Raw genomic sequence first — 72089 nt, 5'->3', positions numbered from 1 at the left:
TGAAATAAATTAATCTGTACCCCTAAATAGTGGCATCAAAATTACAACTTGTCCCACACTAAACAAGGTCCATACAGCTTCATCAATGGCAAAAAGTTACAACTGTTGAAACATGACGACGAAGAAATAAAAAAAACTTGATCGCCTCCTGAAATGAATGGAGAGGCTGATCAGACGTGGGCGTCCACTTCATTCATTCATTTCAATGGGAGTTCTAACTATTTCCACAACACCCAGTCAAATGAATCAAGCGGCTACATGCATGTCTGACCAGATGCTCTGTTCATTTCAGGGGATGGATAGAATTAAGGGGCCCCTGTTTTTGCAGATGCTCAGTACATACTTACTATTCTTCTTTTACTGTGCAGTGACAGCGCATGCATGGTGGTGCCATCCTTACTGCATAGGGTGAACATGAAAAACTCTGACGGTGTTAGCGGGGATCTCACCCAAGTCATGGCAGTTCAGCCTTGCTAGGAAAGGAGCCTCAGTGACCGGAGGTAACCGATGACATCACCGCCAGTCACTGATGCTGTGCTCGCAGCAGCTCATTCTCCAATGGTTCTCAGCCTGGACAGTCGCATCTGTACATCGTCCAGGTTGAAAACTGTTTTTCCTTCAGACATGGATTACGGCGTGGAACAGAACGACGGACAGGTGAGGGATATTGCCAGGGGTGGATTAAGGGTAGCCAGGGCCCCGGGCTGTTCAGACACTGTGCCCCCCCCCCCGGTCATGTGATGGGGGTCATGTGACGGGGGTCATGTGATACCCGAACCAGATTATTCCAGAAAAATGGCCGGGCCCTACTCTACTGTAACCTATTAAATATTTGTTAAAATCTGCAATACAATTTAGGTATATTTTGACCAATAATATCACACACAAGGAACAAATACCACCGCGCCATGACCAGACCACAAATTACAACCACAGTGATCGAATAATATCACATACAAGGAACAAATACCACTGCACCATGTCAAGACCACATATTACCACCACTTGGTGAGCAAATAGCACATTCAAGGGACAAATACCACAACACCATCTCCAGACCACATATTACCACCACATAGTGACTGAATACTACAATACTGATCAGTAATTAAAAAAACAACAACACAATACTATCACCATAAGTGCCAGTATTCACAGGAGATCTGTACTTAGTATGCAGTGTCTGTGTAGAGGTAATACAGAGATCACTGGTGACATTGTACACAGGACCTCTGTATATAGTATACAGTGTATAGTGTCAGTGTATAGGTAACACTGACTCACCAGTGACGTCTCTAGGTGAAGTCCTTCATCTTTCATCCAGCACAGACCGCCATCATTTCTTCCAGCCAGGACTCGTCTCTGCAGGAAATAACACAGTTATCTCGAGCTCCGCTTGCAGAACACATTACTTAATTTTTCACAACTTCTACATTACATACACCACATGGAGAAAAAAAGGCAATATAGTGTCACACTGCACAGTAACAGGACCGCCCCCCCCCATTTAAAACAGTATACTCAAAAAATAAAATAAATACATCACTGCAGTAATAATATCCCTTAATTAGCCCCTATGGTAATAATATTCCCCACCCTGGCCCCGTGTGTCTCATTCCTGGCTCCAGCCATATGTTCTCCCATCCTGCCCTCATGAGTATCCATTCTACCCCATATGATCTCCCCATCCTGCCCCATGATCCAATCCTGCCATGTATTTCATTCTGCCCCGTGTCTCCAATCATACCCCGTGTCTACATTCTGCCCATGCCTCCAGTCCTGCCCCCAGTGTGTCCAGCATATTACCCCCAGTGTGTCCAGCATATTACCCCCAGTGTGTCCAGCAATCTGCCCCAGTGTGTCCAGCATTGCCCCAGTGTCTGACTCCAGCATATTGCCCCCAGTGTGTCCAGCATTGCCCCCAGACAGTGTGTCCAGCCATCTGCCCCAGTGTGTCCAGCCATCTGCCCCAGTGTGTCCAGCAATCTGCCCCAGTGTCTCCAGCATTGCCCCAGTGTCTCCAGCATTGCCCCAGTGTGTCCTCCAGCATTGCCCCCAGTGTGTCCAGCAATCTGCCCCAGTGTCTCCAGCATTGCCCCAGTGTCTCCATCAATCTGCCCCAGTGTGTCCTCCAGTATTGCCCCAGTGTGTCCAGCAATCTGCCCCAGTGTCTCCAGTACTGCCCCAGTGTCTCCAGCAATCTGCCCCAGTGTCTCCAGCATTGACCCAGTGTCTTCAGCAATCTGCCCCAGTGTGTCCAGCAATCTGCCCCCAGTGTGTCCTCCGGCATTGCCCCAGTGTGTCCAGCAATCTGCCCCAGTGTCTCCAGCATTGCCCCCAGTGTGTCCAGCAATCTGCCCCAGTGTCTCCAGCATTCCCCCAGTGTCTCCAGCAATCTGCCCCAGTGTCTCTAGCATTGCCCCAGTGTCTCCAGCATTGCCCCAGTGTCTCCAGCAATCTGCCCCAGTGTCTCCAGCATTGCCCCCAGTGTGTCCTCCAGCATTGCCCCCAGTGTGTCCAGCAATCTGCCCCAGTGTCTCCAGCATTGCCCCAGTGTCTCCAGCAATCTGCCCCAGTGTGTCCTCCAGCATTGCCCCAGTGTGTCCAGCATTGCCTCAGTGTCTCCAGCAATCTGCCCCAGTGTCTCCAGCATTGCCCCAGTGTCTCCAGCAATCTGCCCCAGTGTCTCCAGCAATCTGCCCCAGTGTCTCCAGCAATCTGCCCCAGTGTCTCCAGCATTGCCAGTGTCTCCAGCATTGCCCCCAGTGTGTCCAGCAATCTGCCCCAGTGTCTCCAGAATTGCCCCAGTGTCTCCAGCATTGCTCCCAGTGTGTCCAGCAATCTGCCCCAGTGTCTCCAGCATTGCCCCAGTGTCTCCAGCAATCTGCCCCAGTGTCTCCAGCAATCTGCCCCAGTGTCTCCAGCAATCTGCCCCAGTGTCTCCAGCATTGCCCCCAGTGTGTCCTCCAGCATTGCCCCAGTGTGTCCTCCAGCATTGCCCCAGTGTCTCCAGCATTGCCCCAGTGTGTCCAGCAATCTGCCCCAGTGTCTCCAGCGTTGCCCCAGTGTCTCCAGCAATCTGCCCCAGTGTGTCCTCCAGCATTGCCCCAGTGTGTCCAGCAATCTGCCCCAGTGTCTTCAGCATTGCCCCCAGTGTGTCCAGCAATCTGCCCCAGTGTCTCCAGCATTGCCCCCAGTGTGTCCACCGATAGATTATCAAAAAAACAAAACAAAACAAAAAAAAACAAAGAGTCTCCTCACCTGACCAGCGCTCCAGGCAGCGAGCTCCCTCTAGCAGCAAACACACTCGCCGGCGACTGACAATGACGTCAGACGCCGGCGGCGACGTGTGCGCTGCGGCCGACTTCAGCTGCCAGCCTTCAATTGGCTGGTGGCTGTTGTTAACTATTGACGTGCGGGCGCGCGCCCGCAAGTCAATAGGAATAAACCGCTGCAACGCCGGAAGGGGCCCGGGGAGCAGATGAGAAGGGGCCCGATGCGGGCCCCCTCTCTCTGCCCACCGGGTCCGGGGGCACATAAATGCCAGCGGGCATTGATTCACAGTCACACTCGGGCGGATTATCAGAGGGTCAATCTGTCCGGTAGCCCAGGGCCCCCCGACACCACTGGGCCCTGGGCTACCACCCATATTGACCCTCTGATAATCCGCCCCTGGATATTGCCCCTAGCTGCCTGCTATAGCAAGGCTTGTTGTAAAAAATGGGGGGGGGGAACCCACACTGTTTATTTTTTTAATTATTTAAAATATGGCGTGGGGATCCCTCTATTCTTGATAGCCAGCCTTGTTGAAGCTGACAGCTGAGGGTTGCAGCCCCCAGCTGTGAGTTTTGCCTGGCTGGTTATTAAAAATACAGGGGAACCCACGCCTGTTTTTTTTTAAATTATTTATTTACAGCGCAGGAGCCGGCTAATGAATACTCCCATCAGCCGCTCCTGCACTCGCTATTATTAGCGGCAGCTGTTGTGAATTTGGTTTTTGGGCTCCCCCGGTGGTCACTGGTGGTACTGGACTTGTGTGCTTCACTTTCTCTGTTCACCTGTTTCCATCAGGATATGGGAGTATCCTATTTAGCCTTGCTGCTCAGTTATTCTAGTGCCGGCCATCAATGTAACCAGAGCCTTTCTGTTGCATGTTCCTGCTTCTAGACTACTATCAGCTAAGTTGGACTCTTAGTCCTAAGTTTGTTTGCATTTTTGTTCCAGTTCACAGTTATGTTATGTTTCTGTAGCTGGAAGCTCTTGTGGGCCGAAATTACCACTCCGGTGTCATGAGTTGACACATGAGTCTTAAAGTAATTTCTGGATGGTATTTTAATAGGGTTTTCAGCTGACCGTGAAGTTCCCTATTGTATCTTCTTACTATCTAGTAAGCGGACCTCGCTTTGCTGAACCTACCTTCATACTGCGTATGTCTTTTCCTCTGAACTCACCGTCAATATATGTGGGGGGCTTCTGTCTCCTTTTTGGGGGAATTTCCCTAGAGGTAAGCCAGGTCTGTTTTTTCCTCTATTAGGGTTAGTTAGTTCTCCGGCTGGCGCTGGGCGTCTAGGGATAAAACGTAGGTACGTCACCCGGCCACTGTTAGTTGTGTGATAGGTTTAGCTCACGGTCAGCTCGAGATTCCATCACCCAAGAGCTAGTCTGTTATTTAAGTTCTCTGACGTTCCCTTGCCATTGGGAACCATGACAGTGCCGTTGGCAGAAGGAGAGAAAAAGAAGTCTGCAGATTTTTTTTTTTTTTCTTCTGAGCTTGCTCTATAGTTTACTCAGTTGCATTTCTGCTCTAATTGCAGCCTTTGCCTCTCTCTCTCCTTCTAATCCTTGAATGGCTCTGATCTCACCTGATTAAAATGGATCCTCAGAGTTTGGCTACAGGTTTGAATAATCTTGCTACGAAGGTTCAAAATTTACAGGATTTTGTTATTCATGCTCCTATGTCTGAACCTAGAATTCCTATACCAGAATTTTTCTCCGGGGATAGATCTCGTTTCCTGAATTTCAAATATAATTGTAAATTATTTCTTTCCCTGAGATCTCGCTCCGCTGGAGATCCCGCACAGCAGGTTAGGATAGTAATTTCCTTGCTGCGGGGTGACCCTCAGGATTGGGCATTTGCGTTGGTACCCGGGGATCCTGCGTTGCTCAATGTGGATGCGTTTTTTCTGGCTTTGGGGTTGCTTTATGAGGAACCTAATTTAGAGATTCAGGCTGAAAAAACCTTGATGGCCCTATCTCAAGGGCAAGATGAAGCTGAAATATACTGTCAAAAATTTCGTAAATGGTCTGTGCTTACTCAGTGGAATGAGTGCGCCCTGGCGGCGAATTTCAGAGAGGGTCTCTCTGATGCCATTAAAGATGTTATGGTGGGGTTCCCTGCACCTACAGGTCTGAATGAGTCCATGACAATGGCTATTCAGATTGATCGGCGTTTGCGGGAGCGCAAACCTGTGCACCATTTGGCGGTGTCTTCTGAGAAGGCTCCAGAAAATATGCAATGTGATAGAATTCTGTCCAGAAGCGAACGGCAGAATTTTAGGCGAAAAAATGGGTTGTGCTTCTATTGTGGTGATTCAACTCATGTTATATCAGCATGCTCTAAACGTACAAAAAAGGTTGATAAGTCTATCTCAATTGGCACTTTACAGTCTAAGTTTATTTTGTCTGTGACCTTGATTTGTTCATTATCGTCAATTACCGCGGATGCCTATGTCGACTCTGGCGCCGCTTTGAGTCTCATGGATTGGTCCTTTGCCAGGCGCTGTGGGTTTGATCTAGAGCCTCTGGAAGTTCCTATACCTCTGAAGGGTATTGACTCTACACCATTGGCTAGTAATAAACCACAATACTGGACACAAGTGACTATGCGTATGAATCCAGACCATCAGGAGACGATTCGCTTCCTTGTGTTGTACATTCTACATGATGTTTTGGTGCTCGGATTGCCATGGTTACAATCTCATAACCCAGTTCTTGACTGGAAAGCAATGTCTGTGTTAAGCTGGGGATGTCAGGGGGCTCATGGGGACGTACCTTTGGTTTCCATTTCGTCATCTATTCCCTCTGAGATTCCGGAATTTTTATCTGATTATCGTGATGTTTTTGAGGAGCCTAAGCTTGGTTCACTACCTCCTCACAGAGATTGCGATTGTACCATAGATCTGATTCCGGGCAGTAAATTTCCAAAGGGTCGTTTATTTAATCTATCTGTACCTGAACATGCTGCTATGCGAGAATATATTAAGGAGTCCCTGGAAAAGGGACATATTCGTCCTTCTTCATCTCCCTTAGGAGCCGGTTTTTTCTTTGTATCTAAAAAAGATGGCTCTTTGAGGCCGTGTATTGATTATCGACTCTTGAATAAAATTACAGTCAGATATCAGTATCCTCTGCCACTGCTGACTGATTTGTTTGCTCGAATAAAAGGGGCTAAGTGGTTCTCTAAGATTGATCTCCGTGGGGCGTATAATTTGGTGCGAATTAAGCAGGGGGATGAGTGGAAAACCGCATTTAATACGCCCGAGGGCCATTTTGAGTATTTAGTAATGCCTTTTGGTCTTTCAAATGCCCCTTCAGTCTTTCAGTCCTTTATGCATGACATTTTCCGGGAATATTTGGATAAATTCATGATCGTGTATCTGGATGATATTTTCGGATGACTGGGATTCTCATGTCCAACAGGTCAGGAGGGTTTTTCAGGTTTTGTGGGCTAATTCCTTGTGTGTGAAGGGTTCTAAGTGTATTTTTGGGGTTCAAAAGATTTCTTTTTTGGGGTACATTTTTTCCCCCTCTTCCATTGAGATGGATCCTGTCAAGGTTCGGGCTATTTGTGATTGGACGCAACCTTCTTCGCTTAAGAGCCTTCAGAAATTTTTGGGCTTTGCTAATTTTTATCGTCGATTTACAACTGGTTTTTCTGATGTTGCTAAACCTTTGACTGATTTGACCAAAAAGGGTGCTGATGTTGCTGATTGGTCCCCTGCTGCTGTGGAGGCCTTTCGGGAGCTTAAGCGCCGCTTTTCTTCCGCCCCTGTGTTGCGTCAGCCTGATGTTACTCTTCCTTTTCAGGTTGAGGTCGATGCTTCCGAGATCGGAGCTGGGGCGGTCTTGTCGCAGAAAAGTTCCGATTGCTCCGTGATGAGACCTTGTGCGTTCTTTTCTCGAAAATTTTCGCCCGCCGAGCGAAATTATGATATTGGTAATCGGGAGCTTTTGGCTATGAAGTGGGCTTTTGAGGAGTGGCGTCATTGGCTTGAGGGGGCTAGACATCAGGTGTTGGTATTGACCGATCACAAGAATTTGATTTATCTTGAGTCTGCCAGGCGCCTGAATCCTAGACAGGCGCGCTGGTCGTTGTTTTTCTCTCGGTTTAATTTTGTGGTCTCATACTTACCAGGTTCTAAAAATGTGAAGGCGGATGCCCTTTCTAGGAGTTTTGAGCCTGATTTCCCTGGTGATTCTGAACCTACAGGTATCCTTAAGGATGGGGTGATATTATCTGCTGTTTCCCCAGACCTGCGACGGGCTTTGCAGGAGTTTCAGGCGGATAGACCTGATCGTTGCCCGCCTGGTAGACTGTTTGTTCCTGATGATTGGACCAGTAGAGTCATCTCGGAGGTTCATTCTTCTGCGTTGGCAGGTCATCCCGGGATCTTTGGTACCAGGGATTTGGTGGCTAGGTCCTTCTGGTGGCCTTCTCTGTCTCGAGATGTACGAGTTTTTGTGCAGTCTTGTGATGTTTGTGCTCGGGCCAAACCTTGTTGTTCTCGGGCTAGCGGATTGTTGTTATCTTTGCCTATTCCAAAGAGGCCTTGGACTCACATCTCTATGGATTTTATTTCTGATCTCCCTGTTTCTCAGAAAATGTCTGTCATCTGGGTGGTGTGTGACCGTTTTTCAAAGATGGTTCATTTGGTGCCCTTGCCTAAGTTGCCGTCCTCTTCCGAGTTGGTTCCTCTGTTTTTTCAAAATGTGGTTCGCTTGCATGGTATTCCGGAGAATGTCGTTTCTGACAGGGGGACCCAGTTCGTGTCTAGATTTTGGCGGGCGTTCTGTGCTAGGATGGGCATTGATTTGTCTTTTTCGTCTGCGTTCCATCCTCAGACTAATGGCCAGACTGAGCGAACTAATCAGACCTTGGAGACTTATTTGAGGTGTTTTGTGTCTGCGGATCAGGATGACTGGGTTGCCTTTTTGCCGTTGGCGGAGTTTGCCCTCAATAATCGGGCTAGTTCTGCCACTTTGGTTTCTCCTTTCTTTTGCAATTCGAGGTTTCATCCTCGCTTTTCTTCTGGTCAGGTGGAGTCTTCGGATTGTCCTGGAGTGGATACTGTGGTGGATAGGTTGCATCGGATTTGGGGACAGGTGGTGGACAATTTGGAGTTGTCCCAGGAGAAGACTCGGCATTTTGCTAACCGCCGTCGTCGTGTTGGTCCTCATCTTCGTGTTGGGGACTTGGTGTGGTTGTCTTCTCGTTTTGTCCCTATGAGGGTTTCTTCTCCTAAGTTTAAGCCTCGGTTCATCGGCCCGTATAAGATTTTGGAGATTCTTAACCCTGTGTCCTTTCGATTGGACCTCCCGGCATCTTTTTCTATCCATAATGTCTTCCATCGGTCATTATTGCGCAGGTATGAGGTACCGGTTGTGCCTTCCGTTGAGCCTCCCGCTCCGGTGTTGGTTGAGGGTGAATTGGAGTACGTTGTGGAGAAGATCTTGGACTCCCGTGTTTCCAGACGGAAACTTCAGTATCTGGTCAAGTGGAAGGGCTACGGTCAGGAGGATAATTCTTGGGTGACAGCCTCTGATGTTCATGCCTCTGATTTGGTCCGTGCCTTTCATAGGGCTCATCCTGATCGCCCTGGTGGTTCTTGTGAGGGTTCGGTGCCCCCTCCTTGAGGGGGGGGGTACTGTTGTGAATTTGGTTTTTGGGCTCCCCCGGTGGTCACTGGTGGTACTGGACTTGTGTGCTTCACTTTCTCTGTTCACCTGTTTCCATCAGGATATGGGAGTATCCTATTTAGCCTTGCTGCTCAGTTATTCTAGTGCCGGCCATCAATGTAACCAGAGCCTTTCTGTTGCATGTTCCTGCTTCTAGACTACTATCAGCTAAGTTGGACTCTTAGTCCTAAGTTTGTTTGCATTTTTGTTCCAGTTCACAGTTATGTTATGTTTCTGTAGCTGGAAGCTCTTGTGGGCCGAAATTACCACTCTGGTGTCATGAGTTGACACATGAGTCTTAAAGTAATTTCTGGATGGTATTTTAATAGGGTTTTCAGCTGACCGTGAAGTTCCCTATTGTATCTTCTTACTATCTAGTAAGCGGACCTCGCTTTGCTGAACCTACCTTCATACTGCGTATGTCTTTTCCTCTGAACTCACCGTCAATATATGTGGGGGGCTTCTGTCTCCTTTTTGGGGGAATTTCCCTAGAGGTAAGCCAGGTCTGTTTTTTCCTCTATTAGGGTTAGTTAGTTCTCCGGCTGGCGCTGGGCGTCTAGGGATAAAACGTAGGTACGTCACCCGGCCACTGTTAGTTGTGTGATAGGTTTAGCTCACGGTCAGCTCGAGATTCCATCACCCAAGAGCTAGTCTGTTATTTAAGTTCTCTGACGTTCCCTTGCCATTGGGAACCATGACAGGCAGCAGAAGTCAGATGATGGGAGCAGTAGTTCCATCAGCTCACACCAGTGACCGGAGGTAAACTTTATACCTCCGATCACAGCTAAGCGCTCACGCTGTCTTTTGACAGAGTGGGAACCGCGGCTCTCTGACTGGTGGGGATGATTTAACAGCTGATCAGAAGCGGTGCTTGCCACGCTGTTATGCACATGGCAGCGTGGCAAACACTGGATGTTCGGGCCTCCCATTCAAGTGACTGGGGTTCGGGTTTGGGTACCCAAACTTTTTGTAACTGTTCGGCCGAACCCAAACATCCAGGTGTCCGCCCAGCTCTACTCTGTATAACTCCACCCACATCACTGATTGGCAGATTTCTGTGTACACTGTGCATAAGCAGAAAGCTGCCAATCAGTGGTGAGGGCGTGGTTGGACTACCTGGCACCAGGTTTACTAGTCCTCTAGTGTAATCTCCTCCTGAAAAAAAACTGTGATATTCCCAAAACTACAGCAAAAAGCCCAGTAAGTGACACATCGCTAGAATCAGAATCTCTGTTTCTACATTACGCTGCTCTATGATAAGGTGGAAGACAAATAATCACATATTCCCTTTAATTGCTTACATTTCTACATTTTCATCATAGGTCGCTAAAGAAAGTATGAAGCCAGCTTAGCAGCTGAACGTTTGAGATATAGCTGGCACCTGACTGTAAAGGTACCTTCACACTCAGCAACTTTACAACGAGAACGACAACGATCCGTGACGTTGCAGCGTCCTGGTTAGCGATCTTGTTGTGTTTGACACGCAGCAGCGATCTGGATCCTGCTGTGATATCGCTGGTCGGAGCTAGAAGTCCAGAACTTTATTTGGTCGTCAGATCAGCGTGTATCGTCGTGTTTGACAGCAAAAGCAACGATGTCAGCAATGTTTTACATGGAGGTAACGACCGGTGAGAACGATAAATGAGTCACCGTTACGTCACAGGATCGCTCCTGCATCGTTGTGGAGCTGCTGTGTTGGACATCTCTACAGCGACCTAAACAGCGACGCTGCAGCGATCGGCTCGTTGTCTATATCGCTGCAGCGTCGCTGAGTGTGACGGTACCTTTACTGCAATGACCAAAGCTTTATCTGATTGCTGTCATTTAACCAATTAAATGCGGCTTTCAGTCTCTGATAGCTTCATTTAAATGACGTCTTCACTGGCTCCCATCAGCCCAATGTGACATGATCGCAAGGAATGGATGGATACCATTATACCCAGACCCTGCTCTAGGGCCCCACAACTGTCATGTTAGGGAGCATAGTAGGAGAATGCTAAATTTCACTAGATACTGCAATGCTGTGGTATTATAGTATACAATATAAGACACCGAACGATCACAGGCACAAGTCCCCTAAGGGGACTAATAAAATAAAGTAAAAATAAAAAAAAAATTTAAATCACCCCCTTTCCGCCTGCAAATTATATATATATGTGTGTGTGTGTATATATACATATAAATATATATACAGTATACAACTTCTCATTTAAAGATTTTTCTGTATTTTCAGGACTATGAAAATTGTAAATTCACACTGAAGGCATCAAAACTATGAATTAACACATGTGGAGTAATATACTTAACAAAAAAGTGTGAAACAACTGAAAATATGTCTTATATTCTAGGTTCTTCAAAGTAGCCACCTTTTGCTTTGATGACTGCTTTGCACACTCTTGGCATTCTCTTGATGAGCTTCAAGAGGTAGCAACCGGAAATGGTTTTCTCTTCACAGGTGTGACCTGTCAGGTTTAATAAGTGGGATTTCTTGCCTTATAAATTGGGTTGGGACCATCAGTTGTGTTGAGCAGAAGTCTGGTTGATACACAGCTGATAGTCCTACTGAATAGACTGTTAGAATTTGTATTATGGCAAGAAAAAAGCAGCTAAGTAAAGAAAAACGAGTGGCCATCATTACTTTAAGAAATGAAGGTCAGTCAGTCCTACAAATTGGGAAAACTTTGAAAGTGTCCCCAAAAACCATCAAGCACTACAAAGAAACTGGCTCACATGAGGACCGCCCCAGGAAAGGAAGACCAAGAGTCACCCCTGCTTCTGAGGATAAGTTTATCCGAGTCACCAGCCTCAGAAATTGCAGGTTAACAGCTGCTCAGATTAGAGACCAGGTCAATGCCACACAGGGTTCTAGCAGCAGACACATCTCTACAACAACTGTTAAGAGGAGACTTTGTGCAGCAGGCCTTCATGGTAAAGTAGCTGCTAGGAAACCACTGTTAAGGACAAGCAACAAGCAGTAGAGACTCGTTTGGGCTAAAGAACACAAGGAATGGACATTAGACCAGTGGAAATCTGTGCTTTGGTCTGACGAGTCCAAATTTGAGATCTTTGGTTCCAACCACCGTGCCTTTGTGCGACACAGAAATGTTGAACGGATGGACTCTGCGTGCCTGGTTCCCACCGTGAAGCATGGAGCAGGAGGTGTGATGGTGTGGGGGTGCTTTGCTGGTGACACTGTTGGGGATTTATTCAAAATTGAAGGCATACTGAACCAGCATGGCTACCACAGGCATCTTGCAGCGACATGCTATTCAATCCGGTTTGCGTTTAGTTGGACCATCATTTATTTTTCAACAGGACAATGACCCCAAACACACCTCCAGGCTGTGTAAGGCCTACTTGACCAAGAAGGAGAGTGATGGTGTCCTACGCCAGATGACCTGGCCTCCACAGTCACCAGACATGAACCCAATCGAGATGGTTTGAGGTGAGCTGGACCGCAAAGTGAAGGCAAAAGGGCCAACAAGTGCTAAGCATCTCTGGGAACTCCTTCAATATTGTTGGAAGACCATTCCCGGTGACTACCTCTCGAAGCTCATCAAGAGAATGCCAAGAGTGTGCAAAGCAGTCATCAAAGCAAAAAGTGGCTACTTTGAAGAACCTAGGATATAAGACATAATTTCAGTTGTTTCACACTTTTTTGCTAAGTATATAATTCCACACGTGTTAGTTCATAGTTTTGATGCCTTCAGTGTGAATTTACAATTTTCATAGTCCCGAAAATACAGAAAAATCTTTAAATGAGGTGTCTCCAAACTTTTGGTCTGTACTGTATATATATATATATATATATATATATATATATATATATATATATATATATATATATATATATATGTATATATATATATACACACTGTATATATATTTAAAAAACATATTTTGTATGGTCCTGTCTGCAAAATGTCCAATCTAATCAATCTAATAAAATACTAAATTATTTATACTATAAGTAAAACGCCCAAAAGAAAAAAAAAATCAGATGGCCATAATTCACATTTTTCAGTTGCTGCACTTCTCAAAAAAAATACTAAAATAAAAAGTGATCAAGATGTTATATATACTGTACCTCAAAATGATTTCAATGAAAACATAAGCTAAGGGTGCAAAAAATCATAGCACATACAGTGGGTATGGAAAGTATTCAGGCCCCTTTAAAATTTTCACTCTTTGTTTCATTGCAGCCATTTGGTAAATTCAAAAAAGTTCATTTTTTCACATTAATGTACACTCTGCACCCCATCTTGATTGAAAAAAAAACAGAAATGTAGTAATTTTTGCAAATTTATTAAAAAAGAAAAACTGAAATATCACATGGTCATAAGTATTCAGACCCTTTGGTCAGTATTGAATAGAAGCACCCTTTTGAGCTAGTACAGCCATGTACCGAAGCCACTCCTTTGTTATTTTAGCTGTGTCCTTAGGGTCTTTGTCTTGTTGGAAAGTGAACCTTCGACCAAGTCTGAGGTCCAGAGCACTCTGGAAGAGGTTTTCGTCCAGGATCTCTCTGTACTTGGCCGCATTCATGTTTCCTTCAATGACAACCAGTCGTCCTGTCCCTGCAGCTGAAAAACACCCCCATAGCATGATGCTGCCACCCCCATGTTTCACTGTTGGGATTGTATTGGGCAGGTGATGAGCAGTGGCTTGTTTTCTCCACATATACCGCTTAGTATTATCACCAAAAAGGTCTATCTTCATCTCATCAGAACAGAGAATCTTATTTCTCATAGTCTGGGAGTCCTTCATGTGTTTTTTAGCAAACTCTATGCACTGAGGAGAGGCTTCCGTCGGGCTACTCTGCCATAAAGGCCCGACTGGTGGAGGGCAGCAGTGATATTTGACTTTGTGGAACTTTCTCCCATCTCCCTACTGCATCTCTAGAGCTCAGCCACAGTGATCTTGGGGTTCTTCTTTTCCTCTCTCACCAAGGCTCTTCTCCCATGATTGCTCAGTTTGGCTGGACGGCCAGGTCTAGGAAGACTTCTGGTGGTCCCAAACTTTTTCCATTTAAGGATTATGGAGGCCACTGTGCTCTTAGGAACCTTGAGTACTGCAGAAATTCTGTTGTAACCTTGGCCAGATCTGCGCCTTGCCACAATTCTGTCTCTGAGCTCCTTGGCCAGTTCCTTTGACCTCGTGATTCTCATTTGGTCTGACATGTACTGTGAGGTCTTATATAGACAGGTGTGTGCCTTTCCAAATTAAGTCCTATCAGTTTAATTAAACACAGCTGGACTCCAATGAAGGAGTAGAACCATCTCAAGGAGGATCACAAGGAAATGGACAGCATGTGACTTAAATATGAGTGTCTGAGCAAAGGGTCTGAATACTTGTGACCATGTGATATTTCAGTTTTTCTTTTTTATTAAATTTGCAAAAATTTCTACACTTCTGTTTTTTTCAGTCAAGATGGGGTGCAGAGTGTACATTAATGAAGAAAAAAATGAGCTTTTTTGAATTTAGCAAATGGCTGCAATGAAAAAAAGAGTGAAAAATTTATAGGGGTCTGAATACTTTCCGTACCCACAGTTGCTCCATCAACAGAAAAATAAAAAAAGTTAAAAGTCTCAGAAAATGGCCACGCAAATTCATTTTTTATACAAATTTTACCACTAATAAAAAAATATAAATCTGTCATCACGATAATTGTACTGACCTGGAGAATCGTGTTATCAGGTCATTTTTAACAATGGCATAAAAACAATGGCCCAAAAAATGGGTGAGTTTTACCAGATTTGATTATTTTCCCCATTTTCAGTACATTGTATGGTGCAAGTCAAAAATAGCTAAAAAAACTCAAAAAAACACATACCATAAGATACGGCCTTCCCAAAACCCTGTCTGATGACAAATGCAGTAGTAGGATGCAGCAGGCCTCCACTGATAAAAGCAATAGGCAGCATCGGTGCAGACTACTGATAAAACAGTCACCCCCACATATACCAGACCATGGAGGGGTTGGCTGGCTAGTATAAAAAATTGCACAATAATATGGCAATATGCAAGTCAAAAAATACAACTCGTCCAGCAAAAAATAAGCCTTCATATGGCTGTACAGACATGAAAATAAAAAAGTTATGGCTCTTGGATCAAGGGGAAAAAAAAAAAAAAGCGCAAGAACAAAACATTCCTCGGTCCATAAAGAGGTTGTCCAGACTTGCGGTACAAGCTCCCAATGTCAGGACCGATCAGGTGTGTGACCACAAGAATGTAATTTGCATACATGCCGACTAGACGTGCATGGCCTTGATTAACCCCTTTCTGACATTGGATGTACTATCCCGTCGAGGTGGGGTGGGCCCGTATGACCACCGACGGGATAGTACGTCCAGCGCGATCGGCGGCGCTCACGGGGGGAGCGCCGCCGATGGCGGCCGGGTGTCAGCTGACTATCGCAGCTGACATCCGGCATTATGTGCCAGGAGCGGTCACGGACCGCCCCCGGCACATTAACCCCCGGCACACCGCGATCAAACATGATCGCGGTGTGCCGGCGGTACAGGGAAGCATCGCGCAGGGAGGGGGCTCCCTGCGGGCTTCCCTGAAACCCCCGGAGCAACGTGATGTGATCGCGTTGCTCCGAGGGTCTCCTACCTCCTTCCTCGCTGCAGGACCCGGATCCAAGATGGCCACGGCATCCGGGTCCTGCAGGGAGGGAGGTGGATTACCGAGTGCCTGCTCAGAGCAGGCGCTTGGTAAGCCTGCAGTGCTCCAAGTCAGATCGGTGATCTGACAAGAGTGCTGTGCAAACTGTCAGATCACCGATCTGTGATGTCCCCCCCTGGGACAAAGTAAAAAAGTTTAAAAAAAAATTCCACATGTGTAAAAAAAAATAAAAAAAAGAATTCCTAAATAAAGAAAAAAAATATATATATTATTCCCATAAATACATTTCTTTATCTAAATAAAAAGAAAAAAACAATAAAAGTACACATATTTAGTATCGCCGCGTCCGTAACGACCCAACCTATAAAACGATATCACTAGATAACCCCTTCAGTGAACACCGTAGGGGTAAAAAAAAAAAAAGGCAAAAAACGACGCTTTATTATCATACCGCCGAACAAAAAGTGGAATAACACGCGATCAAAAAGACGGATATAAATAGCCATGGTACCGCTGAAAACGTCATCTTGTCCCACAAAAAATGAGCCGCCATACAGAGTCATCAAAGAAAAAATAAAAAAGTTATAGTCCTCAGAATAAAGCGATGCCAAAATAATTATTTATTCTATAAAATAGTTTTTATCGTATAAAAGTGCCAAAACACAAAAAAATTATATAAATGAGGTATCGCTGTAATCATACTGACCTGAAGAATAAATCTGCTTTATCAATTTTACCAAACGTGGAACGGTATAAACGCCTCCCCCAAAAGAAATTCATGAATAGCTGGTTTTTGGTCATTCTGCCTCACAAAAATCAGAATAAAAAGCGATCAAAAAATGTCACGTGCCCGAAAATGTTACCAATAAAAACGTCAACTTGTCCCGCAAAAAACAAGTCCTCACATGACTCTGTGGACCAAAATATGGAAAAATTATAGCTCTCAAAATGTGGAGACGCAAAAACTTTTTTGCTATAAAAAGCGTCTTTTAGTGTGTGACAGCTGCCAATCATAAAAATCCGATATAAAAAATGCTATGAAAGTAAATCAAACCCCCCTTCATCACCCCCCTAGTTAGGGAAAAATAATAGAATTTTAAAAAAAGTATTTATTTCCATTTTCCCATTAGGGTTAGGGCTAGGGTTAGGGTTAGGGTTGGGGCTAGGGATGGAGCTAAAGTTAGGGTTAGGGTTGGGGCTAAAGATAGGGTTAGGGTTGGGGCTAAAGTTAGGGTTTGGATTACATTTACGGTTGGGATTAGGTTTGGGATTAGAGTTAGGGGTGTGTCAGGGTTAGGGGTGTGGTTAGGGTTACCGTTGGGATTAGGGTTAGGGGTGTGTTTGGATTAGGGTTTCAGGTAGAATTGGGGAGTTGCCACTGTTCAGGCACATCAGGGCTCTCCAAACGCGACATGGCGTCCGATCTCAATTACAGCCAATTCCGCATTGAAAAAGTAAAACAGTGCTCCTTCCCTTCTGAGCTTTCCCGTGCGCCCAAACAGGGTTTTACCCCAACATATGGGGCATCAGCGTACTCGGGACAAATTGGACAACAACTTTTGGGGTCCAAGTTCTCTTGTTACTCTTGGGAAAATATAAATTTGGGGCTAAAAATCATTTTTGTGGGAAAAAAAAGATTTTTTACTTTCACGGCTCTGCGTTGTAAACTGTAGTGAAACACTTGGGGGTTCAAAGTTCTCACAACACATCTAGATAAGCTCCTTGGGAGGTCTAGTTTCCAATATGGGGTCACTTGTGGGGGGTTTCTACTGTTTGGGTACATCAGGGGCTCTGCAAATGCAATGTGACGCCTGCAAACCAATCCATCTAAGTCTGCATTCCAAATGGCGCTCCTTCCCTCCCGAGCTCTGCCATGCGCCCAAACAGTGGTTCCCCCCCACATATGGGGTATCAGCGTACCCAGGACAAATTGGACAACAACTTTTGGGGTCCAATTTATCCTGTTACCCTTGGAAAATACAAAACTGGGGGCTAAAAATTCATTTTTGCAAAAAGAAAAAAGAATTTTTATTTTCACGGCTCTGCGTTATAAACTGTAGTGAAACACTTGGGGGATCAAAGCTCTCAAAACACATCTAGATAAGTTCCTTAGGGGGTCTACTTTCCAAAATGGTGTCACTTGTGGAGGGGTTTAATGTTTAGGCACATCAGGGGCTCTCCAGACGCAACATGGCGTCCCATCTTAATTCCAGTCAATTTTGCATTGAAAAGTCAAATAGCGCTCCTTCCCTTCCGAGCTCTGCTATGCGCCCAAACAGTGGTTTACCCCCACATATGGGGTATCGGCGTACTCAGGACAAATTGCACAACAACTTTTGGGGTCCAATTTCTTCTCTTACCCTTGGGAAAATAAAAAAATAGGGGCGAAAAGATAATTTTTGTGAAAAAATATTTTTTATTTTTACGGCTCTGCATTATAAACTTCTGTGAAGCACTTGGTGGGTCAAAGTGCTCACCACACATCTAGATGAGTTCCTTAGGGGGTCTACTTTCCAAAATGGTGTCACTTGTGGGGGGTTTCAATCTTTAGGCACATCAGGGGCTCTCCAAACACAACATGGCGTTCCATCTCCATTCCAGTCAATTTTGCATTGAAAAGTCAAATGGCGCTCCTTCCCTTCCAAGCTCTGCGGTGCGCCCAAACAGTGGTTTACCCCCAGATATGGGGTATCAGCGTACTCAGCACAAATTGTACAACAACTTTTGGGGTCCATTTTCTCCTGTTACCATTGGTAAAATAAAACAAATTGGAGCTGAAATAAATTTTGTGTAAAAAAATTTAAATGTTAATTTTTATTTAAATATTCCAAAAATTCCTGTGAAACACCTGAAGGGTTAATAAATTTCTTGAATGTGGTTTTGAGCACCTTGAGGGGTGCAGTTTTTAGAATGGTGTCAAACTTGGGTATTTTCTGTCATATAAACCCCTCAAAATGACTTCAAATGAGATGTGGTCCCTAAAAAAAAAATGGTGTTGTAAAAATGAGAAATTGCTGGTCAACTTTTAACCCTTGTAACTGCCTAACAAAAAAAAATTGGGGTTCCTAAATTGTGCTGATGTAAAGTAGACATGTGGGAAATGTTACCTATTAAGTATTTTGTGTGACATATCTCTGTGATTTAAGGGCATAAAAATTCAAAGTTGGAAAATTGCGAAATTTTCAAACTTTTTGCCAAATTTCCGTTTTTTTCACAAATAAACGCAAGTTATATCGAAGAAATTTTACCACTCTCATGAAGTACAATATGTCACGAGAAAACAATGTCAGAATCACCAAGATCCGTTGAAGCGTTCCAGAGTTATAACCTCATAAAGGGACAGTGGTCAGAATTGTAAAAATTGGCCCGGTCATTAACGTGCAAACCACCCTTGGGGGTGAAGGGGTTAATAGAAGTGCATTGAGTGAGACCAGACACGTCTAGGTGTAATGTGGTCAGAAGTATGCAAATCGCATACTTGCGGTCCATTGCTGCCCGTTCCCGATGCTGGCGAATCCTGACAGCATACACTGTTCACGCTGTGAGGATTCTCAAGTCTACAGTCATATTGAGAGACTGCAAACTTGAACCCCAAACTTGGACAACCCCTTTAAAGAGGGTCTTTCACCTATTTGGGCATGATAAATTGATTAAATCAAGGAATTGAAATTAAAAAATTAAAACTATGTTTTACTTAGCTCTTCAGCAATTATTCCGTGTTGTAGCTAGTTTTACATTCAAAAAATTGTAAAAAGGGTTTTCAGGAGTTTTCCAGGGATTTAAAGGGAACCTATAATCCGATTCATGCCCAAATTGAATCGGGTCCTGGATTTTTAAAGTGGTTTAAAGCTAAGTTCACACTAGGCATTTTTGCAGCTTTTTTATGCAAATTTTCAGCTGCGTATTACATCACCAGCAAAGTCTATAAGATTTTAGAAATCTAATGCACACAGCTTGTTTTTTTTTTTTTTTTTATCATCAGGATTTTGTGCTTTGCATGTTTTTTTGCACAATGGAGCATGTCACTCCTTTCAGCGTTTTTCACCCATTCATATGCATGGGTGGTGAAAAAACGCTGAAAATCCACTGCAAAAATGCAGGTATCAGGTTTTGCTGCGTTTTTGTGCCAAAACCTGATTCTATAGAATAGGACTTTTTTGTCAACATTAAACTTTATCAGCATGCACAATAGACAAATCTAGCATGCCAAAACCGCAGCAAAAATGCAAGAAAAACCAAGGAAAACATTTTTTTTTCTTCAGCTTCCTTCCTGCCAAAAGATTAGGTTTTGCTGCAGAAAATAAAACACTGAAAAAACACCTAGTGAACATATCTTTATAGTCTTTACAGTCTAAAATGACAAGTCTGCAGTCACTATGTAAATCCTCAGTTTATTGTCCTCTGACCTTTAGTTGTGTTTCAGTGAATAACAAACCATACAGACAAGATATCATTCATGCTACTCTCAATTTGGGCAACATGAATCAGATGATAGATTCCCTTTACGGAACAAAAACAAAGAGTAGAGAACGTTATAAAAGAAAGAAAAATTGATTACATACCCAAATAGTACTCACAAGCATTATGTGCTGTATGTACATCATTCACATGACTGCTGCAGTCAGTGCTAATGCTCATATGCATAGCATGTGATTGCTGAAGTCAGTGGCCTGCTGCACTGATCAAGCGACTAGCAGAAAGGATCTCCGAGCTGTTGGACCACCAGAAAGGCAGCACTGGGGCAAAGGGAGAATAAACTGGAAAGGAATGGTTATTTCTTGAGTTTTACTAATAGATCTTTACAACATTTTAGCATGTTGGCAAAGTTTCTTAAAGAGAATCTGTCACCCCGGGACGTGTATGACCTATTAATATGGGCATACAGGTAATAGAAATGTCACACTAGTTCTACCTGTATGCCTCATATTAATGGACTTGTTGCTGAGAAATCTTATATTCTTTCTTTATGTTAATGATTTCTTCCAGGCTCTGGGGTGTGCGGTGCCTGGAAGAAATCCCTGCCTCCTGTCCTCATTATAATACTACCCCCTCCAATCAGTATCAGTTACGGCCCCAGGATCCTGTGCCCTGCACTCCCTCAGAAATACATACTTCATCCTGCCCTCTGTAGGCACTACACTCGAATCTTCTGCGCAGGTGCCGGCAACTTCCGCTCCAGTGACCTCCAGTGTGCGTGCCAATAAGGTGCTCTCCCCACTTCCTCCCCGCATAGTCAACGCCATGTAAACATGGTTCCTAGAGATGACTGTGCAGGGAGGAAGTGTGGAGAGCATATTATCGGCGCACACACCGGAGATCACAGTGACTCACCTGCACCTAAGTGCAGTGCCCACCTAAGGGAGGATGAGGTATGTATATCTGAGGGAGTGCAGGCTTCTGGGTCTGTAACTGATGCTGATGGGAGGAGGTATTACAATGAGGACAGAAGGCAGGGATTTCTTCCAGGCACCGCACACCCAGGAGTCTAGAAGAAATCATTAACATACAGACAGAATATAACATTTCTCAGCATCTGGACCATGAGGCATATAGGTATTACTAGTGTAATATTTCTATTACCTGTATGCCCATAGTAATAGGTCATATACTGTACATCCCAGGGGTGACAGATTCCCTTTAAAATGCCAGAAAACCTCTTGACAGTATGTTCCTACGTTCCATTTTTCAGCATTGTTTTCAGCAGCCAAAACCTACTGCATTCAAAATGCCGTTTTTCAGCACTTTCATTACATTTTTATAGCGTTTTTTTGTCAATTTTTTTGGTGCTGATTACTTTTGTCATTTGTGCACAGTACATGTTTAATAAAGTTAGTTTTATTCACTAAAACAGCTGCAAAAATGCTTAGCTGCGATTTGCCCTTTCATTCCTAGGAGTGAAAAAAATGCTGCAAAAATGCTGACTGCTGTTGCAGATTTATAAAACGCAGTTTTCCAGTTCATTCAGGAACAGAAAAACAAGTTTCTGACAAAAATTTCTGACAAAAAGCTGCAAAAAAAAAAAAAATAAAAATTATGCGGACTATCTCAGTGGTAAAGAAATACAAATTATTATATCCCTGAGATCATATTTCAAATTTCAAAAGATAAAATCGGAATACTTAGGGGAGGAACCGGAATTAAGGACAAAAATGGATCACTTCTGAGCTGATGACCGCTCCTCTATAAGGCTGCCGTCACACTAGCAGGATTTGGTCAGTATTTTACCTCAGTATCTGTAAGCCAAACCCAGGAGCGGGTGATAAATGCAGAAGTGGTGACGTGTTTCTATTATACTTTTCCTCTAATTGTTCCTCTCCTGGTTTTGGCTTACAGATACTGAGGTAAAATACTGACCAAATACTGATGTGAGAACGTGGCCTTAGTGGGTAAAATAGATGCTGGAGCTGTGACTGGCTACCGCCATGTTGTCCCCCAACTTTCCCAGGAACAAACAGCGCTATAGTTGGGTAATCTCCTATCCCAGACAGGCGGTTACGTTACACACAACATCCAGAAGACTGCAGGTCCGAACGTGTGCATGCATCACTATGTGACACTGCTGACTCGCTCCCACCGCCTCCACTCCTCCAAGCTCCCAGCAGCCCTCGCTCCCGTATACCGGCATGCATTGCGTACTGCGTCCCGTCTGCTCGCCTCTCTCTGGTTTGGGACTCCCTCACTGTAGGAAGATGGCGGCGGAGCGGCAGTCGGGAGCAACTATGGAGGAGAATAAGGAGAACGAGCGGCCGTTGGCTGGAGGGAAGACCGCGGCGCTGGGGGACACGCTGGGCCTGGAGAGTATCCTGACCCCGGGATGTGAGAGTAGCCGGGGCTGCGGGAGGGAGCGGGGCAGCTGAAGGCTGACGTGTCAGTGCGGCAGTGGGACAGTGTCCAGCCCCGGGGGCTCCTGGCTGAGGCCTGCTGTCCGGAGCCATGGCAGTGAGCTGCTCTCTGGCCTGGTGTCTAGGCATGGTTGTAGTCCCTGGTGAAGAGCTGCTGGGCAGGGGGATAATCCTGTACACGGCTGACTGGCAGCTGCTCTCAGGGTTATCCCATAGGTTACCCCCTATCCACAGCTTGCTGAAGGTCAGACCCCAGAGATCCTGAGAGTCCCATGTTGGATGGAGCACAGCACAGTGCTTGACCTGAGTACAGCACTTGATTATTTCTATCAGTCCAATAGACAATGAATGGAGCGGAGGTCACCCGTGAACATTAGGAATATTGGCGCCTTACAAGGGTCCTTTCTGTCACAGAGTACACTTGGGAACTAAAAGCAGGTTGGCTGAATTACACTCCCAGCAGCCTCTTTGTTGGGATCATTGCTAATTGTAGAAGACCATAGTAATGCAATATACAGTATATTATTCATAGTCTAATACTTTAAACCAGTGTTCCCCAAGTTCGGTCCTCAAGAGCCACCAACGGGTCATGTTTTCAGGATTTCCTTAGTATTGCCCAGGTGAGAACTCCATAATCTAGACAGGCAACAATTCCATCACCTGGGCCATACTAAGGAAATCCTGAAAACACGACCTGTTGGTGGCTCTTGAGGACTGGAGTTGGGGAACACTGCTTTAAGCAAAGGTGAATGTAAATTAGTGGTGTGCTCGAAAACGAATGTGCACATAGAGCAAGATCTAACCTCCGATATGGTAGAGATATATGGCGCAGACAGATTTCATGATTAGACTTTTGGTTCCTCCTTTATATGTATTCCCTTAACACAACCTACAGTCCTACAAATTATTAAGGAATCCCAGCAGCAGCATGGCATGCGTCATGGAGACTTCCAGAGATACAGGTGAGAACGCCATTAAGTTGGAAACTTGTGCCGAAAGGTGGTAGATGCGGTTTAACAATGATAAATGTAAGGTTATACGCATGGGAAGAAGGAATCAATATCACCATTACACACTGAATGGGAAACCACAGGGTAAATCTGTCATGGAGAAGGACTTGGGGATCCTAGTTAATGATAAACTTACCTGGAGCAGCCAGTGCCAGGCCGCTGCTGCCAGGGCAAACAGAATCATGGGTGCATTAAAATAGGTCTGGATACACATGTTGAGAGAATTATACTGCCTCTGTACAAATCCCTGGTTAGACCGTACATGGAGTACTGTGTACAGTTTTGGACACCATTGCTCAGGAAGGATATAATGGAACTAGAGTGAGTACAAAGGAAGACAACAAAATTAATAAAGGGGATGGGGGGAACTACAATACCCAGAGAGATTGGCAAAATTAGGATTATTTAGTCTAGAAAAAAGACGACCGATGGGCGATCTAATAACCATGTATAAGTATATAAGGGGACAATACAAATATCTCTCCGAGGATCTGTTTATACCAAGGAAGGTGACGGTCCCAAGGGGGCATTCTCTTCGTCTGGAGGAGAGAAGGTTTTTCCACCAACATAGAAGAGGATTCTTTACTGTTAGGGCAGTGAGAATCTAGAAATTCCTTGCCTGAGGAGGTGGTGATGGTGAACTCAGTCGAGGGGTTCAAGTGAGGCCTGGATGTCTTCCTGGAGCGTAACAATATTGTATCTTACAGTTATTAGGTTCTTTAGAGGGACGTAGATCTGGAGATTTATTCTGACGGAATATAGGCTGAACTGGATGGACAAATGTCTTTTTTCGGCCTTGCTAACTATGTTACTATTATCTCTTTTATTTATTAGGATAATCTGAAATAAATGATTAACAACTGTATATTATGACTCAGGATTCGCAATTAAAGATCACTGTATGTCACTGCTACATTGCAGTATTGGGCAATTGCGACCCATAAGCTATTTTGACAGCGTTAAAGTTGGAACAAATTAAAAAAACAAAACATTTATTACAACTTTTTTTTTTTTTGCATTACCGATACCTTGCAAGTCACCGTTTGACTTCCTCCATTCACTTACAATATGCTTCATTGTAGTAGCCAGGGCTGTGGAGTCAGTATAAAATGGACCAAATCCTAAAATATATAATAAATTATATAAATATAAGTTATGAAATCTATATAATCGTCTAAGGGGTACTTCCTTCTGTTTGTCTGTAACGGAAATCCCGCATCGCAATCAGCGACGGGCACAGTCGGGGCGCGAATTAGCCCCTCCCTACTCTCCTGCAGTCAGTGCCCTCTCCCTACTCCCCTCCAGTCAGCGCCAGTGTGTCGCCCCATCCCGGACCAACTTTTTACTATTGATGATATAAGGTTAAAAATAATTTAAAAAAAAAATAAAAAATTGTGCTATTCTCACCTTCCGACGTTCAACCGTGCGCGCAATGCTGCCTCCAGCTTCCGTTCCCAGTGATGCATTGCGAAACCGCTAAGTCATCTGGGTAATTTTGCAATGCATCACTGGGAACGGAAGCTGGCAGCAGCATCGTGCGCATCATCACAGCTTCGCTGGACATCGGAGGGTGAGTATATAACATTTTTTTTATTTACATTTTTTTTTTAACAGGGATATGGTGCCCACACTGCTATATACTGCGTGGGCTGTGTTACATACTACGTGGCTGTGCTATATACTACGTGGCTGTGCTATATACTACATGGCTGTGTTATATACTACGGGGCTGTGCTATATACTACGGGGCTGTGCTATATACTACGGGGCTGTGCTATATACTACATGGCTGTGTTATATACTACGGGGCTGTGCTATATACTACGGGGCTGTGCTATATACTACGGGGCTGTGCTATATATTACGGAAAACCCGCTCCGCCCAAAGCGCCGCCCCTTTCTGTTCGCGTGGTGATTCTGTATGTGTTCATTGCACACATCCGGAATCTCCGCACCTCATACATAGGGCCCTGTGATTTACCTTGCAGCGTCGCCACAAGTTACACAGATATGCTGTGTTCTAAAAAGACGCGCCGCATGTCCGGAAACGCAGGGCCGCCGGGTGCCTGTTCGCACGCATAGTGGAGACGGGATTTCATAAAATCTCCTCCGCTATGCTGTAATATCTGGACGCTGCGGGTTGAACGCTGCGGCCGTATGCAGCGTTCAATCCACAGCTAATCCTGATGAAATCCGGCATGTGGAAACATACCCTAAGGAAATTATCTGGTTTTGGGGAATATTTTGAGAAGTTTTTTTTATTATTATTTCTGAAGAATTCTTTGTAGCGTTTTGATTGGATGACGTCAAGTTTGGAGAGATTTCTATCAGGATGCACGTTTTTACTCTACCAAGTGTTTTTCAAATCCTCAAAAGTCTAAAAAAAAATGTCCTCAACAGTGAAATGGTTTTCCCTTGAAAATTAATTGGAAAGAGGTTTTTGTAGTAATTTTTTTTTTAGGAGGATTTTGGTGAGGATCCGCTTTGAAAATACTCTTCGGAAATACTCAGTGTAAGCATACCCCAACAGTGGATTTCCAGAGATAGGGGTACATACATACATTAGGTATCTGTCAGACCAAGGATCGTTCTCCTGATCCACTCGTCTCCCGATTTTCCCATCCATGTTCTATAACCTGTGAGTGATGTGAGTGTTTTTTTGGACTTTTAGGGGCTATTGTTCACGTCGCCTGAGACGTCTAAGGAAAACTCTCAATTTTAAGATGGGAAACAGACACAAATTTACTGGAAAGAAAGTGACTGTGGAGATGCTAGCTGATAACAGGTATGTCTTATGTTTCCTATCAGCCAGGTACCCTGCTTTGTATCTGATATGGACTAATGGCTGTATGTTGTCACCTGTTGTTATACAGGCACATACATAATGATACTTTATTACACAGATGCAATAATATATATTTGCCAGTGATCTCAGACGAATCCATACCCACCGCAGAGATATCCCATATTCCCCAGAAATCCTGTTTTGTTTTCCCTTTTGTATATTACAAGTTGTTCTTCCATTTTTTTTTTATTCCTCAGAATATTCTCCTGTGATAGAGTTAGTTTCTTGCAGGTATCTACTGCTCATTTTGATGGATGCGGAGAGAGCTTGGAGCTATGCCATGCAGCTTAAAACAGAGGCCAATACCGAACCTCGTAAACGTTTTCACTTGGTCTCCCGGCTGCGAAAGGCAGTAAAGCATGGAGAGGAGCTGGAGCGGCTGTGTGAAAGTGATCGTGTTGATGCGAAGACAAAGCTGGAAGCACAGGTACTGCCAGATGTTGTAGAGGTGTAGTGAAAGAACAACTGCTCTGTTGGGGAAAGCTTTAGACTTGAAATGAAAATCAGAAGCGCTCAGCCGAGTGTACTGCCTGTTCTGCTGGGATTGATTGTGGGTTTTTTTGCATCTTAAAAAGTTTTATCTTTGTCTTTCGTTCTCCTTACTTTTTTTTTATTTTTTTATCTTTATTGAATATATAAAGAAAAAAACAACATACAGTCATAAGGCACTAACCATGCCGAGATGTATACAAATAAACAATTATTTAGGCATAGAAATATCAATCCTAACAATATACTCAGTTCGTCTTAACTTTAACAATTTTCTTATTGGATTTTACAAAAATATACAAATACAAAACTTTCGCTTCGAATGACGATAAGATTACATAATGTTAAATGGATAGCTACATAAAATAGCAGCCGATCGTTTTATGCTTTTAATAAAGTAAAATGATGCAAAATTTAAAAAAAATATATAATAAAGAAAATGAGGTGGAGGGGAAACTGTAGGGGCAATAATGATTCCTTATAATGACAGAACATAAGTCGTCAGTGATCCAGGGCGACCAGATTTTGGTGAATTTAGTATTTTTATGTGTTAAAATGCTGGTAATTTTTTTTTAGTTTTAAAGGAAACCATCCATTGTGGGCTTCACTACTCCAAATAGTTAATTTTTTACCAGGTGTTTGCAATTGTGTGACAACAAGGAGTGAACTTGACAATATGTTAGCATTTTGTAGAAGAGCTGTCCTGCGGATTTTCGGTAGTTGGATATAGAAATGTAAAAAGAATGTAGACAGTACGCTCTAGACCAGAGCCAAACCATCCTGTAGTATGACCACTAGTGATGAGCGAACGTGCCCAGATAAGGCGTTATCCAAGCACATTCACACATCACTAATGAGCACCAGATAAGTAACCTCTACTCTTGCAAACCTCATCCACAGAAGCGGAGAGGAGAGAAATCTGGTATGGCCTTCTTGACTTGGGCAGGTACCAAATGCTATCACATTAAAACCTGATAGACAGATTCTATAATTATGGTATTCATAGGACAAGAGGGTATTTAAGACCAGCCAGTTTACTTCCTCAGTGGTCGTGTTCAAGTCAGACTCCTGTTTAACTATATTATTGTTTGAAGTATGAGAGATTATTATTGAGAGAGGAGTATAAAAGACTTATCTACCCTTTTCATAGAGAAGTTTAGGCAAATTGATTGAAAACTGGTCAGTCTATGGAGTGGACTGTTTAGTTAAAGGAGACCTTGACCCAGTGCTTCAGCTGCAAATATCTGAATATTTCACCAATTCAAGGATTGTATTTAAAAACAATATCTGTAAAAAGAATTACCACTGAAGCGGATAGGAGATTATACATTTTGGAAAATCCCTTACACCTCTCACTAATGTGAGGTTGAACCTTAGAGGATTTTGGAGCAAAGTTCAGGTTAATCCAGAGACTAGATAATCGGAGATCATGAGTCAAAAAAGTTGCCAAGAATAGTTAGAGCAAAAGTACAAATTTATTAAAGATACAATCAATGTCAGGATAAAATATTACCAGTTACAGAAAAGTGACTAAATCCGTGGATACAGTGGTGAACTGAGAACACCAGGACGAGACATGGAAGTCCTAAGGTATATGAATATATAATACATATGCTGTTACAATCGTGTGCACTGAAGGCTAACTGCCAAAAGCAGGCAGCCCAGCAAAGAAATGTGATGGTAACATAAGGTGCAAACGTACTAAAACAATTAACCGGGAGCTACAGCACACACAAAACAAGTAAAGCAGTTAGTTACCCATGTGGGATGGTGTGGAGGTCCCGTCCGGCGCCCAGTCACATACCCCAACGCGCGTTTCGCGTTTGAACGTTGCCGCTTCCTGCTTTTGGCAGTTAGCCTTCAGTGCACACGATTGTAACAGCATATGTATTATATATTCATATACCTTAGGACTTCCATGTCTTGTCCTGGTGTTCTCAGTTCACCACTGTATCCACAGATTTAGTCACTTTTCTGTAACTGGTAATATTTTATCCTGATATTGATTGTATCTTTAATAAATTTGTACTTTTGCTCTAACTATTCTTGGCAACTTTTTTGACTCATGGTTCTCCTATTAGTGTTATATCTATGGTTGAGTCGCCATTTTTTGGTAATACAATACACGGCTGATGTTCCTGTATGTGTATAATCGGAGATCAGTTTACTGGAAAATGTAACTCTGCCCCAGATGAAGAATGTTTGGCTGGTGGAATAAGGGAGAGTGAACAATGGCTTGGTGGAATCGTCTTGAAGGGAGTCTTTTGGAAGAGGAGGGGAGCAAATGTGGATTTCTAGAAAGACCCATAATTGCCTATCAGGCATGGCATGTAAAAGGGACAATTGAGATTTGAAAACCACATAATAGTATTTTCTTATGTTTCCTGTGCATAAACATAGCTTCTGTTTCATCAAGTGATTATGCCAGAATTGCGCAAAGATTTTGAAACTTCTACCTTTTTTTGCAAGTTTCACCTATTTCTGGTAAAATGGACATAGCTGAGGTGGGACGGGGTGTGACACCTTAGCTCTTCTACTTGGTGATGAGCTGTTGCCTCCCTTACACCACAAACTTTACTCCAGTCCCTGCCTGGAGTAAGATTTATGACAAAAGGCACACCACTTTTCAGATTCGCACTCCTCTTAATGAATCAGGAGCTTCTTACTCCAAAACGCCCCCTCATCAAGACCGGTATTATTCAAATCGGTCTTGATGAATTGGGACCAAAGTGTTCTGTGCAATCTGGTTTCTTTCAAACATCCTTTTCTGCAAGATCTTTAAAATTTGAGAAGGGATAGTGACTCTTTAACCTGTTAAGACTAAGATTTGTAGGTGTCACTTTGGCATACCCATCAAGTAAGAAAACAGGTATTTCATATGTTCTGACATGGTACAATTTGAATGTGAATTTGTTTTCCTGGCATCTTCAATTCTCAAGGTGACCCCAGGGCAGTTCTGCCATGATCCATATGCACTTTTCAGGCCCAAAGCATATAAATGGGTCCCAGCATGATGGAAAATAGGAAACATTGTCATTGTTAATGATAAAACTTTGGATGTCTGAGGTTTCTTTTCTTCCTTTGCAGGCCTACAGTGCATATCTTAATGGCATGCTGCAGTTTGAGTTGCAACGATGGCAAGAGGCCATGAAAGCCTTCAACAAGTGCAAGTGAGTGCCGTTGGGATCTGTCTGAATAGCATCTTTCTGGTAACGCTGATATATCTCATCATATTTTTTGTGTATTCTTCACAGAACCATCTATGAGAAATTGGCCAGTGCTTTCACAGAGGAGCAGTCTGTGCTGTACAACCAAAGAGTAGATGAGATATCGCCAAACATCCGCTATTGTGCCTACAATATCGGTAAGTGGTGAGGTTTCCTACATGTCACACACAAGGTGGGATGTGAGAGTTATGAAATTCATTATGACTAACATGATGATCTTAAATGTATTAGGGGATAAGACAGCTATGAATGAGTTAATGCAAATGAGGCTCCGTGGTGGAGGTGCGGAAGGACTGCTGGCGGAAAAGCTGGAGGTATGTCTTTTTTTTAATCTCCCTAATAAAGGAAATATTTTATTCATTTTCTTTCATAACACTTTGTTAGAAGGCTTTTATGCTTTTATGCTTTTATTAAAGGGGTTTCCAGGACTTGTATATTAATTACTTATCCTTAGGATGCAGCATACTTATGAGTGCAGTAATCACCAAGATCATTGTCATTCAGTAGGCTTGAGATGGTGTAATTGCTGGAGATGTTTAGTCAAAGAACTCTTAAGTCCCCATACAGAGTAGACCAAGGTGAACCTAACCCACAGATAACAACCGATTTGGCCAACACTCGAGATAACTGCTAGCCAAACCATCGATCGTCCGACAGCCATCTAATGTGTTTGGAGGGGCTTTACTCATGTTAGAGAAGGTGGGAACTATGAAGGAGGTGACACAATGAAGTTTGGTCTTAACATGAGAGTTGATTAGATTCCCTAGATCTTGCTGTATTTTGGTATTGTACATTGATCAAGACTGCAGCTGTAGAAGGGAAGCAAGGACTATATCTTGTGGCACAGGATAAAAGGGAGGTTATGTAAGATTGGAAAACCACAGTGTGTCCTAAAGGTTGTAGTGTCATACATTTGATGTCTGCAGAGTAGAGTATCTGCAATTGGAAGGAATGATCCACCTTTTCAAAGGTAATGGATTGGTCAAGAAGGATTAGCAGGTTGTTCTCCAACCAGAAGGTCATCAGCATGTGTTGTGGTGAAGGTTGGTTGCTCTTGTAGCCAGCCTGCATAAGACTGAGCGTACGAGAGGTGATTTCCCTTTATTGCTGTTACTACATTGTCTTACTCCGACATGTATTAGGTTATAGGTAAATGTCAGGATGTGTAGAGAGTTGAGACTAGGCATTTGTCAGGTCACTCTTCTGCAATGCTCTTCTAATTTGTGTTGTACACATAGACCACTGAAAAATTGAAAATCACAAACCATTGGATGCAATGTCACATATGACAGTAATCATGTGTGAGGAATTGCATGTCCAACCAAGGAAATCCCTGCAACAGAAAGCACTTTGTGTTTAAACCTTGACCATTCGACTATTTAGCAGTGGCATAGAGCAATGAATGACTTACCGTGTGCCCTGATGACTGACTGAGTGTCCAGTTTATGTCTGGCAAAATGGAAAATAACGCTACACATGACTGAGTGATCCTGTATTGATGTCTCTTCATACTATTGTTTTACAGGCGCTTATCTCACAGACAAGGGCCAAACAAGCTGCTACCATGAGTGAGGTGGAATGGCGAGGGCGGACTATTCCTGTGAAAATTGATAAAGTGAGAATTTTCCTCCTTGGACTGGCAGACACAGAATCTGCAATTTCACAGGTAAGGATAACAGATGACACTAGAAAAATGGCAAAAGACTTTTTTTGTTACTCGCCGTAAAATTTCTTTCTGGGAGCCTTCATTGGGGGACACAAGTATCTATGGGTTTATGCTACTGTCGCTAGGAAGTTAACCCTAGGCAACAAAAAGAGTTGGCTCCTCATCAACAATGTACAACCACCGCCATCAGTTAGTGAAAAAGCAATAGGAGAAGCAACAACAAATAACTATATTCAAGCCCAACATAGTCACAAACCAGGGTTGCTGTGTCCTGAAAGGAAGGCTCCAAGACAGAGATTTTATGGTGAGTACCAAAAGCAGTCCAAAGTTAGGGAACAGAATAAACGTACCCAAATCAGGTCTGGCAATGGACAACCACCACTTGCAACATCTTTGTACCTAGACCAGCATCAGACGAGGCATAGGTATACACCCTGTAGAATATCGCGAATGTATGAAGAGATGACCAGGATGCATCCTTGCAGATCTGGGTTGCAGGGATTGGTGGCGAACAGTCCATGAAGCCACCTAATGGGTGGAATAAGCCCCTTACTCCTGGAGTGGGATGGTCTATCCTTAACTCGATAAGCCTCCAGTATAGCTGAGCGGATCCAGTGAGAGCTAGTTGACTTGGAGGCAGGAAGTCCCTTACGATGACCCTCGGGAATGACAAAGAATTCATCCTACTGTCTGAAGGATGCTGTCCTTAAGTAGAGATGTAAGGCTCTGACTGGCTCCAGCTTGGGGAGAGACCTTTCCAGGAGATGGACAGGAGAGTGACAGAAGGAAGGACAATATCCTCGTTTATATGGAATGGGGGAGACAACTTGGGAAGGAATGAAGGAACTGATTGTTGGGCCACCTTGTCCAGGAGGAGGATGAGGAAAGGAGTGTGGCAAGAGAGAGCTGCTAATTCTGAGACCCGTCTGATGGAAGTTATCACAACATTCCCGGAGAGAGGAGGACATGTTGTCCTGCATTGGTTCGAATTGCCTGAGTCAATTAAGAGATAGGCTCAGTATAAGCCCCCCCAGAGAGGATCTACTAGCTTCCCTGCCTCTTCTGCAGGAGGCCACAGAATTCCTGGCAGATGTGTCGGCGTAGTCCGTGAACCTGGCTGCGAGATCTTCAGTTCTGTCAAACTCCTTTATGCGATTGTGGGAATGAGATGTGGTTTCCAAAGTTAAGCTTTGTTCCATTCCTTTTCTGGGAGAATACGTGTTTGGCCCGGCGCTAGATGATTTGCTAGAAAAGGCCTCGGATAAAAAGAAATCTTTGCCTGAACTCAAAAACTCCCAAGAAGGAAATCCTTTCATCCACCACAGAAACAGCCCCTTCAATACAGAGGGAAGGAAAAATCGGAACGATGGAGTTACCTCAAGAGGGACAAGGCAGAAACCTCTTTATCAGAACCAGTGACCAGATAAACAATGATGCCAGAACGGTAGTGGGCTGGATGTTGTGATTCTTCCCCCATTGGCAGACTATTTGTTCAAATCAGTGGATCCTGAAATCTGTCAGAGTAAGAATAGCATTTTCCTCCTGACCCCTGCAACTAACTCGCCTTTCTTCCCAGGAACAACAAAACGCCATAATGTCTGGTCTCCAGGATTTGCTCTGTTTGGGAGTAATCTCTCCAGTTCCAGAGATAAAGAGGCATAGGTCATTATACCTGGCTGTTTCTTGTAAGAAAACCAAGTACAGTTTGCAGAATAATCATAAACCTAAAGCCTCTGAACCAATACATCACCTACAGAAGGTTCAAGATGGAGTCCATAAAAATCTACCGTCTCCCTGATAGGGGAGAACTTCATCATAGCAACCATCAACTTACAAGACGCTTGTTATCATGTTCCAATCCTTCAAGCCTACCGGAAATTCTTAAGATTCATTGTTACCCAAGGAAGGCACATATTAAACTTCTGGTTCAATGTTCTGCCTTTCGGGCTATCTGCCCCTCGAGTGTTTATAAAGATCATGGCGGAGGTAGTAGCATTCTTCAAGATGCAAGACATCTGCATTGTTCCTTATCTAGATGATTTCCTGCTGGTAACCCCTTCTGTACCTCTGCTCAGGGAACACCTGCAGAGAACTGTTCAGATTCTGACATCCCTAGGGTGGCTGGTGAATCCTCAGAAATCCGACTTGGCGCATCCACCAAGAAAACCTTCCTAGGTATCCTGTTGGACTCTTGATATCCAAAATGGCTTTCCTACTGAGCCAGAGGATGGTGTCCTTAAGATTAGAGATGTCAGTCATGGGATGCATGAGGTCATTCATTCAGGCAGTGGCCTGGTCCCAAGCCCATGCCAGAGTTCCGCAAACCTACATCCTTTCAAGGTGGGACAGATCCATGAAATCTTTGGGCAAGAAGATCTCTATGCCTGATGGAGTAAAGTCCTCTTTCACCTGGTGACTCAGTGCAAGGAATATAGAGAAAGGAGTCTCCTGGATTTAGAATCCTCTGACAATAACAGCGGATGCCATTAAAAAAGGATGGGGAGTTATTATCTCCCAAACTTCTTTCCTGGGGATTTGGACACAAAAAAATCGACCTACTTTAGCTATCTTAAAGCAGTAGAGGAAGCCCTCAGGTCAGAAACGTCCATAATACAGGGCACCCATGTAAAGGTTTATCCCAACAACATGAATACAGTAGCTCATCTCCACCATCATGAGAGCACGAAGTACAAAAATATAGTCTGTCTCAACAATAATCTTGGGCAGATGAACATCTCTATCAGCTCTCCACTTTAAGGCCATGTGCACACGTTCAGTATTTTTCGCGTTTTTTCGCTATAAAAACGTGATAAAAACGCGAAAAAAAACGCTAACATATGCCTCCTATTATTTACAGTGTATTCCGCATTTCTTGTGCAAATGTTGCATTTTTTTCCGCGAAAAAAACGCATCGCGGAAAAAAAAGCAACATGTTCATTAAAAATGCGGAATTGCGGGGATTCCGCACACCTAGGAGTGCATTGATCTGTATACTTTCCGCACGGGGCTGTGCACACCATGCGGGAAGTAAGCAGATTATGTGCGGTTGGTACCCAGGGTGGAGGAGAGGAGACTCTCCTCCACAGACTGGGCACCATATAATTGGTCAAAAAAAAAAGAATTAAAATAAAAAATAGTGATATACTCACCTTTGATGTCTTCCCGCCTCTCAGGTGCATGCTGCCGCTTCGGTTCCTATAGCTGGTGTGCGGTGAAGGACCTGCGATGACGTCGCGGTCCTGTGATTGGTCGCGAGACCGGTCATGTGACCGCTCACGTGACCGCGACGTCATGGAAGGTCCTGCGCACACACACCAGCTATAGGAACGGACGACGCTGAGGAGATCAGCTGTCTACAGGTGAGTATAAGCATTTTTTAATTTTTTTTATTATTTTTAAACATTCTATCTTTTACTATAGATGCTGCATAAGCAGCATCTATAGTAAAAAGTTGGTCACACTTGTCAAACAGTATGTTTGACAAGTGTGACCAACTTGTCAGTCAGTTTTCCAAGCAATGCTACAGATCGCTTGGAAAACTTTAGCATTCTGCAAGCTAATTACGCTTGCAGAATGCTGAAAAAAACGCAAAAAAAAAATGCGGATTTCTTGCAGAAAATTTCCGGTTTTCTTCAGGAAATTTCTGCAAGAAATCCAGACGTGTGCACATACCCTAAAGGATCCACCAATGTCTAAGCCAACTTTCTGAGCAGAAAAGATGTATATCTAGGCGAATGGAGTCTAGATATAGGGACTTTCCAAATGATAGCCAAAAGATGGGGCCGTCCGTAGGGTACTGTCACACTCTGCAACTTTCCAACGATCACGACCAGCGATACGACCTGGCCGTGATCGTTGGAAAGTCGTTGTGTGGTCGCTGGAGAGCTGTCACACAGACCGCTCTCCAGCGACCAACGATGCCGAAGGCCCCGGGTAACCAGGGTAAACATCGGGTTACTAAGCGCAGGGCCGCGCTTAGTAACCCGATGTTTACCCTGGTTACCATCGTAAAAGTAAAAAAAAAAAAAAAACAGTACATACTCACATTCCGGTGTCCGTCAGGTCCCTTGCCGTCTGCTTCCCGCTCTGACTGAGTGCCGCCGTAAAGTGAAAGCAGAGCACAGCGGTGACGTCACCGCTGTGCTCTGCTCTTACTTTACGGCCGGCAGTCAGTCAGAGCGGGAAGCAGACTGCGAGGGACCTGATGGACACCGGAATGTGAGTATGTAGTGTTTTTTTTTTTTTTACTTTAACGATGGTAACCAGGGTAAACATCGGGTTACTAAGCGCGGCCCTGCGCTTAGTAACCCGATGTTTACCCTGGTTACAAGCGAACGCATCGTTGGATCGGTGTCACACACACCGATCCAACGATGACAGTGGGAGATCCAGCGACGAAAGAAAGTTCCAAACGATCTGCTACGACGTACGATTCTCAGCAGGGTCCCTGATCGCTGCTGCGTGTCAGACACAGCGATATCGTATGGATATCGCTGGAACGTCACGGATCGTACCGTCGTAGCGACAAAAGTGCCACTGTGAGACAGTACCCGTAGACCTATTTGTAGGTAGATGGCCACATTCCAGTCTTGTCAAGGACATGACAGAAGATAAGGACCAAGAGGGTCAGAACACTCTTCTTATCACCTCTCTGGCCAAAGATAATCTGGTTCAGGTCTTTGAAAAACCTAAAGTTAGAAGGTCCTCTGATTCTCCCACCAGTCAGCAACTTTCTTCACCATCTACCATCCAGACCCCGGGAACCTATGTCTGGCTGCTTGACTTCTGAGTTTGCGATCCTAAAAGTTAGGGGTCTCTCAGATAGTCATACATACCTTTCAAAAAAGAAGGAAACTGATAAATACCATTTATGCCAAGATATGAAAGACATTTTTTATCATAGTATGGCTCTAGTCCTTTGGACTCCCTTCATCCGGATATCGCCCAGATCCTACATTTCCTACAAGATGGTATGGAAAAGGGCCTAAAACCTAGCACCCTCAAAGTCCAGGTTTCAGCCTTAAGCTCACTCTTTGATCAAAGCTTGGATGAGACTCATCTCTGCAGCCTCCGTGTATGCTTGAGATTGCAAAGCCTAATTCCATCCTGAGATCTGAATATCGTCCTCAAAGGGTTAATACTGCCTCCATTGGATTCAATATCCTCAATAGACCTTGATAAACTATTCTAGAAAACATTCTTTTAGTTAGCAAATACAACAGCTAAGAGAGTCTGTGAACTTCAGACCCTCTCGATCAGGGTGCTTTCACGGAGGGTTCTTAGAAATTAGACTTACCAGTAATTTTTTTCTTTTTTTATAATTATTTTTAATGGGAAAAAAGAAGTTTGCATAGTAACATTGGTTGAAAAAAGTTTTTGGTCCATCAAGTTCAGCCTTTCTCCATCAATTATACATTTTGTCACTAATTTAACTACAACGCGCAATATTATTTCTACTGAGGAAATCGTCCAGCCCTTTTTTAAAAGCTTGATTTGAACGTATGGGGTTTTTAAAAAAATAATTTTCATATTTTAAAACTTTTTTTTTTTTTTTTTGTTACTGTATTTTAGTCCCCTTAAGGGACCTGCAACTTGGATGGTCTCTAGGTGTGTGATGAATCCCAGACAAAATGGTTGAGAATTGCTTGCAAGTGGTTAATATACATTTATTTCTATCTATATATTGTAGCCTCCTGAATACTGTGACGTCCTTAAAGACTCACAACCCCTACAATACATAAAATGGTCTTGCATAAATCTGCTTTTCTACTTTTTCAGACTATATGATGGTTTTCTAGCACTTAGCTGCATATTTGCCGCCCATGTGCAATCACAGTAATCATTGCGCAATCACAGTAATCATTGCAGAGCGGATCCTCGGTTTGTTTACTGACTTGATCACGGCCTCATAGTAGAATGACATAAAATAAAGCAAAACATACGATTTAAATAGAAGCACTTTCAGGTCCGCAGCATAATCCATTAACTGTGGAATGCGGCCACTCTTGCATGTTCACATTCATGAATTAAAACCTTTCTGTCTGCTCTGAACAATTCATTATGTAGAAGTGCACACATTAAGGAAAAGTATAAAACCACTTCAGTACCTTTAATTAATTTTTTTCTGTATAGCTAAGAGCATTAATGTGTGCCTTACATATGACACTCCTGTCTATAAATTCACATATGGATGTTTATGGTCCTGCACAATCAATGAGATTGTACAGGAGTAGAAGCGTGAGTAGTAATACGTGCCTACACAGTATATCGCAAGTTCTAGGTTTCTGGTTTTTGCATTATATTTCCTAGCTTTTTTCAATCTCTTACAGCTGCATTTACATAGCTTGATTCTGGTGAGGTATGCAGCGATTGCAGGGCGCCGAAGGGTTACCATAGCACTGTGGGGTCATGATGAAGGCCCCGGTCGCCACTATCTTGCTACCTCTGGTTCTGACGTTCCTTCGTAGGAGATCAAATTAGCAGTATTACAATAATTAATTAAAAAAAGGAAATAAATTCACATCACTCCTTATTTTCCACATCCCCCACCAAAAAAAAAGAAAAAGCATATTCCTTATTGCCACATCCGTATATGATCCATGGGAATTCATGTGCAAACATGAAACCATGCATCATTCATTCATGTAACCAGAGAGGCCCTATTCATTATAAAGGGGTTTGTATTATCTCAATTTTTTTTAGAACAGAACAAAATACCATCCTATATTCCATTCAAAAATGGATCTCAGATGTGCCCTGTAGTAATCATTGGGGTCCGCTGCTTCCTTTTGCAAAATTGATGCTTTGGCTAACTTTTACATGTGAATTCCGTGTCTGCTTATATAGTGCTTTGCTTATATAGTGCCAACATGTTTCACAGCGCTTTACAGGTAACATCATCAGTGTCTCCATTGGGGCCCAAAATCTAAATTCCCTATCAGTATCCCCACGCAAAGAACATACAGACTCCTTGCAGATATTGTCCTTGGTGGGATTTGAACCCAGGACCCAACACTGCAAAGCAACAGTGCTAACTACAGAGTCAACATGTTGCACTTAGCCTACCAGTCGATAAGATAATGAGTAGTGATGAGCTAATATACTCGTTGCTCGAGATTTCTCGAGCACGCTTGGGGGTCCTCCGAGTATTTTTTTTAGTGCTCGGAGATTTTGTTTTTCTTGCCCCAGCTGAATGATTTACAGCTATTAGCCAGCTTGATTACATGTGGGGATTCCCTAGCAACCAGGCAACCCCCACATGTACTTATGCTGGCTACTAGCTGTAAATCATTCAGCTGCGGCAAGAAAAACTAAATCTCCGAGCACTAAAAAATACTCTGAGGACTCCCGAGCATGCTCGGGATATCTCAAGTAACGAGTATATTCGCTCATCACTAATAATGAGTAGTAATGGAGGGAGAAGAGCTGTTAATGTCTTGACAGCGGCATTTAACACACAGCGGCAATGGGCATCTCATTCCATGTGCCACTCTCTATCAGAGCGCTCATGATCTCATCGCTAGGTGCCCATGAGTTGCCATGACAGACGGTGGTCTGCTGAAGACCCCTGTGCCTTTCAAATATATAAAATTAATCCGATCAGTAAACTGACTGAAGAGAAAGTCGACAATGACCGGGTTTTTGCTTCCACAGCCTTCGCTGGTACTTACCACTTATCGACCTTAGACGTATGTCCAGGAGATTTTGCGCTCACAGAGGCTGTGTGCGCGCGATCGCTGCCGGATGTCAGCTGATTCTGACAGCTGGAACTCGGTGCACCCCTAAATGCTGCTCGCAGCATTTAGCAGGCGCTCAGAGTGAGGGCGCACCATCATAGGGGGGCCCGATCATTGCCATGGTGACTCATCATCACCAGGCTACGGCAAGCCCCACAGAGCACGGTCTCGGGCTTGTGTCAGTGCAGCACTGACTGTCATAATCCTTTGCAATGCTCATTCATTGCAATGGATTATAACAGCCATCAGGCTGGTGAAAGTCCTATATAAGGACAAAGTACAAAAGTGGGAAAAAACATGAAAAATAATATATATATTGTACTGATAAATTTCTATTTTTGTGTAAAAAAACAAAAGTACACCCCAGTTAATCCCTTCAGTGAACATCGTAAAAAAAGGGGGAAAAAAACAAATGGTGTTTCATCATATTGATGTACAAAAAGTGGAATAAAATGCGACCAAAAGGACGAATGTTAATGCAAATGGTGTCTCTGAAAAGATCATCTTGTCCCACAAAAATACAGCGGAAAAATAAGTTATGGCTCTCTGATAAAAGCGATGCAAAAATAATTATTTTTTCTATAAAATAGTTCACTGTGTAAAAGCGACAAAACACAAAAAAAATATATAAATGTGGCATCGCTGTAATCGTGCTGACCCAAAGAATAATGCTGCTATATAAATTTTACCACACGTGGAACGGCATAAAAGTAACCCCCAAAAAACAAATTGCTAGCTTTTGTTAATTCTGTCTCCCAAAAATCGAAATAGAAAGCGATTTAAAAAATGTTGTGGCCAAAAACGATGCCAATAAAAACGTCAAATCTTCCCTAAAAAAAAAAATGACTTTGTCGGACAAAATATGGTAAAATTATAGCTCTCAAGATATAGCGATGCAATAATAAGCGTGTTTTAGCGTGTGACAGCTACCAAACATAAAAAGCCGATATAAATCCGCTATAGCTGTAATCGCACCAACCCAAGCAATAAAGTCGCCTAATCAGTTATTCCACACGAGCAGCGGCATAAAAAATAAATAGCACCAATTCTTCACTTGCTGTTGATTTGTTCATTCTGCTTCCCAAAGATCACAGTAAGGCTCGGCCCACATTTATCCTGTGGTTTGCACTAAACGCTTAAACCAGGGTTTCCATATAATTCTCTGAAATATGTGAATCGGACAGAAACCCCGCAGAAAATTCTATATAACGAATCCTTTATAGGCACTGTGGAAACTGTCTGGCCTTTAATCTGGTGGTGTACATCTTTGTAGGTGTGCATAAAAGCACGGTCTGACACAGTTTTGTGCACTTCTGAAAAGAAGGAAAACACTGAACAGAGGCCATACAGAGTGCACAGTAACTGCTGCCACATTATAGTTAGTGGATCTCTCAGGGGTTCTATCTGAATCATGTCACTCGGCGATTTAGATGGAAACCCCAAAGTAAGTGGTCAGCGTATCGCGCAGGATAAATGTGATCCCAAACGTAATGGAAAATGTCCCAATAAAAGCTTCACCTCAATCCACAAAAATAACAAGTCTCTACTCAGGTCTGTCCCCTGTCAATGGAAACATAGGGGGCGTTTCTCCAGAAGCAAGAGCTGGGGAGTACAGTGTACTGAGCACTACAACGTACTGGGCACTACAACGGCAATTTATTCAGTAACATCCATTGATGCTTATTTCTGGAAAACACTAATGGAGTCAAAATCATCACTACACCTGTAGATAAATTCCCAAAGGGGTATAATTTCCAAAATGGGGTCACTTTAGGGGTTTCTGCTCTTCTAGCACTTAGTGGCTCTGTATATTGAGTCCCCAAACTATTTTAGGAAAATCTGCTCTCCAGGAGGCAAATATCGCTTTGTCTCTCCTGAGTCTCTCCATATGGCTAAGCAGTACTGTACATCCACATATAGGGTATGTCCACATTCAGCAGAAATTGTGGGACCAATTTTGGTGCCATTTTTTTTACCCATTTCTCCTTATGAAAATGTAAAATTTGGCGCTAACACATTTTTCTCCTTCGCCTCATTGGGGGACACAGACCGTGGGTGTATGCTGCTGCCACTAGGAGGCTGACACTAAGTGATACAAAAAAAGTTAGCTCCTCCCCTGCAGTATACACCCTCCTGCTGGCTCTCAGCTAACCAGTTCAAGCTTAGTGTCCGTAGGAGGCACACGGACAGGTCTGTTTTTCAGACCAGAACTTTTCGGATTTTCTACTATTTAACCCTTTTACCTGGACGAAGGGGGCGACGGATTCTTTCATGTTCCGATCTCCCCCGAACCAACAACAGGCGAGCACGGGAGTTTCACCTCTCCGTTTCCTCTCCTGCGACGTGGGAAGCCACTGCCTGAGCTGATTTTAGGGGCGACGGGCCCCTTCAAGGGCACCGATCTCCCCCCTCCCTTTTCAGACGAGCACTGGAGTGTCACCTTCAGTATCCTCTTCTGCAGCCAGGCCTATTGCCGGACATTCAGCCCTGCCCACCAGGTTTTACCCTCGGCTGTTCAGAGGCACTCTCCATTGTGGCGTCCGTGCAGCCCCCACTGCATCACCACTGAAAAAGCGGATGATGGAAGGAGGCGGACGGTTCCTCTCCACCCCCCTTTTACGGGGATGGTGGATGGAGGCTTCCCAACCCTGCACCGTCCTATCTACCCTGGGCACAGCTCTGATCTACAGCATCTACCATCCCCTTCATATTGGGGTAAGTGCACATCAGGGGTCGTTTTTCCGGCGGTTATAGGAGGGCTCCATAGCGTCAGGGTCCTCTCAGAGCTCCGCGGCACATTTCCCTACAGTCTTCGGGTGCGCGCCGGCCGAAGCCATAAATTTAGTCCCCGGCTTCGGCCTTGTGTAGGCCGCATCCAGGGAAGCCCCGCCCACCGCTCGCATCATCCTAGCGGCTCCGCCCCCCTATTCGGGCGCTTCTCACTCAGGACGAGAGTCTCGGCGGCCATCTTCTTACCCCTGCCGACTCCAGCTGTAAATTTCCGGAAGCGGCTGCTGCATCGCATCAGCGGTATTCAGCGCTGAAGACAGCGCTATTCCAACGACGACGGGGGACTCAGGATCCGGGTAAGCAGACAATCCCTCACCCGGCACCCCTCCCCGCATGCACCGGTAGCATTAAAGGGACAAGCAGCACAGTTGCCCTGTGCTTGAGGCTGGCGTTTGCAGCATGGGAGTCCACGGTTCTCCACCCTGGATGACAGTATGTTCTCCTCGTGCTCATCTTCTAAAGACATACTGAAACGGTCCAGGGAACCTGTCACTCCCTGATGCCTACCGACATCAAGGGCGTATCTATCAGCTCCCTAGTCTTAAAGGCAATTCCCTCTTAAAGGTACCATGTCCGGTAGTCACTGGACTTATAGGCACACGTACATCATTCCCTGGCCTTTAAAGACACATGATCTCATTCCCTGGTCTTAAAGGTTCCCTAGTTTTAAAGGGCACATGACCAGTTTTTCACCGGTCTTACACTCATGACCATTCTAAGCCGGTCACTTTTTTTCCCAGAGCACCTAGTTCAAATCAGCTCAGGAGTCCTCCGCCGCTGATCCCAGCTCTTCCCAGAGTATCTAGTTCTCCTTAAGGGGGCTTTGTCGCTGGCGTAATCCATGGCCTCCCTGACCATGAGGTTGTACCCTCTGGTTTGAAGTCCTCGCAAGGCCAATATATATATCTATATGGATCTCCCCTACAGGGGAACCTTAGGCTAGCAGGGGCCACACGTATTCTAGAAACGGAACAAGACTCCATATATGAAGCAGATGTTACCTCGGATCTGGATTCGCCACAGCCTCATAACAAGACCGATTCGCCTAGTTAGGCCATCACATCATTCTCTAGATTGGCAAGGACACACAGGGTCCCTCAAAACGGAAACCCTTAGTAGTGCATTTGCAATTTGTCCTGGACAGCGAGCGTCCGGATAAGCGATTCACTGGTGAACACCATGGTAGCTCAGTGGTAAAACGCTATGAACAATCGCAAATGGACTTGCTCTGGAAACAGACGCCTCTTCAAGCGACACCAGATGCCATGCCTGGTTAAACTTCTTTTTTAAGGGCGACGTATCCTTCAAAGGACTCCGATTTCCTCACACCAGCTTCAAATGAGCACATGGAGTGTCGCCTCCAGGTATACTCTGGGCGACGGGTCCTTCAAAGGGCACCGATCTCCCCACACCTTCATCACATGAGCACATGGAGTGTCTCCACGTATACTCTAGGCGACGGGTCCTTCAGGGGACACCGATCTCTTCGCACCATCACCAAATGGGCACATGCAGTGTCGCATCCACGTATGCTTTGGGTGACGGGTCCTTCAAAGGACTCCGATCTCCTCACACCATTATCAGCACATGGAGTGTCGCCTCCAGGTATACTCTGGGCGACGGGTCCTTCAAAGGGCACCGATCTCCCCACACCTTCATCACATGAGCACATGGAGTGTCTCCTCCACGTATACTCTAGGCGACGGGTCCTTCAGGGGACACCGATCTCTTCGCACCATCACCAAATGGGCACATGCAGTGTCGCATCCACGTATGCTTTGGACGACGGGTCCTTCAAAGGACTCCGATCTCCTCACACCATTATCAAAAGAGCACATGGAGTGTCGCCTCCACGTATACGCTGGGCGACGGTCCTTCAAAGGACACCTATCTTACGCCATCATCAAATGAGCACATGGAGTGTCACCTCCACGTATACTCTGCTACAGCCGGGCCTGATGTCATCCCGGTTCTCCATGGGACTTGATCTCTGTAGATGTACAGATACCTTCCTTTTGGCTTCCGAGCAGTTCCTCTCTGCATCGCCTATAGGTAACGGATGATGCAAGGAGGCGGACGATTCTTCTCCACCTCCCTGTTAAGAGGATGGTTGATTGAAAGTTCATCCTTTTATCTCTGCACGTTCAATGACGGCAGCAAATCAAGAGAGGGGTCTTTTTCCTCATCTGGCGGATGTAACCGCGCACTCTGCTTCCTGGCACCTACCAGTTTTCCCTGCCCGATGGATCATCTTTTAACGATACCATGGACTGTCAGACAATGATTACATTCATTCAGTCTTGCGGCATCGAGTTCAGCGCTTTACCCTTCCTTAGCCTGCATGGGTTACCAGACCAATGGTCTACTGGCTGGAAACCTTAGCTACTTTGTTTCACATTTATTTTTAGATCTATTATCTCTCCTTCTGGAGACAGTGCAGCTGGCAATCAAATCTCTTGAGGAGGAGGCTTTGTGGTGCACGCCTCTTGGAATGCGGCTAGTTACGTGGCGCTGTCTGCAGCGCATGCCATTCCATTCAGAAGGGCTTTACGGATCAGAGAACGAAAGCTACTCTGCGTTTAAAAAAAATAAAAATAATGATTTCACTCCCTTACAGAGCAGTCGCTTATTCGGTGAGTGGTTGGGGTGTTCCCCACGTAGGAACAAAGGATCGCAGATGTCCTATAGATCCAACCATCAGTGGAAGCGTGGTCCAGGACAGTCTAGATCTAAGGGATCTTGGTTCCAAAAAGAGAACCGAAAAGTAAGACCAATCCTGGAACTCTAACCTCTAACGAGCTTCCAAAACGTCCTCCTCCGTTGGATGGAGGTCCTCCACTTGGCCATCACTTCTATAGGGAAAGATGGAGCTTTTTTTCTGGCATCCATCGACTTTCGGGATGCTTACCTTCACAAGTCACGACCTTGCCCTTCGGCTTTGCTAACGCTCCCAGAGTGTTCGCCATTATCATGACGGCGGTCATTTTACGATATCCTTCCTCTCCTGGGCCGGCGGATAGACTTAAACAGGTCTTCCTCTTTCCCAGCCCAGCAGATATCCTTTTTTAAGGATGATCTTGGACACCTCCAGAGAGTTGGGATCCTCCCTTGAAACAAGGCTGTGGTCCTTCAACAAGGCGCCCTCACACATGGTCACTCATCCCCTCATTCCGGGCCAGAATGGCCATCCGGCAGTTCTGGCAAATGCCAGAACGGCCTGTCTGGTCTTGGGCTATCTCTTCTGCTACGTCTTTAAAAAAAAAAAAAAAAAACCCGGGTTCTCAAAACAGGGCTGATTTTCAGCCCCGGTCCGTACCTGCCTTCATTCCATCCGATTTGCTAGGAGTATCCTTGGATAGAATATGGGAATGGAGGCAGTTCCCTTCGCTCCGCTTGTTTTTTCCTACAGATCAAACAAGTTTCCAGAGGGTAATCTCTGAGTACCTTTCTCGTCCGGGGGAGATCCTTTCTCCCGGCTCAATGGTTGCTAGTGTCTACGGAGCGTCGCCATACTGCTCACGGCCTCTGGTTACCTCGGGAATCGAGTCTCCCAACCGTTTTTTTTTCTGCGGATCCCAACGGTACCTTTGCTCCCACAGCAGGACCGATGCCCTCTGGCAGGTCTCCCCTTCCAAACTCAGTTGGATATTATCACGGCTGTTCAATACGTCTATCGTCTTGTAGGTACCCACGGTCAGGCATCTTGACCTACGTACCTCACACTCTCTGATAGGCCAAGATTTATTTTTTGGTGATCCTGGCAGTACTCATCCTGAGAGTACAACTCTGAGCAGCAGTTTTGTCTCTTGCCGCCAGGGTCTCGCCTCAACTCGGTGGGAGTTTTCATATGGAAGTTTTCCAACTTATCTACCTTCACTGGAGCACTCCAGATGTAGATCGGATGGCATCCAGCCTGACCACCAATGTACTCGAGTTCAGGTTCGGCCTCGACATCCGAAAGCCATCGCAGTGCATACTCCATCATGCCTCTTCCACTAGTTCTGAGGGTCTTTAGGAAGCAGGAAGACCCCAGTGACCCTGGGACATCCGTGTTGTCCTAGTCAATTCAGATGAGTCTTCGAAGCTGGCCACTCCGGTCCTTCAAACCCTTTTTTCCTTATTACCATCTTTCTTCCCTCTCCTCTTTCGGCTCCCGTCCACAAAATGGAATGAGTACCCCATTCCCTGCACAATGTGAGTGTCCTGAGTAGGTACGTGTCTAGGACGGCGTCCTTAGAGAGGATGGACACCTCATCTGGGCTTCCTGATGGTCTTTCTTGTTTCAGGAAGGGCTTAGCCGTGTCTTCGGCCATGTTAGCCTGGTGGATTCTTTACGCATCCAGAAATCCTTACTTGTTAGAGGACAGTATTTATTTTCACTCCACTCGATCAATCGAGGGTTCTTGGGTTCTAGACACCAGACGTCAGCAAAGCACGTCTGTCATCTTTGCGGGTTCAGCCAGTCCGCATGCATCCTTGAAGCACTACAATTCCCAGACTTCCTCAGATGTAAGTCTGGGCAGGCGGACTCTGCAGGCCGTGGTAGCGCACTTGTAAGTGGCGGTTGCACAGGGCCTGATCTGCCCACCCAGGGACTGCTTTAGGACGTCCCACGGTCTGTGTCCCCCAATGAGGCGAAGGAGAAATAGGGATTTTTGTGTACTCACCGTAAAATCCTTTTCTCCGAGCCATTCATTGGGGGACACAGCTCCCACCCTTTTTAGCTTATGCTTGTATATTTATATAGTTTTCACATGTGTGTATGTATGTGTATATGTAGGTGTATATGTATGTGTGTATATATATATTATTACATTTGACATGCTATACTCTCATATCTACTTTGATATACTCTACTCTCATATTTTCTTTCACATACTATACTTTTGATATACTCTTCTCTCATATTTACTTTCATATACTTTCATACGTTGTTATTGATCTCCTACTGCTTTTGCACCGAACTGGTTAGCTGAGAGCCAGCAGGAGGGTGTATACTGCAGGGGAGGAGCTAACTTTTTTTGTATCACTTAGTGTCAGCCTCCTAGTGGCAGCAGCATACACCCACGGTCTGTGTCCCCCAATGAATGGCTCGGAGAAAAGGATTTTACGGTGAGTACACAAAAATCCCTATTTTTGTGGTAAAAATTTAATTACGGTATTTTCTCTTCACAGCCCAATGGTATAAAATTCTGTGACACACCTGTAGTGTCAATATGATCACTGGAACCCTAGATTAATTTAACAAGAGGTGTATTTTGTAAAACTAGATGGTGGCCCGATTCTAACGCATCGGGTATTCTAGAATATGTATGTATGTATGTATATAGCAACCACATAGTATATAGCAGAGGCCACGTACCAAACAGTATATAACACAGCCCACGCAGTATATAACATCGCCCACTTAGTATTGCCCACATAGTATATAGCAGCCACGTAGTATATAACACTGCCCACGTAGTATATAGCTCAGCCCACGCAGTATATAACACTGCCCACGCAGTATATAACACTGCCCACGCAGTATATAGCACTGCCCACGCAGTATATAGCACTGCCCACGCAGTATATAGCACTGCCCACGCAGTATATAGCACTGCCCACGCAGTATATAGCACTGCCCACGCAGTATATAGCACTGCCCACGCAGTATATAGCACTGCCCACGCAGTATATAGCACTGCCCACGCAGTATATAGCACTGCCCACGCAGTATATAGCACTGCCCACGCAGTATATAGCACTGCCCACGCAGTATATAGCACTGCCCACGCAGTATATAGCACTGCCCACGCAGTATATAGCACTGCCCACGCAGTATATAGCACTGCCCACGCAGTATATAGCACTGCCCACGCAGTATATAGCACTGCCCACGCAGTATATAGCACTGCCCACGCAGTATATAGCACTGCCCACGCAGTATATAGCACTGCCCACGCAGTATATAGCACTGCCCACGCAGTATATATAGCACTGCCCACGCAGTATATAGCACTGCCCACGCAGTATATAGCACTGCCCACGCAGTATATAGCACTGCCCACGCAGTATATAGCACTGCCCACGCAGTATATAGCACTGCCCACGCAGTATATAGCACTGCCCACGCAGTATATAGCACTGCCCACGCAGTATATAGCACTGCCCACGCAGTATATAGCACTGCCCACGCAGTATATAGCACTGCCCACGCAGTATATAGCACTGCCCACGCAGTATATAGCACTGCCCACGCAGTATATATATATATATATATATATATATATATATATATATATATATATATATATATATATATATATATATATATATATATATATATATATATATATATATAGCAGTGTGGGCACCATATCCCTCCGTCATCCAGCGAAGCTGTGTCGATGCGCGCGCGGCTGCCGCCAGCTTCCGTTCCCAGGGATGCATTGCGAAATTACCCAGAAGACTTCATTGCGAAATTACCCAGAAGACTTAGCGGTCTCGCGAGTCCGCTAAGTCTTCGGGGTAATTTCGCAATGCATCTCTGGGAACGGAAGCTGGGGGCAGCCACGCACGCCTCGGCGGACAACGGAAAGTGAGAATAGCAGGTTTTTTGTTTTTTTATTATTTTTAACATTAGATCTTTTTACTATTGATGCTGCATAGGCCGCATCAATAGTAAAAAGTTGGTCACACAGGGTTAATAGCAGCGTTAACGGAGTGCGTTACCCGCGGCATAACGTGGTCCGTTAACGCTGTCATTAACCCTGTGTGAGCGCTGAGTGGAGGGGAGTATGGAGCGGGTGCCGGGCACTGACTGGATGGGAGTAGGGCGGGACTAATTCTCGGCCGGACTGTGCCCGTCGTTGATTGGTCGCGGCAGCCAGGACAGGCAGCTGGCGAGACCAATCAGCGACGCGGGATTTCCGTGACGGAAGTTGCAGACAGACAGACGGAAGTACCCCTTGGGTACCGTCTCACAGTGGCACTTTTGTCGCTATGACGGTACGATCCGTGACGTTCCAGCGATATCCATACGATATCGCTGTGTCTGACACGCAGCAGCGATCAGGGACCCTGCTGAGAATCGTACGTCGTAGCAGATCGTTTGGAACTTTATTTCGTCGCTGGATCTCCCGCTGTCATCGCTGGATCGTTGTGTGTGACACCGATCCAGCGATGCGTTCGCTTGTAACCAGGGTAAACATCGGGTTACTAAGCGCAGGGCCGCGCTTAGTAACCCAATGTTTACCCTGGTTACCATCGTAAATGTAAAAAAAAAAAAACGTACATACTCACATTCCGGTGTCCATCAGGTCCCTAGCCGTCTGCTTCCCGCACTGACTGACTGCTGGCCAGAAAGTAAAAGCAGAGCACAGCGGTGACGTCACCGCTGTGCTCTTTCACTTTACGGCCGGCACTCAGTCAGTGCGGGAAGCAGACGGCTAGGGACCTGACGGACACCGGAATGTGAGTATGTACGGTTTGGTTTTTTTTACATTTACGATGGTAACCAGGGTAAACATCGGGTTACTAAGCGCGGCCCTGCGCTTAATAACCCGATGTTTACCCTGGTTACCCGGGGACTTCGGCATCTTTGGTCGCTGGAGAGCTGTCTGTGTGACAGCTCCCCAGCGACCACACAACGACTTACCAACGATCACGGCCAGGTCGTATCGCTGGTCGTGATCGTTGGTAAATCGTTTTGTGTAACGGTACCCTTAGACAATTATATATAGATGGGGTCACTTATGAGGAATTCTTCTGTTCTGACACCTCGGGGGGCTCTCTCAGTGGTCATGGCACCCGCAATCCATAACAGTAAAGTCTGCATTGTAATATGGCTCTCCTTCCCTTCTGAGCATTTCACTGTGCCTGAAAAGTATTTCCCATTTACATGTATTGGCACACTCAGGAAAAATTTTTACAACAAACTTAGGTTGATTTTTTTTCCTATTAGGCCTGAGGAAAATTAAAAACTTGGGGATAAAACAACATTTTAGTGGGGTAAAAATGTAATTATTCTTTCTTCACCACCCAATAGTATAAATAATCTGTGAGGCAAAGGTGATGTCAATATGATCACTGCACCCCTAGATGAATTCATTGGGGAGTGTAGTTTATAAAATGAGGTCATATATGGGGGTTTCTGCTGTTCTGACTCCTCAGGGGCACTACCAATGTGACATGGCACCCTCAAACCAGTCCAGCAAAATGTGAACTCCAATATGACGCGTCTTCACTTCTGAGCTTTGCACTTTGCCTCAAGAGTAGTTTTCAACCACATATGGGGTATCGGCGCACTCAATTTTGGTGTCTATTTTCTCCTATCCTTGTGAAAATAAAAAAATTGGGACTAAAACATGGATTTTTGTGTACCCACAGTAAAATCCTTTTCTCTGAGCCACTCATTGGGGGACACAGGATAATGGTTGTTATGCTGCTGCCACCAGGAGGCTGACACTAAGTTAACACAAAGTTAGCTCCTCCTCTACAGTATACACCCTCATGGTGGCTCCCAGAGAACCAGTTCGGTGCAAAAGCAGTAGGAAAAATATTAACAACATAGAAGAGTTCAACATGACAACGTAAAAAATAGGCATAAGCCATTTGGCGAACAGGGTGGGTGCGGTGTCCCCCAATGAGTGGCTTGGTGAAAAAGATTTTACTTTGAGTACACAAAAAACCCTGTTAATCCTTCGCCTCATTGGGGGACACAGGACCATGGGACGTCCAAAAGCAGTACCTGGGTGGGAAATCAACACAAAGAATTCAGCTTCACGTAACCAGAGCATCCACTCCTGATTGCTCTTGGATCTCGAGACCGCGCTATGAACTGGGTAACGTTGGCATTCAGTTTGGATGCCATCAGCTCCACATCTGGGGTACCCCAGCGAAAACAGATCTGGTTAAAAACTCCAAACCCTTGATGGCTGAGGAAGTCTGCCGTCCAGTTTTCTACGCCTGGAATGTGCACCGCAGAGATTACAGAGTGGTTCCTCCCTGCCCATCTGAGAATGCGAGTTACTTCGGACATGGCCGCCCTGCTGCGGGTACCCCCTTGGTGAGTGATGTATGCCAACGCCATGGCGTTGTCCGATTGAATACGGACGGGGTGACCCTCTAGAAGATATTGGAACCCGCTGCAGGGCCAGCCGTATCGCACGGATCTCCAGAACATTGATCTGTAGACTCGATTCTTGAATTGACCAATGGCCCTGAGTAGTGTGGTGATGAAAGACTGCTCCCCAGCCCAAAAGACTGGAATCGGTAGTCACCACTAGCCATTGAACATGGAGAAAGGACTTCCCCTGATTGAGGGAAGAGCTCAATGTCCACCATCTGAGAGCCTGCCTGACCTTCAGGGATAAATAGCACCTGCAGTCGAGGAAGAACGGGTTCTTGTCCCAAGCCACTGGAAGAGCATGCTACAGGGGACGAAGGTGCAGCCGCGCAAAAGGGACCACTTCCATTGCGGCCACCATTGTTCCCAGTACCCTCATAGCAAACCGGATGGAATGAAGGGAAGATTGACGAAGTGCGCGGGCTTCTTGTTGAAGCGCTAAGACCTTGTCTCGAGGGAGCATTACCAACCCTCGAGAAGAGTCCAGGGTCTTCACTAGAAAGGATATCTGCTGGGATGGGAGATTTGCTTAAGTTTATCAACCAGCCCAGGCGAGAAAGGGTATCGAAAGTGTTGCGAACGGACTACACGCAGTCATGGAAAGACGGACCTTTGACCAAAAGGTCATCCATATAGGGCAGCACAACCACCCCCAAAGAGTGCAAGATGGACATGATGGCCGCCATGACCTTTGTGAATACTCTGGGGGCCGTAGCGAGGCCGAAGGGCCGTGAGTTGAAAATGCTGGCTGCGAATGGCAAGGCACAGGATTCTCTGGTGAGGAGGAAAAAACGGGATATGCTTACCTGCATCTTGGATGTCGATAGATACCAAGAATTCCCCTTCTTCCATTGAAGTGATATCTGAACGCAGATATTCCAAGCGGAAAGGAGTATGGGTCTCATGTTTCCGTCCTTTTTTGGAACAACGGAAAGGTTCGAGTAGAAACCCTGAAACCTTTCGCTTTCTGGGACAGGGACAATGACGCTGTCGTGACGCAATGTGTCTGGCTCAGGAAAAAGCCCTTGCCTCTGAGGAAGGGAGGGGAAGAAACGTGTGGGGGGGAGCACATAGCAAAATCGATCTTGTATCCGGACGACATCAGGTCTCTGACCCACTCGTCGTTGACGACGGAAAGCCAGGCCTGACGAAACAAAATAGACGGCCGCCTACCCTGCTGGTGTCGACCGGATATCGCCAGCAGTCAGCGGGCGGAGAACTTCTGAGACTTAAATCCCTTAGATCTCGACTGTTTGGGTCGATATTCCAATGCTGGCTAGGTCTATACGAGACCTGAGGTCCTCCATCCCTGCGTGGAGAGCACCCTGAGCTGGAAGACGTAGTGGTAGTGGACCAGTCCGGATTGGAGCGAAAGGATTGGAAATGGATTTGTTGATGTTTCCGAAAAGGACGCTAGTATCGGAAATAAGCTGATCCAGCTTCTCTCTAAATAAGCGGTCACTCTGATAAGGAAGAGATATGAGAGAATTCTTTGATGCAGAGTCTGCTTTACACTCTCTGAGCCCATATTGCTCTTGTAATGGTGATTGCATTGGCTGCTGACAGAGCAACAAAGCCAGCCGCATCCAAAGATGCGTGGACTAGGTAATCTGCCTGAGAAATTTGGCTGGCCAGGTACGCTGCCTCCAGGGGAAGATTACTGCTCTGAATGGAATTATCTAAGGTCTCCGACCATAAGACCATTAGCTTAGCTACCCATGCTGCAGCAAAGGATGGATAGAGAGCCGAACCTGAGGCCTCAAAGACCGAGCGAGCCAAATTTTCTATATGATGGTTTTAGGGTTTTTAATGCATGACGCATCCAGCACGGACAGAAGGGTTTTGGATGCCAGGCGAGATACTGGGGGATCTACTACAGGAGATTCAGCCCAGTCTTTGCTCAACTGGGAAAGGGTACTTCTCCTCAAGAGGTCTTTGTCCTGTGAAGCGTTTATCCGGTCGCTCCCGGTGCCAATTGACTGACTGGCCCGAAACTCGGGGTGAATGGCAAATGCCTTATGAGGGCGTTTAGTCCTCTTAAAGGACATGGCTTGATCTGGAGCGTAAGCGGAATCTTCCACAACCTTCAAAGTCTGGTTGACCGTGTCGATAAGCAAATCCACCGTTTTCCGAAGATCTGGTGAAACCGGATCCAAGGAACCTTCCTATTCGCACTCAGATTCGCGTTCGCTTCTAACCTCTGGATAGGGAGAGCGAGAAATGGAACTCTCGGGCAACAAGGCACGTGTTTGCTCAAGAGACGTGCTACAGATCCGTTTCCTAGAAGCCCGTAGGCTTCCAGAGTGCTACTGGCCCCTGCTAACCAACTGCTCCCATCTGGGGGAGGATCTGTCTACCTCAGTCCTGCAAACGCTCCGGTCCCCAGAAGGATCACGGAGGGATTCAATCGCTTTAGCCAGAGAAGCCATGGATTGAGACAGTGACGAAGCCCACTCAGGGGGACTAAGTACACTGGGCTCGGTGGCGGCGGAGGGCTCCTGAGCGCATTTGGGGTCACAGGCATTGCAGAGCCGTGAACTCTGATCCTTAGGAAACAGACTGGCAGGAGGAGCATGAAGTGAAAAAGATTGCAATAGCATTGTTAGACTTTTTAGATGCTTTAGACTGGGACATTGTACCCTTTAATAATAGGGATTCCTGCTGTGAAAAAGGTTACAGCAGGGAGGAGGAAGATGGTATAGAGCAGCTCTCTCTTGCCCTGATCCTGTGTCCCCTACTCCTCCTGCGTGGCACTTCAGCTGCATAGTCTCAGGAAAGCGCTGTGACACCTGAAACAATAGTTTCCCCCCCATAGGTAAAAATTGCACAACAAATTGTATTGTGCAATTTCTACTGTTACCCTTATGAAAATACAAAAAATACAAAATTTTGTGCTAAAAAACTTTTTTGTGGTAAAAATGTGATTTTTTATTTTCATGGCTCAATTTTACAAACTTCTGAGAAGCACACGGGGGTTCAAGCTGCTCACCACATATCTTGATAAGTTCCCTGAGAGGGTCTAGTTTCCAAAATGGTGTTACTTGTTGGGGGTTTCCACTGTTTAGGCACATCAGGGGCTCTCCAAATGCGACATGGCGTCCGCTAATTATTCCATTAAATTTTGCATTCAAAAAGTCAAATGGTGCTCCTTCCCTTCCGAGCCCTGCCATGCACCCAAACAGTGGTTTCCCCCCCAAATATAGGGTATCTGTATGCTCAGGAGAAATTGCACAACAAATTTTGGCAGCCATTTTTTCCTTTTACCCTTGTGAAAATACCCAAAAAAATGGGGTCTAAGATGAAATTTTTGTGGAAAAAAAAAAGAAGTTACTTTTTGCTTCCATATTTCAAAAATTCCTGTGAAGCACGTGAAGGGTTAATCAATTTCTTGAATGTGGTTTTGGGCACCTTGAGGATGTAGTTTTTAAACTGATGTCATATAGACCCCTCAAAGTCACTTCAAATATAATATTGTCTCTAAGGCTGGTTTCACATTTGCGTTTTTTGCCGCTGCGTTTTAGCGCAAAAAAAGCATGCGTTTTTTTTCCTATATTTAACATTAAAAACGCATGCGTTTTTTTGTATGCGTTTTGCCGCGTTTGACGCATGCGTTGTTTCTATGCTTGCGTTTTGTTGCAGAAATGCAACATGTAGTAATTTCTAGAGGTGTTTTTTTGCGGCAAAAAACGTATTGCTGTCTATGTAAACGCATGCGTTTTTAAGCACATGCGCTTGGTTGCGTTTTAAACGCATGCATTTCAATAGATAAAAACAAGAATACACACTGATAAGCCACCCCCCACCATCAAGGTGATAAAGGGATCCTAACCCTAGGGATCCTAACCCTAGGGATCCTAACCCTAACCCTAGGGATCCTAACCCTAACCCTAACCCTAGGGATCCTAACCCCAACCCTAGCTATTTCTATTTATAGTGGGTTTTCTAGATGATTTTGATGATTGGCAGCTGTCACACACTTCTCAGCATGCGTTTCAAAAACGCATGTAAACGCGTCAAAACGCCGCGTTTTTTTTACCGTATGAAAAGCGCATGTGTCTAAAAAACGCAGCGTTTGCACGCGTTTACATGCGTTTTTTTCACCGCAACGCAAATGTGAAACTAGCCTAAAAAAAAAAAATATGGTTTGGTAAATTCTGTTGGAAAAATGAGAAATCGCTGGTCAACTTTTAACCCTTATAACTTCCTAACAAACAAAAAAATGTTTCAAAAATTGTGCTGATGTAAAGTAGACATATGTGAAATGTTATTTATTAACTATTTTCTGTGATGTAACTCTGATTTAAGGGCATAAAAATTCAAAGTTTGAAAGTTACAGAAGTTTCAACATTTTTGCCAAATTTCCAAGTCATATCAAAGAAATTTTACCACGATCATGAAGTACAATATGTCACGAAAAAACTCTCTCAGAATCACCAGGGTCCGTTGAAGCTCATAAAATGACAGTGGTCAGAATTGTAAAGTTTGGCCTGGTCATGAAGGTGCAAATAGGCTTGGGGGTTTAACCCATTCATGACCTTGGGATTTTCCATGTTCGTTTTTTGCTCCCCTCCTTCCCAGAGCCATAACTTTTTTATTTTTCTGTCAATATGGCCATGTGAGGGCTTATTTTTTGCGGGAAGAGTTGTACTTTTGAACGACATCATTGGTTTTACCATGTCGTGTACTAGAAAATGGGAAAAAAATTTCCAAGTGCCGTGAAATTGCAAAAAAAGTGCAATCCCATGCGTGTTTTTGTCTGGTTTTTTGCTAGGTTCACTATATGCTAAAACTGACCTGCCATTATGATTCTCCAGGTCATTACGAGTTCATAGACACCAAACATGACTAGGTTATTTTTTATCTAAGTGGTGAAAAAAAGATTCTAAACTTTGCTTAAAAAAAAAAAATTGCGCCATTTTCCGATACCCGTAGCGTCTCCATTTTTCACGATCTGGGGTCGGGTGAGGGCTTATTTTTGCGTGCCAAGCTAACATTTTTTAATGATACCACTTTTTTGCAGATATGGTCTTTTGATCACCAGTTATTGCATTTTAATGCAATGTCGCAGCGACCAAAAAAACTTAATTTTGGCGTTTCGAATTTTGTTTCTCGCTACGCCGTTTAGTAATCAGGTTAATCCTTTTTTTTTAATTGATAGATCGGGTGATTCTGAACGCGGCGATACCAAATATGTGTATATTTGATTTTATTTTTGTTGTTTTATTTTGAATTGGTCGAAAGGGGGGTGATTTAAACTTTTTATATATTTTTTTTTATTTATTTATTTCATTTTTTTTAAACATTTTTTTTTTTAACTTTTGCCATGCTTCAATAGCCTCCATTGGAGGCTAGAAGCTGGCATAGCCTAATCGGCTCTGCTACATAGCAGTGATCATCAGTTCGCTGCTATGTAGCTGAAATGCAGGCTTGCTATGAGCAGCTATGGCGCTCACAGCAAGCCGGCTTCAGCAACCATACAGGTCTCAAGGAGACCTCTGGTTGCTATGCCTACGCATCGCTGACTCCCGATCATGTGACGGGGGTCGGCGATGCGCTCATTTCCGGCCGCGCGGCCCGAAGCGGTAGTTAAATGTTACTGTCAGCGTTTGACAGCGGCAATTAACTAGTTCAAAACAGCTGACATGTCCCAGTTTTGATGTGGGCTATCCCGTCCGAGGTCAGAAAGGGGTTAAAGGGGATACAATTGAAAACGTTACGGGTCTCGGAAAATGTCATCAAAAGCAAAAAAAATTTCTCAATTATACGGACATGGAGAATGATATTGCCATTTCAGTTTTACAGTACAGTAAAAATGGTAAATAAAAAAAAAAAAAACAATTGTGGAAATGCATTTTTTTAATTATTTTTTTTAACAATTTCATCGCTCTTGAAATTTTTGCCCTACTTTCCAGACCATCATGTGATAAAATGAATGGTGCCATTCAAAAGTACAAGTTATGGCTCTTGGCACAAGGGAAAGGAAAAATGGAAAATAGGCCGGTCATGAAGGAGTTATATGTGTTGCCCAAACTTGTCTACTCTTGGCAGTTTAATCATGTATATATCCTCAAGTGTCACAATATTTCAATATATAACAATGAGCTACATATAAAATAGCAAATTCTTTACAAAGTTTAAACGTTAATAAAAACTTCAAACTGTATCATGTTTACGGTTTATTTCTTGCAAGAATATGGAAATATGCACCAATTCTTTCTGGTATTAGGCTAGCCTAACTAGATATCTGTCGAACTAATTAGAGTATTACAATCCTCGGCTACCTCTTGTATATGCCTATCCTCTATTTAACCATTCCTGTTCTAGATGATAACCACCCACTGCTTACAATGTAGTTGTAGAAACAAGCAACTTTCAATTTACCTCTTAGTAAAAATCCTCTCTGTTCTCAAGAACAGGGTACATTTTAATTCCATAGTGTACTGCTTGTTGCTAAGTTTACCAGCTACCATGCGATCTCAGAGTATTTGCCACATGCACGTTTCTATGCTATAGAGCAGGGGTGCACAACCTTTTTTGGTTCAAGTGCCACACTAAAACTTAAAGGGGTATTCTCTTCTGTGACATTTATGGCATATACAGAAAATGTCTGTAGGTACAAATTCAATTTTCAGGACTATTATCTCCCCTAACCAGTACTTTAAGGATATGTGCCAACTGTGAGCTTTTGATGATCCAGCTTACAGTTGTTACATCTTGATTACAGTTCCAGCAAAAAGGATGATATTTACAGAAATCTCATGTACATTTGTTTTTACTCCGTGTAAGCTAACCTGCGGTGCATATTTCAATCCACAACATGTAAATTTCTCTTTTAAGTTCACTAGATTAGATCATTAGATGTGGAAAATCTGTAGATAAAAACACATGCAGTCAATCCGCACGAGTGTTTTATCAAAGTGAAATACCATGAAACATCAAAAACGAAGCTTTTTTTAAAGCAGAACATACCGAAAAAGACAATAAAAACACTAAAAACGTATGGAAAAAAAAATTAATTGCTTTTCAGGGGTAGGAATGCAGCAGGTAAAGTACTGGATGGTAGATATGTCTGTAATGTAAGCTGTACCAGTAACTCTCGATTTTTGGAGTTACCAAATGAATCCGACTAGGAAAAGTCAAACCTATGATCCAGTCAGGGGTTTACACACCTATTAACAGCAGCTGGGTGCTCAGCAGTGTGGAGGGTGTTGAGACAGGGAAAAGGCAGAAGCTCCTCTACTCTGCTTTGCGAGGAGGTGTGCTGTACCCAAATAGAGGTGATTGGTGAAAACATTTAATACAAGTGTGAGCTGCTGCTGGGAATAGTGAGGTTGGTGAGGCTTCTACATTTGTGATCTTTTCTTCTGCTTGAAGTAAAGGAGTGTTTGTTAAACATCGATACTGAAGTAAAGACTGTTTTTGTTTTGGAGCTGTAAAGTTTATTATGGACAATAAACTACAAGCTGTTATGATAAAAAATAAAAAAAACAACCTGTGCTAGGTGTAATCAAGTGGCTACTCAAGAGTGTCAACCCCTACCTAGGCTTAAGATGTAGAATCTTCAGGGATACTCACTGAATGTTGTTGTTTTCCTTTAGGCTGAAGATGAAGAGGCTAAAGAACGGTTGTTTGAGTCTGTCCTAAGTGAATGTAGAGATGCTATCCAGAGTGTGCGGGAGGAACTGAAAACAGAACAGGTATTGTGCATAAGCTTCTTCCTGTCATCTAAGGACAAAGAGTTGGTTTTACTATGAATCTTGTATCTCCATATCTCAAACATTACACACACTGTGCTTTCAGAGGCAGAGAGATGTTGTAATGGATGGAGAGATGGGCAAAGTTTCCAATCTGCAGTACTTGCACAGGTATGTGAAGGTAGTTGTGTTTTATAGGTACAACATAGTAATGTAGTTGAGTGATAAATGGTGGACACCGGAGGAGCAGTTAATATTAGATCCTACAAAATCAGTGTATGTGGTTCAGCACCATTCAGGATTGAAGAGTGATGCAGTTGTTTTTCTTTTAGATACAGCTAAAGTATCATTTGCAATCTTTACAGTGAACCAGGCAGCATGTATCAGAAGCTGAATGCAGTATTTCAGCCATATACTGTTAACTCTGAAATGTTCTGGCATTTCAAAGTAAAACTTAGTTTAATAGCTGCCAAGGTAAAGCCACGCTGTAGATTATTCAGACAGGCAGGTCATTGTCGGCTTCTCTCTCTATACACACATGCCAATGGGCAGGGAGAAGCTGCCTGTCCGACTTGGCTCATGTATATCAGCAGGTTCTCTTTGATGTACTGCTAACTTTTCCATCACTCCTTACACACTATCACATTAACTAGTAGGAGATAGAAGTGCACTGTATTACTGATATATTGGCACCAGGACTGTGTTGGAATTTAAATAAACCATCACTGCTATCTCAGGGTCTTCAGCCCCAGTAATACTGTCTAGGTTTCTCACCTTTCGGTAATGGGTCTACTTTAGTATAGACCTAAAACTCTCTTCTTTGTAATTGTTAGTAATTTTTTTAGCCACTTTTTAGAAAGTGGTTACTTTATAAAGGTACATATAAAAATGTACATAATCACTAATTCGAGAGAAATAAAAATGGAACTTATTGGGGTTGTTTTATCATAAATGAGTAAAATGATTAACTGCTCTGAAGTCAGTTGGTCGGCATCAGTGCCCCTGCGCTCCTCTAATGGTGCATAGGCCATGCTGCCTTGGCTCTGACATGGGTGAGTGCACAATAGTGGCACAAGTCCAAACTGTCAGTCATTTAACAGCAAGCTGGAAGCCAGGGGGAGAGGAGCTGTGCACTTCTGAAGGAGGATCTTGAGAGTAACCCTTTTACCTTCATTCATAAGCCCATTCTGTAAAATCAAGTAGGAATGGATCCTTGTTGATGTCAGTTTAACATGGTCTACAGACGTCACATTCAAAAGAACAGAGGACCATAAGTTTGGTTCAGTTTTTTTTCATTTAAATATAACCTTCTGCAATCTGAATCTCTTCTATTTGCAGTTACCTGTCCTACATTAAACTTTCGACAGCCATCCAGCGCAATGAAAGCATGGCTAGTGCTCTGCAAAAGGCGCTGCTCTGCCAACCTCAGGCTGAAGAGGACGGCAAGAGAACCCCTCGTCCTCAGGACCTCATTAGACTTTATGATATCATCCTGCAGGTAAGTAACTGAGCAGAAACCTATAAAATATGCTGTTTTCTTGTCAGCAGTTCCTGTACACATTTAGGAATAGCTATGGTTATGGACTACAAATGCTGTGTGTAGTTTGGTCCTGCAGTCATGTTAGTCCCTTCTTTCTGACCCGTGCTTTTTAACAGAAGAGGAGGCAGACAATACAAGTACTGCATCCAACTCCAAAGAAACTGAGGCAGCTAAAATCCATATTATATGATACTTGATGCTCCAGAAGAACTGGTCACGAGGAGCTGAAACTGCGCTCTAGGCTGAACATACATTATACTGTATCTGTGAGCAGTGATGGCAATAAAGCACATGATCTCCTTCATGGTCTTTGTATTACAGAATCTGGCTGAGCTGACACAGCTACCGGGCTTGGAGGAAGACCAAAGCTTCCAGAAGGAGATTGTCCTTAAGACGCTAGTGTACAAAGCATACAGGTATGTGTGGTGAAGTCATGAGGACACATGAACAGTAACTAATACTGAATCTATGTATAAGTCATGTAGCTGTAAGTCACTATGACTCTTCTGGTAGGTGTTTCTTCATTGCTCAGTCCTATGTCCTGGTGAAGAAGTGGAGTGAGGCCCTGGTGCTGTACGACCGGGTGCTGAAATATGCAAAGGAAGTCAAAGCTCAGGCTGGAACTAAGAAAAGTAATTTCAAGGTAATCCTTCTGACCCTTAGGAAATCAACCAGGATAAAAGTAATATTTTATAGAACTCCCGACAAATGGAAGCATCTTTTGGGGGAATTGACATATCAGTGTTGCACTAACAGATTTTCAGTAAACTAAGCCTGTAGTCTTGTTCATTTGCACATAGAGATGGCAGCACATGACTGGTAAAGTTTGTGTTTGCAGGAACTACCGGATGTTCAGGAGCTGATCAAGCAGGTGAATGCAGAGAAGTATTCACTACAGGCTGCTGCTATTCTTGGTGAGTTTTGGATTTCAGAATGCAGTATTTTTTATTTTATTTCAAAAGCCATGAACCTTTTTTTCTGTTGAAGCAGACGAATGAGGATTTGTTTTTCTGAAAGACAGTTGTATGTTTTGGGGCAGAGTCAGTCAGACAGCCATGTAGATCGGAAGGCCGTGTACCGACTGGCCGGTGGCTTTCCTGACCCAAACGTGACAGCTGCATGTATTTCTAATCAGCTGTCACGCTTGGGTCTGGAGAGCTGCCGGCCAGTCTGTGCACTGCGTTACAATCCCGTTCCATTATATATGGCCATGCCCATTGTGGTAGCTATAATTTTTTAGTAATGTAATTTTTCTGGGGGTGGATTGGGTTTGTACAAATTTTCTACTGTTGCCCAATAAAAACACGTTTTTACAGAAACTTTTTTGCGTTGCACTCAATAAGACACCTCTTATATATATTTTTTTTTTCCGTTAACTAAGCAGTTTGCTTTTTTGCCCAGAGTCTCCCTCTATGAGGAAGAGCAAGCGCCAGTCTGGTTGACTTAAGCCATCTACTTACTGATGACCCAACCTCTTTAGTGAATAATTACAATCCATATAGTGCACAATACAAAGAGAAAGAATGTGGCACTCACCCGATTTCTTCAGCTAGGAATGTGTCTTTATTCAACACCTAAGTGTAACAAAACAATAGGTGAGGGAGCGGGGAGTGAAGGAACTGGACGACAGCCGTTTCGCGCACTAGCGCTTCCACGGGTCCATGTCTGGACCCGTGGAAGCGCTACTGCGCGAAACGGCCGTCGTCCAGTTCCTTCACTCCCCACTCCCTCACCTATTCCTGCCTAAGCCGAAGAATGTTTTGTTACACTTAGGTGTTGAATAAAGACACATTCCTAGCTGAAGAAATCGGGTGAGTGCCACATTCTTTCTCTTTGTATTGTGCACTATATGGACTGTGAATTTTCTATGTGGAGCACCACCATTTCTAGCAGCAAGCCTAAAGTGTCCGATCCGCAGTAAATGTGAATATCACAGAGGGGGGAAGCTTTCAGTGCCGGTAATACCCGCTGTTCCTTTGCAAGTGAATAATTACAATGGGGATCTCCGGAGTGTTCCTTTAACATTAGATCCGCCCTTGTTGTTTGTCTAAGCAGTAATCTAATTCTTTTACTCCAAGCCATGTGAAGTTCCTTTTTTCTCAGTGTAGTAGTTGACATATTTGTGTGTTTTTTTTTTCCGTTTTTCTTTCTTCTAGATACAACCAACATTACAGAGGAGGTTTCACCCTCTCAGACTAAAGAAAACAAGGTAGGTGGTTTTATTTCAGGTGCCAAGAACAGAATCAAACTTCTAAAAAACCACAAGTTTGAAGCCAGTCTAAACAACCTCTAGACTTGCAGCCCCTGATCTTCTGCTTACTCCAGAGTTCCTTGTTTGGAAACTTCCATACTATTTTATGTAACAGCTAAAGTGTGTCTGATTATGACTAGTGCGACTTTGTTACGAACTGCCCAAGAGGCTAAACAGAGACAGTGGGGCTGATTCATCAAAGCTTTAATCCCCAGAATAGTGTTAAAAAAGGTCTGAAAAGTTATAGAATTGCACAAAAATATTCTGACTTTAGAAGTGTGAGTCAGCTGCGCCAACCTGGGGGGGACGGGGTGCGACCACGCCCACTTTTTCAATTTCTCAAAAATGCCCTAATTTTGTAGAAATGCGAGTAACATTTCTGAAGCAGTGCACGTAAGCACACGCCACTCAGAAGGTACCCCAAATTCATTGTGGCATACATGCATTACACGAGTGTTGATGAATCAATCACGTTTCTGCACAGACTCTTGAGCACCCCATTGCTTCAACGTTAACAAGTGCTGACTTCAGAATTCTGGTAGATCATTGAAATTTTTGCAATATTTACTGTGCTATACCTACGTGTAACAAACTACAGGATGGGGCTGGCCTCCGTACTGATTCTCATTTTGTTCTCTGTTGCAGCCTCTCTTGGAACGTTTAGACAACTTCTGCCTTGACCCATCTCTTGTGACCAAACATGCCCGCCTAGTGCCCTTCCCCCCAGACTTCCATCCCATACCTTGTAAGCCACTCTTCTTTGATCTGGCCTTAAATCATGTTGCGCTGCCATCTCTGGAGGACAAGCTGGAGCAGAAAGCAAAGAGCGGATTGACGGGTTATATCAAAGGCATCTTTGGTTTCCGAAGTTAATGAGATGCAGAAAAGTGGAGGATGGTTACTACTTGCATCTCAGCAGCATAGTTTGTACTCTATGAAACACTTCATGGAGTTGGAGTTTTGCCCAGAGCTGGTTGTAACCTTTACTCTGTGTTCTCTAGAGATCAATAAATTCCTCTTAATTTATTGTGATAATGGTCCTCTCTGTATTGACCAATATTGAGAGAATTTGTTTGCAGTTTCACAGAAGCTCTGTTTTTGGAGCAGACAAAATATCATTTAGGTTGTATAAGAAGTGGACCTGTTTCGAAGACCGCAAATAAATGCTCATCTTAGTTAATCTACTTATTGTCTTTGGAACTTTTTACTTTATTGTCAATATTTTTAAATTTGGGCTCCTTTAACTGAGTCCTTGTTTTGTGTTCTGGAGTTTTAAAATACATAAAAACATTTTAAGGGTGCTTTTGGTGGTGTATTTTGTGCATGTCATTTTTCAATCCCAATAGTGAAACATAGTAAAAAAATATTCAGAGCCTGCTGATTTTAAAAAAAAAAAAAAAAAGGCGTAAACCAAAATGCATTGTAGGTAATGCCTTTTATGTTGTACTATACAGTGACATCTGGTTGCACGACCAAAATTCCCTTCGAAAACTAGAGATAAAGGTGACATTATTCGCAAATATGCTGCTTATTAATCCAACCTTATACCGTTCGCGTTTATAAGCATCCGTTTTTTTAAAGTGTTTACTTTATTCTTTTCCACCCGAGATAAAATGAGCAAATTTAATTTAGGAGGGGGGGATAACATATGTGATTATTACCGGATGTACAACACACACACCCACACCTATCCATTATTACTCCAATTTACCGGAACAGGACAGGCTTAGCACTTGTGCCCTGATATAAAGGAGACCAGTCAGATAGGAGAAGTTGTTTGATTGTTTGTTTTTACTGCAGCTGTTTTGGGCAGGAAATGTTGGTATCTCCGCTAGGGATTCTAATGTCCCACCATAACAGCAGTGGTTAGTCATTGAGTAAGTAACATATACTAAATGGCCACTTTATTAAAGACACCCATCTATAGTAGTGCATTGAACCTCGAAACAGAACCAGAGAAATCCATAGTTCTGCAGGATCCTTGCTGACTGAATAGTTTCAGGTCAGTAGCTCCAAGTAAGTAGTAGGTTCTAGCAGTTGCCTCAAATTACTTGGAGCTACTGACCTGTTGTGAACAGCACTGGGTACATTGTCCCAGAGATTCTAAAAAATTAATATCTGGCACTGTTCCAAGCAAGTAAAACATATAGACTATTTTTTCTGGAATCAATCCATGACTATACAATCTGCTTTAGTTTTAACAGCTGCCATTGATTTGTATAGGAGATTCTCTTCTGAGACTTGGAAGAGACTAGTACATTCCGTCATTGTCCGTGTGACAAAACAGGCATCTGAACAGCCCTATTGAATTACATTGGGCAGTGTGCTGTCCGGCTTTTAGTTGGCTAGCACAAGTCCGTATTATATGCTGGTGTGAACAAGCACTTAGTAATATCCCTCAAACTGGTTGTGTGTTATATCCAATCCGTACTAAGGATTGGCGAGCCCTGTGTTCAGGCACATTAGTTGTAGTTAGCTGCAGATTACTTACTGCACACCGCCTGTTCTTGAGAACGATTCCCAACACCCTCCTCTGACTCCATTCATTGATAAGGTGTATACATCAATAGGATCCTATTTTACTGCCTGTTTATTTTTCATGTGTATAACATTGACACCAGTGCATGACAAAACCTCCTCCAGAAAATATGTGCTCGCTTGATTTTATGCTGTACTTTAAGATCTAATGAGTTTTCATCCATGGAAGCTTCAATACTGAAAGGTCAAGTGCCTATTATAAAGAGATCATTCAGTCTATGAATACAGGATGAATGCCATTATGTATGCGCCATATGTCCAATATGTGAGTCTGTGTAATGCGGTTTTGTCTTTGCATATTAAAGGGGTTGTCCATTACTTGGACAATGCCTTCTCAATCACTGTGTTCCCCCATTTTAAACTAATAACGCATATACTCTCCTCCGATACGGGTGCCGTTCCAGTGGTGTCACCACTGGTTCTCACAGGACTCACCTGATCAGCGCCTCCTTTATTCTCCCCTCCTTCAGACGTAATTACCATCCAAAGTAGGGTAGAGCTACTGTTATCACTTCCTCCGGATGTCAGTTGTCTGTAGGAGGGAAGAATGAAGCAGCTGTTGATTGGTGGCAGGGGTCGCGTGACATAATGTCATGCAAGCCCAGGGACAGCCACCGCTGGAATGGCGCCTGCATCAGCAGTGAGTATAGGTGTTATTTTAGAGTGAGGGGACACAAGTGATTGAGAAGGGGTGTCCGAGTAGTGCACAATCCCATTAAGTTGGTGGGAAAAGCTTTTGGAATGAAGGCTTATTAATTGGTCATGGGTGGTTAAGTACTATTCCCTCAACACAACTGTCAAAGTGCTAATGCACTGGGAAAACTGCTTACACAATTTTATGGTAAAACCACCATTGCCAAGCTGACAATACAGCCAATTATGCCAGCTAAACTTAGCTCTGCTACCTCTCTGCCCGTACTGGTAATTGGGTTACTACAGGCAGAAGAATCGGAGTTGAAGTGGCAGAGGGCTCGGCTGCTGACGGTGCGTGCAGGCATTCATTTCTCTCTGAGTCACTGTTTCATCTGGGTTGAACTTTAGGAGTAATTTCATGCTAATGCCATAATGAGAACTAAAATATCTTTTTTTAGCCAAATGCCACACCTGAGGTGCACCCAGACTTTTACATTATGTATTAGTTACACCTTAATGAACAGGGTAATGATGTTGTTTGTTTTCAGACTTTTGTACAAATGCCCAGAAAAGTTCATTCTAGGCCTTATATGGCTACTGACCTGTATAATGACTGGGCAGTATTTGGGAGCACAGTGTAACCAATGTGACGGAATAAGTACACACAGTATTTTTTTATTTATTTTTTTAACTTGTTTTATTGAAGGATTCCACAATATAAGATAACAAACATATGATATCATAACATATCATCAAACACAGTACATTTTTTGTTTGTCTTTAATAATAATTTGCTTTTGCAGCTTGCTTTGAGATACCTGATCCAGTGTATTTCCGATATGTACCTGTGAGGCGATTGCCACTTTCCCTTCTCGCGTTCCTGGTTTCTTTATGTAAACAGTTGCCTTTATACAAGACCGTAGCTGCTTCTTTACAGTGCCGCTATGTCTGGAGTTACAAGTAACTTCCGAGATAGAGAATTACCATGATTTTCTAATTTCATACATGTTGTTTATAGGGTGCATTCACACAACCTCATTTTGCAGCCTGTGATGGAGCTACAATGCCTGGCACAAATACAGATCTAACATTAACTTGTGGCCTGAAAAAACATCTGCATACATTTGGTTTAGTTAGGTGAAGATTTTACAAAAAAACCTTCCACAAACTGCATCAATGAATGGACAAGGCCCGAGATATTTGTGCATTGCTTTAAGCACATGGCCAGTTGTTATGTATGGTAAATGCCCTCATATTAGAAGTACCTGCAACACATAATGAAAGACACTTAAAATATGCCGTTTTAGTAGGTGGGGCATGATGATATATGTAATACTAGGTATTCATTTAATGCTAGGAATGTGTTGTAGTAAGCGGCTTTTCTATCAATATGCAGGATGCTGTCCGTGACACACAGGATTGCAGGCAGAGCTCGATATGCGAGTGCAGAATGTCCTTGTACAACAGGCTGAGAACTGCCTTCACCTACACGGGGACTACAGCAATCCGCAACAATCTCAGGGACTCGGTATACAAAGGCACTGTTGAGACTCACATTCTGCACATGCCTAAGTAAACAGAAGTCACTCCAGAAAGTCAACTGTTTTCACAATAATCTTTATTATTTCCTGGGACTACGCCCGCACATTGCATAACTCACCGTACCTGTGAATAAATGTGTGGAGGTTGTTCAAATTGGTTATGTCACTATCTGACACACTGAACATCCCATTTTTATGGAGTTCTTCTAACATGGGTGATAATTATATACCATGCATGCCAACCTGAAAATCTTTGTGGCACACACTTCTCTTTGAGGTGTCATGTAAACATATGGGGTGGGTAAAACTGTTCTGGGGTGGTCCATTGGTCGTCACTGTACCTATAGGTGGAGAAGCATTTTTCAGCTTTAAAGGACCCTGTCAGTACAGACCGACTGTTCAAACTAAGTCCTGCCACTTGGTGCATCACTGCGTGGCCAGTCATTTAAATGCACCTTTCCACCTGCTTGCTTTACCTCAATCTCAAACCCCTCTTCTTTGATTGAAAGCTCTTGTTCATATAGGCAGAAGGGTGGAAATAGAAACCAAGCAGGTGGGAAGGTGTAGTTAAAGGATTGGCCATGCCATTTTATTCTAATAAAGTTGCACTTTGTATTTTTTTTTTATTTACTCTAAAGCATGTAAACATGAAATACATGATATTTGAATTGCATTACTGCTCTAGAAAATAGGAAAAAAAAAAGATTCTTACCACATAACTTGGCCAATTCACGCATGCCCAGCAGCGATTGACAAGGCGATTTTCTTATGCTGGGAACCTTTTTTTTTTTCAGAAAAACAGACTGAAGTGACCCTTAGCCAATTATATATAGAGATGGTACAAACATGCAGCCATGGAAAAGAAAAAAGCAAAAGAAGCCGACTGAGGATTTGTTCTAGTAATTGGGAGTGATTCCACACAGATTTACTTCTTTAGCCAGGCTGAATAACATGAAATTTCACATTTCTGTATGGTTTCTGTCCAAGCGTATGTGCACACCGACATCTTTTAGATGTATGCGAACCCAGATCGTTTTCAGGAGGAAGTCTCTTCATGCAATGCCAATAATTTTTGTCCTGATGTGTATTTTCAATCGTTTTTTGTTTTTGTTTTTTTAATGTTTTTGGCCACTTACTTTTCTCTGTAACTTTAAAAAAAAAATTATATTGAATAAACTAGACTAGTGTGCAATTTCTGAAACCTAAAGCCAGTCTGGTCAGACCAATTCTTTTAACTGCTTCGCATCTTTGGAAATCTGAAGCTGTTAAAAGAAGCACAAATGACTGAACATATATGACCAACCAGCAAGTCGTTTTTACATTGCAGTGCATATGTAAATTCTTTAAGCTTTTATTTAGAACTTTAACCCCCGGGTTACAGACCAGATTCACCAGAAAGCGTTGTCGTGTGCACATACCCTAAGCCACCTTATTGCGAACTTGAGCTGGAGTTCAATACCAGTTCTGCAAGGAAGCTTTCAAATTTTGAAAACCTTTTTCACAATGGAGTTGTGTCCAAAGGCAGCCAATATACGCCCACCATCAATGCCAACCACAAACTTGTGAAACAATAGAGATAACTGTATATAGAAATATTCTTGCCACTAAGCCCCCAGGCAGTCTTCTTCCTTCTTCTACTGAAGGGCCTATTAAGACATATACAGTTGTGCTCAAAAGTTTACATACCCCGGCAGAATGTTTGCTCTCTTGGCCTTTTTTCAGAGAATATGAATGATAACACCAAAACTTTTTCTCCACTCATGGTTAGTGGTTGGGTGAAGACATTTATAGTCAAACTACTGTGTTTTCTCTTTTTAAATCATAATGACAACCCAAAACATCCAAATGATCCTGATCAAAAGTTTACATACCCCATTTCTTAATGCCGTGTATCAATGACAGCTTGAAGTCTTTTGTGGTAGTTGTGGATGAGGTTCTTCATTTTATCAGATGGTAAAGCTGCCCACTCTTCTTGGCAAAAAGCCTCCAGTTCCTGTAAATTCCTGGGCTGTCTAGCATGAACTGCGGTCTTGAGATCTCCCCAGAGTGGCTCAATTATATTGAGGTCAGGAGACTGAGATGGCCACTCCCACTCCAGAACCTTCCATTTGTTCTGCTGTAGCCAATGACAGGCTGACTTGGCCTGTAGATCCCCAATCTCATAATCAATTGGACAAGATGTTTCCTATCCTTAGGATTCCTATACTTATGATTTTATAAATAACTCTTTAAATCCAGGTTGGAGTCTGTAAGTCAAAAATGGAGGCTGAAGAGAAGAAAGTGCCAGCTGAGTTGCAGGGAAGTTAGTATATCATATGGAAGAGAAATCAAAATTATGATAGACAATCAGAGTAGTGAAAGCAAGGGTGGGAAAATTTTGCTAAGGTGTTTTCACAATTTTTATTTTTGGGGGAAGGGGTTCAAATACTAAATGGCAGTAAACTGTAGACATTTTCATAGCATTTTTATTTTGTCACTTCTTTATTACATGCATTTTTTTTTCTTTTGCTTATGGAAAAAATCTTTGAGCCTGGGCATGCTACGTTAAAGAAAAGAATGTGACCAAAAGGCATCAAACCAAAACGCTTTTTTATTTTAGATTTCAGCATGTCACCGATCACGCCGGTCCGACTGCTGCTACCAGTTTGTTAGGGGACGCAACTCTGCTGCCTTTAATTGTCAGGACAATTACTCAATTGGCTGATGAGTGGTTGACAAGGCTGCGGATGCTTCCACTACTAGGCCGGTTATTGGGAAACTCACAGTGAGTGTATGGTATACACACCTCCGATTCCAATGCATGGAAAATACACTGCTCAAAAAAATAAAGGGAACACTTAACCCCTTTACCCCCAAGAGTGGTTTGCATGTTAATGACCGGGCCAATTTTTACAATTCTGACCACTGTCCCTTTATGAGGTTATAACTCTGGAACGCTTCAACGGATCCTGGTGATTCTGACATTGTTTTCTCGTGACATATTGTACTTCATGATAGTGGTAACATTTCTCCTACGTATCATTGGGGGACACAGGACGAATGGGTGTTATGCTGCTGCCACCAGGAGGACACTAAGTTAAACACACACAAAAGATTAACTCCTCCCCTGCAGTATACACCCACAGGCTGGACAATCCAGAGCCAGTTCTTACTTAGTGTCTCAGGAGGCACTTGGGTCCTCAGGACCCCACCAATTTTTTGTTTTTAACGGAAGGGAGCGACAGGCGAATTTTCAGCTCTGATCTCTCCCGCACCAACAACGGGCAAGTACATGGAGCGTTCCTCCTGTATCCTTTCCCGCGTCGATGGATGCCAGCCCTGGCTCACTTTCCAGTGTGGCGACGGTTCCTTAGCGTTCCGATCTCCCTCCCTCCCTTTCAGGCGACCACGGGGACTAATCATCCACCTAAGTCTCCTGGAGCCAGGGCACAGCCGGACAGAATGTCATGGCGTCCGTGCAGCCGTCCACTGCATCACCACTGAACATAGCGGATGTTGCACGGCGGCAGAAGCTCTCCACCCTCTCCCTACTAAGGTGAAGGTGGATGGAGCATCGGCCCCATCGCACAAGGTAAGTGCGGGGGCCGACCAGCTGACAGGGGACCGCCGTTCAGGGAGCCCTTATCCTCCTTCTAATGCGGCGCTGCAGCCGCGGGGCACAGACGCTACAGTGGCACAGTTTACCGGCCCAGAGCCGGACTCCACCCTCATACAGCAGGAGGGCGGTGGCAGACGCGCATAGCAGGGAATTCACCGCCCGCCCACGACACGCCCCCCTCTCTCTCTCTCTCTGGGCGCTTCTCGTTCCCGAGAAGCGCCTTTCTCACATCTCGGCGGCCATCTTGGACCAGGAAGTGCGCTGGCGGCTCTGCAGCACCACAGCGCACAGGACTTCAGGATCTCCCTGCCAAGCACCGCAGAACCTGGTGAGACGCACTCAGTAGGATTTTCTCTTCCCCTGCCAGTACGCTCACTTCACAAAGATGTCACAGTCTAGGCAAAAACGGACTGGAAAGACCCACTCTGTTATTTTTGCTGTGTGCACCTCCTGCAAGGTATCTCTGCCCCGAGGTCACACTACCCCGCTGTGCTCCGCCTGCGAAATGTCTGCGGCACAGGATACTCCGGCCTCTGACCCGGAATGTGAGCCTAGTACCCCCGCATGGGCGTCCTCCCTTGCTCGATCTGTGGCATCCTTGGAAAGGACGATACAGTCCCTCCGTGACCCGTCCCTTACCCAGGGCGCTTCCACGGATGATGTAACGCGGCCTAAGAACCCCTCTCGGCCTAGAGGTCGTACCGCTTCCAGAAGCCCTCACTCATCTAAAAAGAGGTCCAGGGTAATATCTCCGGTCCGTGATCAGCCCTCTGGATCAGAGAGCGAAGTCTCTCGCCACTCATCCCCGACTCATAGCAGGGAATCTTTTCTGGACGACGCATCCAGCGTGTCCTGTTCCCCAGAGTATCGTCACGACCAAGAGACCCTAGATTCTCTCATAGACTCGGTAGGTCAGACGCTACAGTTAGAGGAGGAAACCCCGTCCAAGGCGGTTCATCCCGTGTCATTCGGGCGAACCACAAAGGCTCATAGATTTTT

General features: G+C 44.2%; 1 protein-coding gene across 1 annotated transcript; it reads left to right on the top strand.

The window, feature by feature from the left end:
• Positions 1-21941: 21941 nt before the first annotated feature.
• On the top strand, positions 21942-64081 carry SRP68 (signal recognition particle 68). Its single transcript, XM_077251780.1, has 16 exons — positions 21942-22380; positions 23320-23386; positions 26105-26218; positions 26510-26705; positions 29855-29937; positions 30022-30131; positions 30226-30308; positions 31520-31660; positions 58894-58992; positions 59096-59160; positions 60328-60487; positions 60851-60945; positions 61043-61172; positions 61368-61443; positions 62686-62738; positions 63426-64081. Exons 1-16 carry the CDS (start codon positions 22206-22208, stop codon positions 63651-63653), a joined length of 1875 nt encoding a protein of 624 aa, XP_077107895.1. The 5' UTR covers positions 21942-22205; the 3' UTR covers positions 63654-64081.
• The last annotated feature ends 8008 nt before the right edge of the window (positions 64082-72089 follow it).

The sequence above is a fragment of the Ranitomeya variabilis genome, chromosome 4 (assembly GCF_051348905.1).
Source record: "Ranitomeya variabilis isolate aRanVar5 chromosome 4, aRanVar5.hap1, whole genome shotgun sequence".
NCBI classification, from domain to species: Eukaryota; Metazoa; Chordata; class Amphibia; order Anura; family Dendrobatidae; genus Ranitomeya; species Ranitomeya variabilis.
Note: the sequence above shows the minus strand (reverse complement) of the source record. Positions and strands in the feature narration are given on the sequence as shown.

Excerpts from the sequence above, each read along its gene's own strand:
- SRP68 (XM_077251780.1), top strand. The coding sequence starts at position 22,206 with ATGCATTGCGTACTGCGTCCCGTCTGCTCGCCTCTCTCTGGTTTGGGA. Across the intron at positions 23,387-26,104 it reads GGAGACTTCCAGAGATACAG|GGGCTATTGTTCACGTCGCC; the intron begins GTGAGAACGCCA and ends TTGGACTTTTAG. Across the intron at positions 30,132-30,225 it reads CTATTGTGCCTACAATATCG|GGGATAAGACAGCTATGAAT; the intron begins GTAAGTGGTGAG and ends TAAATGTATTAG.